Source organism: Hypanus sabinus, chromosome 10 (genome assembly GCF_030144855.1).
Source record: "Hypanus sabinus isolate sHypSab1 chromosome 10, sHypSab1.hap1, whole genome shotgun sequence".
Lineage (NCBI taxonomy): Eukaryota > Metazoa > Chordata > Chondrichthyes > Myliobatiformes > Dasyatidae > Hypanus > Hypanus sabinus.
The window spans coordinates 144,560,151-144,632,239 of NC_082715.1; the positions used below are offsets into that span (position 1 = coordinate 144,560,151).

Genomic DNA, 72,089 nt, shown 5'->3' on the forward strand with positions numbered 1-72,089 from the left:
GATATTGACAGACCAGTGTGGTAGTTTCACAGTGACTGTTACCAATACATTCCAGACTGCCAAGACAGATGCCCTGTGCAGGAAAGCACAGAGTCAACTGTACTTCCTCAGAAGGCTGGCATCATTCAATGTTTGTAGTGAGATGCTGAAGATGTTCTATCGGTCAGTTGTGGAGAGCCCCCTCTTCTTTGTGGTGGTGTGCTGGGGAGGCAGCATTAAGAAGAGGGACACCTCACGTCTTAATAAGCTGGTAAGGAAGGCGGGCTCTGTCGTGGGCACAGAACTGGAGAGTATGACATCGGTGGCAGAGCGGAGGGCGCTGAGTAGGCTACGGTCAATCATGGAAAACCCTGAACATCCTCTGCACAGCACCATCCAGAGACAGAGAAGCAGCTTCAGCGGCAGGTTGCTGTCAATGCAATGCTTCTCAGACAGGATGAAGAGATCCATTACTCCCCAACGCCATTCGGCTCTACAATTCAACCACCAGGGGCAAGACATGTTAAAGTGCCGGGGTTAGGACTGAGCCTAAGTTACCACTCAATGCACTTTAGTGAACTATTTAAGAACTTTTTAAAAGCTATTTATTAAAGCTTTTTGGGAGGGTGATTTTAGATGCATATCATATTTATACTGAGTTAAATACTGTATGTAATTAGTTTTGCTACAATAAGTGTATGGGACTCTGGAAAAATGTTGAATTTCCCCTTGGGGATGAATAAAGTATCTATCTATCTATCTATCTATCTATCTATCTATCTATCTATCTATCTATCTATCTATCTATCTATCTATCTATCTATCTATCTATCTATCTATCTATCTATCTATCTATCTATCTATCTATCTATCTATCTATCTATCTATCTATCTATCTATCTATCTATCTATCTATCTAATTTCATTACTGAAATTTACAATGCCCATTTGTTGTTGTGGAATTCAGATTCACATCTCAACTGACCTGATCTACCAGTTACTGAATGACAATGATGCATCAGGCTTATTTCACAGTAGCATAGTGGCTAGTATAAGACTTTACAGCACCAGTGATCTGGGTTCAAATCCCACTGTAAGGCATTTGCATATTCTCACTGTGACCACGCGCGTTTCCTCTGGAACTCCAGTTTTCTCCCACATTCCGGAGATGTACAGATGTTAGGGAATTGTGGGCATGTTATCTTGGTATTGGAAGCATGGCAACACTTTCAGGCCATGACACTTCCTTGACACATTTCACTGTATGTTTCGATGTACATGTGATAAATGAAACTGATTTTTCTTTAAATCATTAAGTACTCGCAACGTAACATACTGAAAGTACCACTGACCTGACACTTGTTCCAAGACACTTATCAGGCGCTTTTTTCCCTTTTGATCTGGGAGGTGGGTAAGTCACCAGGTCCAGTTCAGTATTTTTTTACACAGGAAAGGCATGGTATCGGACAGGGAATACAGTGAGGTATTTGTCTAAATCTGAGTACCTCTCAGCAGGTAGAAAGCTCAATCACTATCCAACTGTTCATGCAGGCCACTTGAGACTCTTCCACCATCCAACAACAGTGGCATTCACTTGGTCTTTGTTGCATATTCCAGGATACTTAGTATAAAATCACTAGTACTGTGATGTTCCAAGTGTCTGCTAGGTTACTGCAGTGTTACAGTTCCCATAACTCATTTTCAATTCTCACCTGCAGTGCTGTCAGTATGGAGTTTGCACATTCTCCCTGTGAGATAGGTGCAGTGTTACAGTTCCCATAACTCATATTCAATCTCACCTCGGATGCTGCCTGTATGGAGTTTGTATGTTCTCATGGTTTCTGTAACCCCATGACTTCCTCCGGGTGCTCTGATTTCCTTCTACAGCCCAAAAAAGTGCAAGTGGGTGGGTTAACTGCCCGATGTAAGTCACCCCTAGTGCAGGGGAGCTGTAGAATGTGGGTGGAATCCACGGCAACGTTGGGAGAATTGAAGTGGGATTCATGTAGGATTAGTGTAAATGGCCAGTATGACTTGATGGGCAGAAAGGCCTGTTTCCCTGCTCTCTGACTTTGTGAACTCCAGATTTCTACTACCATTTGTGTAGAACTGCCTCAAATTTGAAGACAGACTCAGAAATCTCAACCTTCCCCTCTCCAGCACACAGTACAATGCCACTCCGCTCTTTGAGAAGGGAGGGAGGTAGAAGAAAGGAAATCATCGGCCACTTAGCCTGACCTCAGTGGCTGGGAAGACATTGGAGTTGATTGTTAAGGATGTGGTTTCAGGGTACTTGGAGGCACATGATAAAACAGGCCGTAGCCAGCACAGTTTCCTTCAAGGAGTATCTTTTCTGACAAATCTGTTGGAATTCTTTGAAGAAATAACAAGCAGGATGGACAATGGAGAATTGTTGGAAGTTGTGTACTTGGATTTTCAGAAGGCCTTTGACGAGGTAACACACATGAGGCTGCTTAACAAGTTAAGAGCTCATGCTATTCTAGAAAAGAGAGCATTGGCAGATTGGCAGGATGCAAAGAGTGGGAATAAAGTGAGCCATTTCTGATTGGCTGCTTGGTCGTGGAGGACAAGTCGTTGGGTATATTTAAGGCAGAAGTTGAGTGAGTCTTCCCTCCCGCAGTATGAGATTGCATGAAGTAAGCCTGACAAGCGTTGCAGCCAGGCAGAAACTTTTGTCTCTAAGTCTCACCAGGGCCTTCTCGGTGGAGGTCAGGTGGACACCCAGATAGAGGGGGTGCTGCTGCTCCACTCAAAGGGTCCTAACCCCTCCGGCAGAGAGTCTGCCTGCCACTGGTCCTCTGAGAGGCCAGCAAGCACACTTTTCCCAGTTGATGCTTGCAGAGCACACGGTCCAGAAGTTCTAAAGGCAGTCTCGCACCCTTTGTAAGTCCAACGAGTCAGTGACCATGAGGAAGATGTTATCGGTGTAAACCAAATGGTCGAACTCCATGTCCACTTCATGTAAAAACAAACACGCCAACCTCTTATGGAGGAGGGACAGGAATGGCTCCACACAAACAGAGTACAGCTGCCCCGACATGGGGCACCCCATGACTCAAAGTACAATGACGCTGTCAAGGATCTGTTGACTTTAACAAGGCACTCAGCAGTGCACAACAGTTGGGTGTAGGACACAAAATGTCATCTGAGCTTGAATGGGTGCAGAGTCCCAACAGGTACTCATGGTCCACCCTGTAAAAACACCATCTCCTGGACAAGGGGAAGGAGAAGTCAGAGGAACACATACCAGTCCTCATTGAGGGGTCAGCTGTGGAAAGGGGAGGAGGGGTGGGGGTTAAATTTCAAGTTCCTGGGTGAGGACATCTCTGAAGATCTATCCTAGGCACAACAATTATGAAAAAGGTACACCAGCAGCCACATGTCATGAGGAGTTTGAAGAGATTTGGTTTATCACCGAAGACTCCGGAGAGGAGAGCATTCTGACTGGTTGCATCACCTGGTATCGGATTGGAGAAAATGGACAAGGTTATATGTTCAGTCTGATCCATCATGGGCACTGGCCTCCCCAGCATCAAAGACATCTTCATAACCAATGTCTCAAAAAGGCGGTGGCCATCATTAAAGACTCCATCACTTAGGACAAGCTCTCTTCTCATTCCTTCCATCAGGGAGGAAGTACAGGAGCCTGAGGACACACACTTTACATTTTAGAAATAGTTTGATCCCCTCTGCCATCACATTTCTGAACAGATAACGAACCCACAAACACTACCTCGCAATTTTTGGACCACTTATATAAAATTTATGTAAATATATATATATATATACAGGTATTTCTTATTATACAGTATATTCTACCTGCTGCGTTGTACTGGTGCTACAAAACAACAAGTTTCACAACAGATGTCATTGGTAATGAACCTGATTCTGATTCTGCTGCTGCCTGGAGTTACCGAACAGCAACATGGGAAGTAGCTACAGAGACATAATTGACTTCAGCAGCTCAGCGTGCTTGCAGTCACGGGGGCCTCTTCCTAATCTAGCATTCTCAGCCATCAACTCCGAGACAGAATAAAATGTTACCAGGGTTTTGGGAGACGGTGAGAAAGAGTTCTTGGATAACCTAGCCTCATAAAATTGGAATTCCATTTAAGTTTCCCTTTTGAAATCTCTTGTGTCCAGACTGCATTTTTCACCGAATAGTAAAATATCCCAAGGCAATTCACAAGAGAGCTATCAAACAAAATCTGGCCTTGAGCCAACTTTGAAGGAATAGGACAAGTTCCTTGACCATGGATACGTCTGAAGGAGCATCACAAAGGAAGAAATAGGTTTGGGGAGGGAATTTCAAAGCATGTGGCTCAGGAAGCCAACAATGATGGAACATTTAAAATTAGGCATGACCAAGAGGCCAGAACTGAAGATGCATTGAGCTTCCAGGGGTTACAAGGGCAGGGGAGACGGTAGAAATATGGAGAAAGTAAACAATGGAGAGTTTGAAAGTTAAACCTTTAAAACTGAGGTTAAAGTTCAAGGTCAGCATACATACACAGGGCATGAGTGAGGCATCGGATACCCAGGAGCTAATGGTCTTGTTTCCATAGGACCTATCCCACGCATATGAGAGGATTAGGGGGCCTCAGGTTAACAGCTTACTTAAATGCGTCTTCCCCTGTGCTGTATCATATTAGTTATGATGAGCACTACTGGACGTTCTATTCTGATCTGTGGCAATGCTTCTAGCCCCAGTATATTTAAAATTTTATTTTATTTAGGGATATGGCACAACGCCAGGCCGTTCCAGCCCATGGTGTCATGGCCCCGACTGACCCATGACAGGCATTCATGTTTCGGTGCTCCATCAGCTTCCACTGTCCGTTTAAGACTTAGACTGCCAATTATTGCCTACCGTATTCCTTCACGGTACATCTGTGCTTAAAGTCCTCGTACTGAGCACTCAGTGCTCAATCATAGGAGTTCCATTTGTATTTGTGTGTGATTTTACCTTTGAATTTCATTTGTGTCATATTGTTTACTTCGAGCCTGAGTCTGAGGCCTTGCTCTGCACTTGTGTTCAGCACTGTGCAGGGCTCTGTCATTACATGCGGTGTCCAGTTATACCTACTGACCCGTACATCTCTGGTATGTAGCAGCAAACTGGAGCACCCGGAGAAAGCCATGCAATCACAGAAAAAATGTACAAACCCTCTCAGACAGCGGCAGGAATTGATGCCAGGTCACCGGCACTGTAACAGTGTTGCGCTGATCACTGCCACCATGCAACCCAAAATACGGTCTCCAACATGGTTTTGGATCTTTCTCGCACACACCCAAACATGTAACCGGATGATCTGCGTGCAAACCTTCCTTGGCTGGGTCGGTTATTAACACAATTGGTGCATTTCACTCTATGTTTCAATTGACACGTGATAAATAAATCTGAATCTAATTAGCAAACAGGAGGAAATCTGCAGACGCTGGAAATTCAAACAACAACACACACAAAATGCTGGTGGAACACAGCAGGCCAGGCAGCATCTATAGGGAGAAGCGCTGTCGATGTTTCGGGCCGAACAGTCCTGACGAAGGGTCTCGGTCCAAAACGTCGACAACGCTTCTCCTTATAGATGCTGCCTGGCCTGCTGCGTTCCACCATCATTTTGTGTGTGTTGTCTGAATCTAATTACGCTGCCCGAGATAGTGAAAGAAAAAATAATTAAAGCATCTTCGACATCCCTTTGCTGGTATCCCATGACAACTGGAGCACCGACTGCAATCTGTTCACTGTAGTAACGTGAGGAAGGCAAGATCCCACAAACAGCTGTGTGACAATGACCTGCACCATCATTCCCAGTAGAGCTATGGTAAAAACAAGAAGGCACAGGCTGAAGTATCAGAAGGTAGAGACTACAAAGCAAAAGGAACATCAGGGACAGCTCCTTCACACAGCGGATGGTGTGTATTTGGAATGAGCAGACAGAAGCAGTGATCGAGGTTCAAGATTCAGGATTGTGTATTGCCATTCTTCAGTGCACAAGTGTAAAGGAGATCAAAATGATTATCACTCCGGATCTGATGCAGCATAAAAAAATTGCACAGAGAACGTAAAGAAAAGAACAAATATAAATATGAAAGCAATCTTATAAAACACAATGTACATGTAAGTGCCCAAGTGTTGCCATATATGTGGTGTTACGAATGATGAACAACTCTGATGGGCAGAAGGGTACAGATTCGCCAATGCTCCCCCCTTTGGAGAATCGTAAATCGCTACTATTCCGATGCTGTTATCAAGGGAGATGAGAGAGACACAGGAAAGCTGCCAAGACAGTTGTTATTGATAACAGCTCATACAAATTTATGAGAGAGAGGCACAGCTAAGGTTAAATGTCTCCAGCTAACAAAAGAGAAGGTTTGTGTACTTGGTACTGTTCTATTCATTGAAACCCTTCAGGGGGCAACCAGAGTGGGCTGGTTTGATGGGCTGCATCATCTCAACCTGATTGACACCTGAGACCCCGTGAGTGGGGATAAAAGTGAGCTCTAGGGAACACCCCTTAGACGCACCAGGAGAGATGCTATGAGACCGGTGGGGGCTTGTGTGTGTGTCCACCCTTGCCTGGGTGACGAGTCCATCATGGAAGAACGGTCTAGCTAAAGGACAGAGGGGTCATACATGAATGGCCACAACAACAATGCATCGACAGATCAAGATCGTAAAGGAAAATTGGCAAGTCAATAGCTGTTACTGTTCTCTCTCTCTCTCTCTCTCTCTCTGCAACAATTGAAACACAGCGACCAACAACTACCGCAGCCTGCATGAACTGAACTGAACTTTATATTTCCATCTAACAATTTATTATCCCCTAGACAATGATAGAGCTTATTTCTTATTGATTATTATTATACCCGCACTTTTAGGTTTAGTATTGATGACGTATATTATCTGTATATTTGCCTTGATATTATTTTTGTGTATTTTTACTAATAAATACTGTTGAAAGTAGTATCACCAGACTCCAACGGACACTTCTATCTTTGCTGGTAAGACACCCAGTTACGGGGTTCGTAACAGTGACCATTGAGACAGGCACTTCGTGATGTTTAAAAACCCACCCATGATACGAGCAGTACATGGGTGGAAGAGAAATAATGCTATTTTCTTAATCAACCTACCTGCCCTCCCTTGGTCTGGGGAGGAAACCTGGACAGAGGAAGTGATCACTTGCATCCCCACGAGCCAGGGACCCACAGAGACCGTGGTTAACAAGTTTGCTGATGATACTGAGCTGGGTGGCGGTGTGACATGTGATGAGGATGTTAGGAGAATTCAGGGTGACTTGGATAGGCTGGGTGAGTGGGCAGATACTTGGCAGGTGGCATTTAATGTGAATAAGTGTGAGGTTATCCACTTTGGGAGTAAGAACAGGAAGGCAGATTATTATCTGAACAGTGTAGAGTTAGGTAAGGGAGAAATACAAAGAGATCTCGGAGTCCTTGTTCATCAGTCACTGAAGGTGAATGAGCAAGAGCAGCAGGCAGTGAAGAAGGCTAATGGAATGTTGGCCTTTATTACAAAGGGAATTGAGTACAAGAGCAAGGAAATCCTCTTGCATTTGTACAGGGCCCTGGTGAGACCACACCTGGAGTATTGTGTACAGTTTTGGTCTCCAGGGTTAAGGAAGGACATCCTGGCTGTAGGGGAAGTGCAGCGTAGATTCACGAGGTTAATTCCTGGGATGTCTGGACTGTCTTACGCAGAGAGGTTAGAGAGACTGGGCTTGTACACGCTGGAATTAAGGAGATTGGGAGGGGATCTGTTTGAAACATATAAGATTATTAAGGGATTGGACAAGATAGAGGCAGGAAATATGCTCCAGATGCTGGGAGAGTCCAGTACCAGAGGGCATGGTTTGAGAATAAGGGGTAGGTCATTTAGGACAGAGTTAAGGAAAAACTTCTTCTCCCAGAGAGTTGTGGGGGTCTGGAATGCACTGCCTCGTAAGGTAGTGGAGGCCAATTCTCTGGATGCTTTTAAGAAGGAGCTAGATAGGTATCTTATGGATAGGGGAATCAAGGGATATGGGGACAAGGCAGGAACCAGGTATTGATAGTAGATGATCAGCCATGATCTCAGAATGGCGGTGCAGGCTCAAAGGGCCGAATGGTCTACTTCTGCACCTATTGTCTATTGTCTATCCGAAAGACAGCACCTTGGATACAACAGCGGTCCAACCACTTGGGTGTTGATCTGCGTCCTCCCACCCACAGAGGGAGCAAGGAAGCGATGGAGGAACCCCAGTCCATTACAAGGTTAAAGTAGTGTGTTACTCTCTGGCTGGGCAATCGGTTCTCGTTTTGATCGTTTAATTTGTACAGACAGCTGAAAGGTCACTAGACTCCACTTGTCAGTGGACGAGGTTGACATGATTCTGTGGAGATGGCTGCAAGGCAGTGATACCCATTCATGCTTAAATATGAATTAATTCAAAGTGAGGCGTGAAAGCCCCAAGGAAGCTGAGAGACGGGAGTTTGATAGTGAACCAGCCAGTATCCCTCTACATACCCAGTGGCTACTTCCCCGGTGGAGTTAGACAACCCTCATTAAAGCAGATCCTGAGACCTGGAACTCTTCTACATCTGCACCCACTCTCTCTGCCCACCATCCCACCTTCCAAGTCACAGACGACGGCCCGTCACCTTGTGGGATGGGATTGGAATGCACAGGGACAGATACGACTTCAGGAAAGATGAGCTTTCATTGTAGACTCATACAGCACTGGAACAGGCCCACGCTGACCAGCATACCTGTCCAAGCTAATCCTAATTTCCTGCATTTTGCCCATATCACTCTAGATCTTTCCAGTCCACATTCCTGTCCAAGTGCCTGTTAAATGTTGTCATTGTACCTGCCTCAACCCCTTCCTCTGGCAGTTCATTCACTATACAAAAAAATGTTGCCCTTCAGGATTCTATTAAATCTGTTCCCTCTCACTCTAAACTTATGCCCTCTAGTTCTTGATTCCCCAACCCTGGGATAAAGACTGTGTGTCTTCACCCTATCTGCGCCCCTTACGATTTTATACATCTCCCTATACCTATTCCTCGCTGCTCTAATCAAAAGAAAGTCCCACCTTGTTCAACTTCTGTCCGTAACTCAGTCCCCTGAGTCTCCGCAACATCCTCACAAATCTCCTCTGCACAGATAGAAGGAAAATAAACATTTACATTTATGTTGCTATTTTCCATAATTGCGGGATTCCCAGTTACAACCCCTGATGTGCAGACACGGGAGGTAACAGGAAACTGCCTGGGGGCATTGTGTTTTAGAGACAGAAGACCATCTGCAGATGCTGGAAGTCCAGAGCAAACGCACAGAAAATGCCGGAGGAACTCAGCAAGTCAGGCAGCATCTATGGAGGAGAATAAACAGTCAATATTTCAGATCAACACTATTCGTCAGGACTGGAAAGGAAAGGGGTAGAATCCAGGGTAAGCAGGTTGTGGGAGGGAGTAAGAGTTACTGGACCTTACCAATAGCACAAAATCATGACCATCCAAAGTGCAACCTCCCATTTTCCAGACCAAGTGGAACAATGCTGCAAAAAAACAGAAGAAACCTTCCTCTGGAGGAGGGGTTTCACAGAGCCCCTGCTTCATGGCGTAATGGAGGTTGGAAATCCCTGCTCCAGAGACGCCAGAGGCCGCAGATGCTGGAATCTGGAGCAGCAAACTGTCTGCTGGAGGAACTCAGCATCAGGAGAGGGAAATGACCATCAACACTTTGGGTGGAGACCCTTCATCTGGACTGAAAGGTAGAGGGGAGGTAACTGGTTTAAAGGTGGGAGGGGAAGACTGGCAAGTGATGGATAGATCCAAGTGAGGAGGGATGGTAGAAGACAGTAGAAATAGTGACGGGGGTGAGCACCAATCACCTCACAGACTCTGTCACTATTTCTACTCTCCTTCCTCCATCTGCCTAACATCCCTCCTCACCTGGACCCACTGTAGCTTGCCAGCTCTTGCTCCACAGCTCTCTATAATGGCTGTTCACCATCACCCCCCCCCACCCCTCTACCTTTCAGGATAGATAAAGGGTCTCGATCTGAAACTTTGTCCATTTTCCCCACACTGCCCGACCCACTGAGCTCCTCCAACGACTTGTTTGTTGCTCTTTATTTCCCTCATCAGCCGAAAATCTCCAGTCAGATTTAAGGGACTGTGACACAGCACCTGCTATCAGCAGTGACACGCGACAAATTATACCATCGGAAGCAAATTGGCAACAGTTCCAATGTCTGAGAGGGAAAGGAAGATTTAGCCCTCCGGCGATTCAGACTTTCTAAACATGAAGCACCATCTTACAGATGAAAATTAATTTTCTTCCAAGTTTAGTATTATAGCAGCATTGACAGAATCTCTTTCGGAAACCCTGATGTACAAACTAACTCCTTAGCATTAAAATCTCACTGTGATTAGGCACTTCCCATTATTACACAACAACTAATGCAGTGTGATTATATAAGATCGTAAAATGGTTGAAGAAGCTTTACAAGAGTATCAAAAAACAAAATTAGATGCTAAGGAAATACTAAAGCAGCAGATCAGAATCTTGGTCACAGATTTTGGTTTTAATGGTGTCCTAAAGGAAGAGAGGGAGGGAGGGAGTGAGTGAGTGAGAGAGAGAGAGAGAGAGAGAGAGAGAGAGAGAGAGAGAGAGAGAGAGAGAGAGAGAGAGAGAGAGAGAGAGAGAGAGAGAGAGAGAGAGAGAGAGAGAGAGAGAATTAGGTGGAGCGGTTTAGGAAGAGATTTCAGGAGCTTGGTGGCTGAAGACACGGCTGCCAGTAGTGGCATGATTAATTCATGAATAATCTAAAACCTAAAGTGATGGTATAAGGTTGAGGGAAAATGCAGTTTTAAGGTGTGGAAAGATTAAAGAGGTTTTAAAGAGATTAGCTTTATTTGTCATGTACATCAAAACATAGAGTGAAATGGGTCAAGCAACACACACAAAATGCTGGTGGAACGCAGCAGGCCAGGCAGCATCTATAGGGAGAAGCACTGTCGACGTTTCGGGCCGAGACCCTTCGTCAGGACTAACTGAAAGAAGAGATAGTAAGAGATATGAAAGTGGGAGAGGAGGGGGAGATCCGAAATGATAGGAGAAGACTGGAGGGGGAGGGATGAAGCTAAGAGCTGGAAAGGTGATTGGCAAAAGGGATACAGAGATGGAGAAGGGAAAGGATCATGGGATGGGAGGCCTCGGGAGAAAGAAAGGGGGAGGGCAAGGAGTGATTGTGAGAGGGACAGAAAGAGAAAAAAAAGAGAGCGGGGGGGGGGGAAGAAATAATAAATAAATAAATAAATAAATAAATAAATAGATAGATAAATAAATAAATAAATAAATGGATAAATAAATAGATAGATAGATAAATAAATAGATAGATAAATAAATAGATAAATAAATAGATAAATAAATAGATAGATAGATAAATAAATAGATAGATAGATAGATAGATAGATAGATAGATAGATAGATAGATAAATATGTCAGGGATGGGGTAACAAGGGGAGGGCATTAACGGAAGTTAGAGAAATCAATGTTCATGCCATCAGGTTAGAGGTTACCCAGCCGGTATATAAGGTGTTGTTCCTCCAACCTGAGGGTGGCTTCATCTTGACAGTAGAGGAGACCATGGATAGACATACCAGAATGGGAATGGGACATGGAATTAAAATATGTGGCCACTGGGAGATCCTGCTTTCTCTGGCAGACAGAGCATAGGTGTTCAGCGAAACGGTCTCCCAGTCTGCGTCGGGTCTCACCAATATATAAAAGGCCACACCGGGAGCACCGGACGCAGTGTACCACACCAGCCGACTCACAGGTGAAGTGTCGCCTCACCTGGAAGGACTGTCTGGGGCCCTGAATGGTGGTGAGGGAGGGACTGTAAGGGCAGGTGTAGCACTTGTTCCGCTTACAAGGATAAGTGCCAGGAGGGAGATCGGTGGGAAGGGGTGGGGGTTGGGGAAGGAATGGACAAGGGAGTCGCTTAGGGAGCGATCCCTGTGGAAAGCAGAAGAGAGAGGGAGGGAAAGATGTGCTTGGTAGTGGGATCCCTTTGGAGGTGGCGGAAGTTACAGAGAATTATATGTTGGACCTGGAGGCTGGTCGAGTGGTAGGTGAGGACAAGGGGAACCCTATTCCGAGTGGGGTAGCGGGAGGATGGGGTGAGAGCAGATATGCATGTTTCCTTGTGTTTGTGTCAAATGAGTCATTTGTGTTAATTTTTTCTTAACAAAATGTACTTTATTCAAAAGTAAAATTATTTACAATGAACCATTCAATGACATTCAATCCTTTACAGCCATTTCCTCTACATTCTATACATTCCCACACTTTCAGCCACTTTTGTGGTACTCTGTTGATTCATCTTTACACACCATTGTTTTTTTTAAATTTATTTATTAATTTTCTAGAAAATTACAAAGAATAAATCTAATGATAAAATAGTACAAAAGAGAAAAAATAATATTAACCCTCCCCCCTCCCCTTAACCCTTGTCTAAAGAAAGAAAAAAAAAGAAAGAATGAAGAGAAAGATTGCCTGGATATCGGAGGATCCCCACATGCTCCATGGAGTTCAAAATAATTTTAATTTTTATTTTTAATTTTCCCCAATTACTTTATAATTTTATTTTCAAAGGACCTATGTATTTAATCCTATCTTTTGTAGGTATGGGACCCAAATTTTCAAAAATATATCATATTCATTTCTTAGATTGTATGTAATTTTTTCAAGTGGAATACAACTATATATTTCATTATTCCAACGATCCATAGTTAAATATAGATCAGATTTCAAAGTAACTGCGATAACTTTTTTGGCTACTGCCAATGCAATTTTTATAAATTTTTTCTGATACTTATTCAATTTAATTTTCGGTATTGTCCCTTCAATATCTCCTAATAAAAATAATATTGGGCTATGTGGGAGTTGTACTCCAGTAATTTGTTCCAATAAAAGTCTTAGATTTATCCAAAATGATTGAATAACAGCCCGTAGATCAGAGAGTCCTCTGTTACGCAGCTGCTGGGGATGAACCTCGACACTGCCCCTTCCATCCTCCTCCACACCTTCTCCGTGATCTCACAGTGAGTGAAGAGGTGGGTCACTGACTCCTCCTCACTGCAGTCCTCCCCAGGGCAGAGGGGTGTGGAGACGACGTTCCGGGTGTACAGGAAGGATTGGACTGGGAGTGCCCCTCTCACCGCTAGTCAGGCAAGGTCTTGGTGCCTGTTGGTGAGGTCTGGCGATGAGGCATTTTGCCAGATGAACTGGACGGTCTGCTCAGGGAACCACCCCACCGGGTCGATCATGTCCTTCTCCTGCAGTGCCTGCAGGACGTTCCGTGTTGACCACCGCCTGATGACCCTGTGGAGTTGACCTGGAATAACTTTTCTATGATGGACAGGTATGGCGGCAATGACCAGCTAACTGGGGCATCGTTCGGGAAAGGGGCCTGACCCATCCTTTGTAGCCAGGGTGACAGGTAGAAACTGGGTACATAGTGGTACTTGATGCCCACATACCTGGGTTCCAAACAGAACCTGATGCAGCCATCACACATGAAGCCGGCCATCTGGGTAAGGGCAACATTGGGGACGTTCTTGCCCCCATTGTCCAGAGACTTGTGCATGGTGGCCCATCTGACCCGCTCCATCTTGGATCCCCAGACGAATCTGAAGACGGCTCGGCTGGTTTCCAAGCTGCAGGAGTGGGGGACTGTCCAAACCTGCACCAAGTACAGTAGCCCTGACTGCACCTCACACCTGATGACCAGGTTCTTGCCCGTTATTGAAAGGGAGTGCCAATGTTAAATTAAATCAGTGGAGATTGTGCTGGGCAGCCCACAAGGGTTGCAACACCTCTGGCTCCGACATAGCACAACTCACTAACCCTAACCTGTACACCTTTGGACTGTGGGAGGGAACTGAGGCACCATGTGGCCACAGGAGACTCCTTACAGACATCGGTAGCAATTGAAACCGGATCTTACAGTTGCACTGTAAAGCATTGTGTTAGCCATTATGTTAATATGCCATCCAGTATGGAAAGGAGTGAAGTTGTGATCACCATTTTGTTACTATGCCACCCGATATGGAAATGAGTGGAAGTTATGTTAACTGGTACTTTATCTTGTTACCTGATATGGAAATGATTGAAAGTTGGGCTGCGGTGTTTAAGATCAAGCCATTGTTTAACTGGTGCCGCTCCGCATGGACAGGGCACCGGGATGAACAAGATTTTGTGCTAGTTAGCAGGAACTTGATTCAGAAGCAAATTTATTCATTATCGAAGTTTGCATATGTCACTTTAACTACCTTGACATTTATTTTCTTGCAATCATTTAGAGGAAAAAGGAAATACAATAGAATGTTATGAAAATATATACGTAAACAGGTAAAGCCTGACACACAACTGACTTGCAAATAAAAATAATGCTGATTACATGAATTGTAGAGTCACTGAACGCGAGTCTGTAGGTTGTAGGATCCATTCAGTGTTGTAGGAACTGAAATTACCCACGCCATTTCAGGAACATGGTTGAGGGGTAATAACTGTTCCTGAACCTAGTGGTGTGGGGCCTGAAGCTTCTGTACCTCCTGTCTGGTGGTAGTAGTGAGATTCGGGCATGGGCTGATGGTGTGGGTCTTTGATAATGGATATCGTTTTCTTGTGGCAGCGCTCCCTGTCGACGTGCTCAGTGGCCGTGAAGGATTTTCCTGTGATGGACTGGGCTGTATCCACCACTATTTGTAGTTTTTTCCCATTCCTGGGCATTGGTACATCCATACCGGTTCATGATGCAAGAAGTTAGGATACCCCCTGGTGTACGTCTACAGAAGTTTCTCAAAGACTGGTGACATGGCAAATCAGTGCTCACTTCTGAGGAAGAAAGTGTGCTGTTGTGCCTTCTTCATCATGACACTTACGCGCTGGTGCCAGGACAGATCTTCAGATGTGTTAACCAAGGGATTGACCCACAACACTGTCATAGATGCTGCTCCACCCACCGAGTTCTTCCAGCAGGTTGCTTGTTGTGGGAACTTCACAAAGATAGCATCTGAGGTCAGGATTGAACCGAGGTCTCTGACGCTGTAAGGCAGTGGTTCTACCACCTGTGCCACTAAGCTGCCTGCGTTCTCTCAACTAAACACCAGTTCAGGAGGCAATAGAAACTCAACCATATGAGTTTGGTCTGAAATCAGAAGTACATCGGTCCAGGTAAGGATGGTAAATTTCCTTTCTGATTGGAGATTCTACACCGGTGCTCCTCTACATCAGTGAGACCCAACAGAGATTGGGGGAATCACTATATCGAGCACCTTTAATCCATCCACAACAAGCAGCATTTCCTGGTGGCCAACCATTTTAATTCCAATCCATATTCCCATCCCGACATGTCAGTCCATGGCCTCCTATACTGAGGCAACTCAGGCTGGAGGACCAACACATCATATTTGGTTTGAGTAGGGTCCAACTTGATGGCATGAACATCGATTTCTTTAACTTGAGGTGGTAATTTCTCCCCGCTCCTCCCCCCACCTGTCTCCTTCTATTCTCCATTCTAGCTCCCCTCTTCTCCTCTCCTCATCTGTCTATCACCTCCCTCTGGTTTCATTCCTCCTTCCCTTTCTATAATGGTCCACTCTTCACTCCTATCTGATTCCTTCTTCTTCGGTCCTTCACCTTTTCCACCTATCACCTCAAAACTTCTCACTTCATCCCCCGCCCCCACAAACCTATCTCCCCCCTCACCTGGTCTCACCTGCTAGCCTACAGTACTTCACCTATCCCCAATTTCTTATTCTGGCTACCTCCCCCTTCCTTTCCAGCCCTGACAAAGGGTCCTGGCCTGAAATGTCAACGATCTATTCCTTTCCGTAGATGTTACCTGACCTGCTGAATTCCTTCAGTATTTTGTGCGTGTTGCTCTGGATTTCCAGCATCAGCAGAATCTCTTGTATTTTATGACATCCTATAGTTTTACACACACGTCACTGACACAAGCTTTTTATTTTCAATTCATTTGATCACTTGGATTTAATTTCCTTCATTACCATGGTGGGATTCAAAACTCACATCGCTGTATAATTGATTGCGACTCTCAATCGTAGTCCAGCCAATTAACATCCATGTTACTGCATTTTAACAGCTAAGAAAGACTCTTAAATGCTTTGCTCGAGTAAAATCCGATTTGGTAACCCAAGCAATACTGGACCACTGCTGTGTATTGTGATAGGAATGGTGATCCATTTCAATCAAATGGTTCATACCGACCAGATTATGGGTGTCCACCTCCACTCTAGACTCTCAGTCATGGTTTAAAACTGGATTTAAACAGTGGTTTAAAACTGGAAGGCTAGTAGCAAAATTTCTGAAAGCATCAGCAAGGTTTTATTGGAACACATCTCTGGATTTTTAGTATGAACTTTCTGGATATATGCAGTACTTAACAGTGGAGGTATCAGCCTTTGAATTTGGAATTTACAAGGATTAAAGCTGAACAGAATCAGGGAAGAAGTCTGCTTCTCTGTTCAATCGATGATTTTATATCCCACTATATCCTTACATTTCACTTTTATTGAAACAACCTCAAAGTGGTGTCTTTACTTATAAAGTAGCTGCAGTGAGCAGAGATTAGCAGCCGGCACTTTGGGAATTATGAAGTTGACCTTAACTGGTGATAGATCAGTGGGAGAGACAAGACTACTGCAGCGGCCTTGTCTAAGTTTAGGAAGGCTGGGAAATTACAGTGTCTTTGTCTATTTTTAGCCACCAACTACTTTCTCCTTTAGAAGGGAATGACTCACCAATTCCATCTGTGTTAGAATGGATAAATTCAGTGCTGATCGAGAAGACAGAGTTGGAAGGGAGTGGATATCTCGGCTACTAGGATTGGAGAAGGAGGCGATGGTCAAAGAAGGTGGACAAGGAGAAGGATTATGGATGAATCAGACTCAACGTGAATTAGGATCCAGACTGTATTTTAATGCTCTAAACCCCAATGTAATCCACATTTGAGTTGTTCCCTGGGGCAAAGCCACAAATAAATTGGACTGTTCAGCCGGTGGTCTAACGCTGCAATTTCCCACCCACACTACACTCACAAAGAGTTGTCTATTAGTGCTGGGATTAATTCCTGTGGGGAATCGGGTGCCAACGGCCTTTGTAAGCATGTTGAAAACACCAATGTAGGGTCAGACTCCCTTCAGACACACAGGAAGAGTCAGACTCCTATCAGACACCCTCATGCGGAGTCAGACTCCTATCAGACACACTCATGCGGAGTCAGACTCCTATCAGAGAGACTCATGCAGAGTCAGACTCTTATCAGACACCCTCATGCGGAGTCAGACTCCTATCAGACACACTCATGCAGAGTCAGACTCCTATCAGACACCCTCATGCGGAGTCAGACTCCTATCAGACACCCTCATGCGGAGTCAGACTCCTATCAGACACACTCATGCAGAGTCAGACTCCTATCAGACACACTCATGCAGAGTCAGACTCCAATCAGAGACACTCATGCGGAGTCAGACTCCTATCAGACACTCTCACGTGGAGTCAGACTCCTATCAGAGACACTCATGCAGAGTCAGACTCCTATCAGACACACCCATGCGGAGTCAGACTCCTATCAGAGACACTCATGCAGAGTCAGACTCCTCTCAGACACCCTCATGATGAGTCAGACTCCTATCAGACACACTCATGCGGAGTCAGACTCCTATCAGAGAGACTCATGCAGAGTCAGACTCCTATCAGATACACTCATGCAGAGTCAGACTCCTATCAGAGACACTCATGCGGAGTCAGACTCCTATCAGACACCCTCATGCAGAGTCAGACTCCTATCAGACACACTCATGCAGAGTCAGACTCCAATCAGAGACACTCATGCGGAGTCAGACTCCTATCAGACACTCTCACGTGGAGTCAGACTCCTATCAGAGACACTCATGCAGAGTCAGACTCCTATCAGACACACCCATGCGGAGTCAGACTCCTATCAGAGACACTCATGCAGAGTCAGACTCCTCTCAGACACCCTCATGATGAGTCAGACTCCTATCAGACACACTCATGCGGAGTCAGACTCCTATCAGAGAGACTCATGCAGAGTCAGACTCCTATCAGATACACTCATGCGGAGTCAGACTCCTATCAGACACTCTCACGTGGAGTCAGACTCCTATCAGAGACACTCATGCAGAGTCAGACTCCTATCAGACACACCCATGCGGAGTCAGACTCCTATCAGAGACACTCATGCAGAGTCAGACTCCTCTCAGACACCCTCATGATGAGTCAGACTCCTATCAGACACACTCATGCGGAGTCAGACTCCTATCAGAGAGACTCATGCAGAGTCAGACTCCTATCAGATACACTCATGCAGAGTCAGACTCCTATCAGAGACACTCATGCGGAGTCAGACTCCTATCAGACACCCTCATGCAGAGTCAGACTCCTATCAGATACACTCATGCAGAGTCAGACTCCTATCAGAGACACTCATGCGGAGTCAGACTCCTATCAGAGAGACTCATGCGGAGTCAGACTCCTATCAGACACACTCATGCGGAGTCAGACTCCTATCAGAGACACTCATGCGGAGTCAGACTCCTATCAGAGACACTCATGCAGAGTCAGACTCCTATCAGAGACCCTCATGCAGAGTCAGACTCCTATCAGACACACTCATGCAGAGTCAGACTCCTATCAGAGACCCTCATGCAGAGTCAGACATCAATCAGGGATTGTCATGCAGATTCAGACTTCTATCTGAGGTACTCATGCAGAGTCAGACTCCTAAGAGGGACTCGTGTAATCAGCTACCAAAATGTTCTCTGGCACTCCGTGGAGCAACTTCACAGCCCAGTCCATCACACAAAACAACCTCACCTTCATTGTAGAGAATTGTAAATCATTTCATTCTCGCGCTTTGTGACATGTACCTGTCCATAATGGGCTGTATATTGAGGGAAAGAGATTGAATAATAGGCTGGTCCGTGACCCGCTCCAGTTTTAAATAATGGGCTTGTCTGAGATTGAAAGGAGAGGGGAGTAAACGACTTTAGTATTTGAGGTTTTTGTGTTTCTAGAAATTCTGTGATTATTCTGTTTATTTCAAGACAATATTTAAGTTTCTACCTTTATTTAAGAGCCCAGAACTGAGTTAAATTTAGGTGGATTTATTAATTTATTAAGATGCTGGAGGAACTCAGCAGGTCAGATAGCATCTATGGAGAAGAGTAATTCACCTGCCCCACCTTCTTACTCTGACTTCTCCCCTTCCTTTCCAGTCCTGAAGAAGGGTCTTGGCTCTTTACTCTTCTCCAGTGATGTCGCCTGATTAGCTGAGTTGCTGCAGCTCTGTGGGCCTGTTGCAGTGAAATACATCTTTACGTTAACAGCCAACACAATCTGAGGATGAGCTGGGGGCAGCCCACAAGAGTCTCCACACTTTCTGGCGCCAACATAGCATTCCCACAATGCTCAGTGGAATAGTGGAATAGTATACAGCAAGAAACAACAACAAAACAATCCTCTTTCCCATACACCCCCCACCCACCCACACAGACATACAGGGCTTCAACCCCAGGACAGGCCTCCACTGGACCTCCAACCTCTAGGTGGCAGCCCTAGCCTTGCAGACATTGGGCCTCCGACCTCCGGACTCATTGTTCCAGGAGCCTGGACCCCCGGGCTTTGAACTAGTTAAACAAAACTATCATTATTACCAAACATTTCTAATAGCAGCATGTTTTAATGTTAATGGAGGTTAAAATATGCTGTAGCTGGCTACCTATGTGGTATATTAATCACTGGTCATTGTTTTTTTAACAATTACACTGCAGGCGATATCTAATTGCGATTGCTTCAGCAGAATAACAGTGTCCCTTGTGTTCATAAAGTGCCAGGATCGTGCATGGGAAGGATGAAAGGACACATTTAAACAATTCAACATTTTTGTGTTCAGAGTCACCCAGTCCTTCAGGATCAAGGAGACTAATGTCTGACAAATCTCGCTCATTGCATTTGTTCTTCAGATATAACTCACAGTCAGACAGTTTTCCCTTGTTACTAAACATTGTTCATTGAAAACAGCCTCATTAAAGATAGATAAACACAGGAACATGATGGACACTGTTAATGTCCGAATTATTAAATGAGCAGTTTATATGTTGGCACTGTGGTACCAGTGGTACTTCGGAAGCTACAAAATAAGTCAACAACTTCATTTGATTTAATATGTATCAAGAACAGGCCATGCAACAAATAATGGATTTAAAATGTGCCATTTCTCAAAGACCTGATGGTTTTCTCTCACCATAGTCCTAGGTGCTGAAATTGTAGATGAACATCCTAGACCCTGAGGATTAGTGACTGTGGAGGCACAACAGTTAGCACAATGGCTTCATTGATCCAGTGATCACTGAGCAGGATTCGATTCCTTTCACTGTCTGTAAGGAGCTTGTACATTCCTCCAGTATCTGCATTGGTCTCCTCCGGGAGCTCCCACATTCCCAAGGTTAGGGTTAGTGAGTTGTGGGCATGGGAATGTGGCTGCCCCCAGCACAATCCTTAGACGTTAACTCAAAGCAATGCTTTTCACTGTATGTTAAGATATATTGATTACATGTGACAAATAAAACTCATCTCCACCTTCAGAGTGACAGTATTAGGCTGTTTTTAGACATGGTCAAACCCCACCTCAGTAACTTTGTTAACTAGCTATCTGCAATAAAAAATCCGCTATCAACATTGGACATTAGTTTATTATTGTCTCACGGACTGAGATCCAGTGAAAGGCTTTTGGTTGCTTCCCATCCACTCAAGTCACTGTGTACCTACATACATGGAGGTCGTACAAAAGGAAAACATTAACAGAACCCAGATGATAGTATTACATTTACAGAGAAATGAGCAGCTTGACAGATAAAGTGTGAGGGCCACAAAGAGAGAGCTTGAGAGATCAAGAGATCATCTTTATCGGGTAAAAGGCCCATTCAGGATTCCCAACTGCAGGATGGAACCTGTCCTTCATCCTGGTGCTGTGTGTCTTCAAGCTTTTCCGTCTCCTGCCCGATGGAAGGGAGCAGAAGAGAGGTTGTCCAGGATGGGACAGGTTTTCGATTATGTTGACTGATTCAGCAAAGCAGCAGGAAGTGCAGAGAGTCACTAGAGGAGAGACTGGTTCGATGGTGAAACTGCTGTCGAACTCTGTCACTGTGTTCTTTATGTAAGGAAACAGGCCATAGTGTGGACCCACGACTGGACAAGTCATTAAACTCAGGTTAGGGAGAGTGATAAATGCCGGCCCAACCAGTGACACCCACAGTCTGTGAATGTACACACGGAAGGGACTTCTATCTCTGGTGAGGGAATTTGCAAATTGCACTCAGTTACTTAAGAAGAGGGAGGAGTAATTAATGATCCCAGCCCAGCACTCTATGAAAACTAGCCTCTGCTCTATGGACTATCTATGCTCCAGGCTGCCTCAGTAAAGCAGCCAGCTTAATCAAAGATCCCACCCACCAGGACATCCCCTTTTCTCCCCCAACCCCCCTCTTCCCATCAGGCAGACGATGGAAAAGCCTGAAAGCACGTAACACCAGACTCAAGGACAGCTTCCAACCCGCTGTTATAAGACTATGAAGTAATTTCCCAGTATGATGAGATCTCACAATCTATCTCATTATGATCTTACACTTCACTTTCTCTGTAGTCATTACACTTTATTCTGATTTGTTATTGTCTTATCGTGTTCTACCTCAATGCACTGTGTAATGATCCGACCAACATTGAACCCAAGCTTTTCACTGTATCTTGGTACGTGTGACAGTAATAAGCTGATTCTAGTAAGTCAGTTTAGTATCGATTGTCATGAATTTACTGAGACTGTTTACTAAACTGAGCATCAGGATAGATACTGATCTCTCAGTTGCAGTTTGCCTGCTTTTGCACATCGGTTATCTGTCAGTCTCAGTCTCTGTTTATTGTAAATTCTATTGTATTTTTTGTAAATATCTGCAAGAAAATGTATCTCAAAGTAGTATATGGTAATATTTTCATATTTTCATAATAAATTTACTTTGAACTTAATGGTCTTTGCACCCTACTCATCCACCTTAGAACATAAGACATAGGAGCAGAATTAGGCCAGTCAGCCATCACTATTCCATCGTGGCTGATCCCAGATCCCACTCGACCCCATACACCTGCCTTCTTGCCATATTCTTTGATGCCCTGAGCAATCAGGAAATGATCAACTTCTGCTTTAAGTATGCACATGGACTTGGCTTCCACTGCAGTTGTGGCAGAGCATTCCACAGACTTCTGGCTAAAAATAATCCTCCTTACCTCTGTTCTGGATACCCCTTCCAGAGGAAACATCCTTTCACATCTACCCCATCTAGTCTTTTCAACATTTGGTAAGTTTCAATGAGATCCCCATGCACTCTTCTAAATTCTGGTGAATACAGGCCCAAAGGTACCAAATGCTTCTCCTATTTTAACCCCTTCATTCCTGTACTCATCCTCGTGAACCTCCTCTGGACTCTCTCTAATGACAACACATCCTTTCTGAGATATTGGGCCAAAAACTATTGACAATACTCCAATGATGGCCTGACTAGTTTCTTATAAAGGCTCAGCATTATCTCCTTGCTTTTATATTCTATTCCCCTTGAAACAAATGCTAACATTGCATTTGCCTTCTTTACCACAGACTCAACCTGTAAATTAACCTTTTGGGAGTCTTGCATCAGGACTCCTAAGTCCCTCTGCACCTCTGATGTTGGAAACTTCTCCCCATTTATATAATAGTCCACACTGTTGTTCCTTTTACCAAAATACATTATCATACATTTTCTAACACTGTATTCCATCTGTCACTTGTTTTGCCCATTCTTCCAACTTGTCTAAGTCCTGTTACCCCTCCACCTATCTTCATATCATCCGCAAACTTTGGCATCAATTCCATTATCTAACTCTTGACAAACAATGTGAAAAGCAGGGGTCACAATACTGACCCCTGAGGAACACCACTAGTCACTGGCATCCAACCAGAAAAAAGTCCCCCTTTATTTCCACTTGCTACCTCCTGCCTGTCAGCCATTCCTCTATCCATGCCAGCCATAGGATTTTACCTCGTTAAGCATGCGGAGGAAATCCAGGCGGTTAACGGGAGAAACGCACAAACTTCCTCACAAGCAACAGCAGAACTGAACCCAGGTAAAGGCATTACACTAACTGCTACACTACTGTGTCGCCCCCCCCCCCCCCCCAGCTGTTGACTGAAGGCAGCAATGAGGCACAAATCTAGTTGAAGCAGCCTCATGTATGGCACCTTCTGAAAATCCAAGCAAATGATATCTACTGCTTCTCCTTTGTCCACCCTGCTTGTCACTTCCTCAAAGAATTCCAACAGATTTTTCAGGCAAGATTTCCCTTTACTATGTTGACTTTGACTTACTTTATCATTAGTCTCCAAGTACGTCAAAACTTTAATAATGGACTTCAACACTTCCCCAACCACTGAGGTTACGCTAACTGGCCTATAATTTCCTTTCTTTTGCCTTCCTCCCTTCTTAAAGACTGGAGTGGCATTTGCAATCTTCCATTCCTCTGGGACCATGCCAGAATCAAGTGATTCTTGAAAGATCATGACCAACACATCCGTTATCTCTTCAGCAAACTCTCTCAGGACTCTGGGATGTAGTCCATCTGGTCAAGGTGACTTTTCCACCTTAAGACCTTTGAATTTGCCTAGCACGTTTTCCTTTGTAATAGCAGAGCTTCACTGCACTTTCTCTGTAACTGTAACACTATATTCTGCATTCTGCTTTTTTCCCATCTTTTATACTACTTGGAATTATCTGTCTGGAAGACGTGCAAATAAAATCCTGTGATGGTACCTCAGAATCAGAATCAGATTTAAAATCATTGGCATACTGTATGTCGTGAAACATATTGTATTGCAGAAGCAGAACATTGCAATACAAAATAAAAATAACTATGATTTACAATAAGAAGATGTATAAAAAGTTAAATTAAATAATTAGTGCAAAAAAAAGAATAAACAATAGTGAGGTAGTGTACATGGACTCATTGTCCATTCAGAAATCGGTGGGGAAGAAGTTGTTCCTAAAAATTGTTTAGTGTGTGTCTTCAAGCTCCTATACCTGCTCCTTGAGGTGGCAGTGAGAAGTGGACACATCCTGGGTGATGGGAGCCCTCAAAAAAAAGATGCTGCTTTTTAGAGATGTCATCCTTTGAAGATGTCCTCAATATTGGGGGGTGGCGGTGTCTGTGATGGGACACATATGACAATAATCTCGATATTGGGGAGTCCGGTGTCTGTGATGGGGCACCTGTGACAATAATCTCGATATTGGGGAGTCCGGTGTCTGTGATGGGACACGTGTGACAATAATCTCGATATTGGGGAGTCCGGTGTCTGCGATGGGACACGTGTGACAATAATCTCGATATTGGGGAGTCCGGTGTCTGTGATGGGACACGTGTGACAATAATCTCAATATTGGGGAGTTCAGTGTCTGCGATGGGACACGTGTGACAATAATCTCGATATTGGGGAGTCTGGTGTCTGTGATGGGACATGTGTGACAATAATCTCAATATTGGGGAGTTCAGTGTCTGCGATGGGACACGTGTGACAATAATCTCGATATTGGGGAATTCGGTGTCTGTGATGGGACACGTGTGACAATAATCTCGATATTGGGGAGTTCAGTGTCTGCGATGGGACACGTGTGACAATAATCTCGATATTGGGGAATTCGGTGTCTGTGATGGGACACGTGTGACAATAATCTCGATATTGGGGAGTCCGGTGTCTGTGATGGGACACGTGTGACAATAATCTCGATATTGGGGAGTCCGGTGTCTGTGATGGGACACGTGTGACAATAATCTCAATATTGGGGAGTTCAGTGTCTGCGATGGGACACGTGTGACAATAATCTCGATATTGGGGAATTCGGTGTCTGACTTGGGACACGTGTGACAATAATCTCGATATTGGGGAGTCCGGTGTCTGTGATGGGACACATGTGACAATAATAATAAATTAAACCAAACCAAAGTAAATCTGGGATTTAAGGACGAGGCCTATAGTTTTTACTCATTCTGAATCACCTACGAGAGGAAGTCCAGAGCCATTTTATGAAGTGTTATTTACTTTTACGTTGATATTGTTTAGAGGTACCATGTGGTACCAGACCCTCCTGGCCCAGTGAGGCCGCACTGCCCAGTTACACACAGGTGACCAGTTAATCACTGACCTGAACGTCTTCAGACTGTGAGAGGAAACTGGAGTTCACAGAGGAATCCCCGGTGGTTACGGGAAAAACGTACAAACTTCCTCACAAGCAACAACAGAACTAAATCCAGGTAAAGACATTACACTAACTGCTACGCTACTGTGTCGCCCCCTTGCTGTTGATACTTACTGAAGGCAGCAATGAGGCTAATTGAATCTTCAAACTTCACAGCATGGCACCAGAAATGAATGGTTAAACTTAGTGATCTTCAATAGTCTGTTATTATGATCCTTCAGGCTTAAGGTGCTGTGACAGGGTTTAACATAAACATCAATTTGCATCCCAGTGACAGTGCAGTGAAGAATGTGTATTAGGATTGATAAAGTTTTCCGATTTCATTCACAATCTGTCAATATATCTGGGTCCCTTATCGAAGAAAGGATTGCTGCCATTGGAGAGGTCAACGATAACGATCCCAGAATAAAAGGGTTAATGTATGAGGAGTGTTTGATGGCTCTGGAGCTGTAGTCGCTGAAGTTTAGAAGAATGAGAGGGGTCTCATTGAAACCTAACGAATATTGAAACATCTGAGGTTGAGAGGATGCTTCCAAAAATAGGGGAATCTACGACCGGAGAACACAATTTCAGAATAGAAGGACGTCCATTTAGAATGGAGATAAAGAAGAATTTATTTAGCCAGACGGTGGTGAATCTATGGAATTCATCACCACAGATGGTTCTGGAGGTTAAGTCATTGAGTACATTTAATGCAGAAGTTGATAGAAAAGGGATCCAGTGCTTTCCTGCTGTAGATGATGAAAAAACTCTTCTCAGGCTTCCAGCTGGGTACAGATATCAATGTTTCAATGACAAACTCTGGCATCTTCATCAGGGATGATGCCTGGGCATGTCTAGCTTGGAGGTACTTATATCCCTGTAGTCCATCCCTACTAATTGGATAGTCCTCATCCAAACAGATTTCTGCTCTCCTACCTTATTTACAATTGAGTTCCAGCTCTCATGAATTCAATCAATTTCATTAAACCAATAACCAACATCCAGCTGAACCCGGAGGACATAACAGTCAGGTGTAGGTCATTTAGGACAGAGTTAAGGAAAAACTTCTCCTCCCAGAGAGTTGTGGGGGTCTGGAATGCACTGCCTCAGAAGGTAGTGGAGGCCATTTCTCTGGATGTTTTCAAGAAGGAGCTAGATAGGTATCTTATGGATAGGGGAATCAAGGGATATGGGGACAAGGCAGGAACCGGGTATTGATAGTAGATGATCAGCCATGATCTCAAAATGGCGGTGCAGGCTCGAAGGGCCGAATGGTCTACTTCTGCACCTATTGTCTATTGTCTATTGACATGATGTCCCTGTTCTCGAGAGTTCCCATTGAGGACAGCTTGGTCCTCCTGTAGTCAAGGTTTGATAAGGGTATCGTTGACCTTTTTGAATCCGCCCTTTCATCAATATATTTCCTCTATTAGAGGATCTACTGCGAACAACTGGATGGAGTGGCAGTGGGTTCACCCTTGTCACTGGCTATTGCTATTTTCTACATGGAGGACTTTGAAGAGAGGGCTCTGAGTTCATCGCCCTTGTGCCCCAAATGCTTCTTCAGATACATCGATGACACCTTCATAATGTGGCCTCATGGACCCCAGGCACTCCAACAGTTCCACGACCATCTGAACAATATACATCCAAACATTCAATTTATGATGGAGATAGAGGAGAATGGTTGCTTCCTGTTCCTGGGCATTCTAGTACGATGGAAACCAGATGGTAGTTTCGGGCATGATGTCTATTGGAAACCCACTCACACTTCAATTATAACAGCCATCACCATGCCTCTCAATGTAGAGCGGTTCTTTCTACTTTGATTAACTGTTTGAAAACTATTTTGGACCCAGAGAGTCTCCCTGAGGAATTAAGACAACTACACACAACATTCCTACAGAATGGCTACAAGGTGAAGGAAATCAATTGGGCCCTTAAAAAGGCCAGTGGAAAAACCAGAAAACCTAATGATGAGGAAGAACTCGTCGCTTCCTCCTGTCTTCCCTATATTTTCACTGTTTTTGGAAGGATCGCCAGGATCCTGAAGAGATACCAGATAAACACCATCCACTAACCCAGAAGGAAGCACAAATGACAGTGTATGTGGGTCAAAGATGACCTGGGACTCAGATCAGCTGGGATTTACAGGATTCTCTGTGAATGCAGACCAATGTATATCAAGCACGGTGGAAACCCGCATCAAGGAGCATAGGAGGTGTATCAGTTATGGTTACCCGGAGAAATCGGTGGTAGCATAACATTGCATTCACAATGGCCATTGGATTGACTTTGACAGTACAAAACTACTGTGCTGCACCAATGGTTTTTGGGACTGCCTGGTAAAGAAGCCATTGAAATAGAACTAAAGAAAAAGAATTTTAAAAAAGTCGAAGATCTCACTCTAAGTAAGAACTGGAATTCGATTGTAAACAAAGTGGGAGAGCAGAGACATGATTGAATGAGGACTAACCAATCAACAGGGACAGACGATAGGGGTAGAAGTACCACTGGACGAGACATGCTCTGGCATCATTCCTGACGAAGATGGCAGAGTTTGTCATCGAAATGTTGGTTATAATCGATATCTGTACCTGAAGAGTTTATTCATCAGAAGTTGATAAGCTCTTGATTAGTCAAAGTTTATGGGGAGAAGGCAGGAGATTGGGGTTGAGAGGGAAAATAAATCATCTATGATTGAATGCTGTAGAAACTTGTTGGGCTAAATATCCTCATTCTGGTCCTATGTCTTGTGGTCTAAGGACAGTCCTCTGAATTGAAATAAAATGCAACAAAATTCTGGAAATACTCAGCACACCAGGTAGCATCTGTGGAGGGAGAAGCCATCAATGTTTTGGGTTTGTAACCCTTTATCAGAACTAGTGAGGATGCTGGAAGGTTTGAATGTGCCTATGATCCTCGCTGGATCTGAAAAGTGAAGGGTGGAATTTGAATAGAAATCCATGTGGGATACTTTGGAGCTGGGGATTGTCTCTACTTTCGACTGACTTTCAGTTTCGGCCTGAAAATTTGACTGTATTTCTTCCTATAGATGCTGCCTGGCCTTCTGCGTTCCACCAGCATTTTGTGTGTGTTGCTTGAATTTCCAGCATCTGCAGATTTCCTCGTGTTTGTGTTGAAACCACCCCCTACCTTTTTGTATTTAAGTATAGTGTTTTCTGTAAATTCTATTTTATGTATTTTTCCCTGTAAGTGCCTGCAAGAAAGTTAATCTCAAGGTAGTATAACACATACAAAATGCCAGAGAAACTCAGCCAATCCGGCAATATCTATGGAAAGGAATAAAGGGCTGTCATTTTGGGCTGAGACCCTTCATCCGGATGAAGACATTTGAACCTTGACTTTTTATTCCTTTTCATAGAGACTGTTTGACTTGCTCTGGTCCTCCACCATTTTGTGTGTGTTACTCTGGGTTTCTAACATCTGTGTTCAAGCTAGTGTATTATAACATATATGTACTTTAATAAAAAAATTTACTTTGAACTTTGAATTTTGGGAAGTACCATAATAAGAACTTTTTTAACTCTAGTTTCTTTCCCTTTCTTTTCTAGTCCTGGTGAAGGGTTCAGGTGCAGAACATCGACTGTTCATTCCTCCCAATAGATACTGCATGACCTGCCGAATTCCTCCAGCATTTTGTGTTTGTTACTGCACATTTCCAGTATCTGCACAATCTCTTGTGTTTATGATGAGCGCCTGATGTTGTTTAACCAACTAGGCTGCCTGCTGAGAGTGGGGAAGCGTGTCGAGCTGGCATGGACACAATGGGTTGAAGAGATCCCTTCTGTGCCGTAAATTTCTCATCTCATCATGAGAAGTATTATTAGTTCTGAGAAGGTCGTGGGTACCATATTTTAACTATCCATTTGTCACTGGAACATTTACTGATTTGTCAAGGGCACTCGACGCACAACAATAACCTACAACCCAATAAAATCCAGGTGTAATTGTGGATGTCAGGGTTTGGTACGAGCCCTCCCTCCAGGCAAGGTTAAAGCACTGCTGCCTGCTACCTCTGACTCAGTGAGCAATGTCATTACTCTGACTAAGCAGCGTGAACATTGCCTGTGAAGCTGTGACCCAAGTACAGAGACTCCACTGTGAAGCAGAGACAATCCCATTTAGAATTTCAGTCTCTCCCCAATGTGTAAAGCTCTGGGATGTAAAATTAACTTTCTGACACTTTCCTTCCCTTTCACATCTCTCTGTCTCCACCTCTGGAGACAAAATGTCAACTGACATCTGTTATAAACCTATCAGTTCCCATGGTTATCTTGACTACAGTATACCCCTTTCCACCCCTATCTCCTGTAAAACCGCTATTCAACTTTGTCAGTTCCTTCCCCTCCACCACATCTTTTCCCAGGAGAAGGCTTTCATTTCCAGGATATCAGAGATGTCTTCTTTCTACAGCAAACAATGTCCTTTCCTTTCTTCAATGTCCCTTCCTCATTCAATGCTGTCCTCATGCACATCTCTTCCATTTCCTGAACATCTGCGCTCACTTCATATTCCTGCTCCACAGCAATGATAGAGTTCCTCTTGTCCAGGGGCCTCCACATCCAACACATCATCCTCTTCATCACTCAACTCCTCCGCATCTTCCACTCCTCTCCAACCCTTCTGCCATCTCCAAAGGGATCCTACCACTAAACATATCCCGCCTTTCGCTTTCACAGTGATCACTCCTTCCATGATCCCCTTGTCCATTCATTCCTAATCTCCCCCCTGACATTTATCCCTGGGTGCGGCCTTTGTGCTAACCTGCCCATTCATCTCTATTATGGGCCCCAAACAGTCCTTCCAGGCGAGGTAACACTTCACCTGTGAGTCTGCTGGACTTGCCTCGTCTCTCCAGAGCTTCTCTACGTTGGTGAGAGCCATTGTAAATTGGGGGACTGCTTTGTCGAGCAGCTCTGCTCCTTCCGCCAATAGTGGAACCTCCCGGTGGCCATTTTAATTCCCATTCCTGTTTCCGTTCAGACGGGTCAGTCCATGGCTGCCTATTGTGCCAAGAGGAGACCAAGCTTAGGGTGGAGGAGCAACACTTATATTTCATCTAGCGAGCCTCCAAACTGAGGGCATGAATATCGATTTCTCCTTCTGGTAAAAAATAATTTCCCTCCTTCCTCCCCTCTTCTTCTATTCAGAGATATATTTAATGAGCACACTTGGGAACAGAAAACAATGAGCTCAAGGTGACTTTCAGCTCTTCTGCACTTACGGTACGATGTAATTTAGAACATAACATCAGAGACTTCTGTAAAATCCCTCCGTGAAGATGTATGATTCATACAGCTGATGAGTAATGACATATTGATCAGTCCTGTTCTGACATTGCTTCTGTCCAATATTCCAGGGGAATCCCCACAACGCTAGACAACTATCTCCCTGTGCAGAGAGAGGGGGTTGTTCTCAGGATGCTGTCCATACGGAAGCCCTTTCTGCCGTCACCACAAGCAAAGCCTGAAGAGAGTGAATGGTGCAGACAGGCTCCGCCACACGACCACGGTCAACATCCAGAAACAACCAGTCGCAAAACTTCAGCTTTGGTTTTTCACATTTAGTCGGTGCTGGGACAGATCCCACCTACAATCACCGCAAGTGTGAGCAGGGGAGAAGGACTAGAATACGTGAGTAATTTCATGAAGATCAGAAGAACCAAACCTTTCATAACTCATGCTGTTACCTCTATGTTATGGAAACATATCCAATTTCAATAAAAAAGACATCTGTGGATTTTATTCTTTCACATTTCTGAGTTGTTAAGAAGTCTATAAATATGCGAACTCAAATCTCATTATTCCTGCCATCCCTAATCTCCCATTTGATAGTTTGAGTGAGATACGTCATTTTTACATCCCAGAGCTTTACACATTGGGGAGAGACTGAAATTCTAAATGGGATTGTCTCTGCTTCACAGTGGAGTCTCTGTACTTGGGTCACAGCTTCACAGGCAATGTTCACGCTGCTTAGTCAGAGTAATGACATTGCTCACTGAGTCAGAGGTAGCAGGCAGCAGTGCTTTAACCTTGCCTGGAGAGAGGGCTCGTACCAAGCTCAGTCATGGTAAGAGTAAATGAGGTGGACAGAAGTACATAAGGTAAAGGGAGGTGGAATTGCCCCCTCAATCCTGCCCTCTCATTCAATATAATCATGGCTGATATGCCCCAGGTCCCATCTGCTCTTCTCCCCATCACCCTCACCTCCCTGAATGTTCAAAATGTACCAATCTCCATTTTAAATACCCAGTACTGGTATTGGTTTATTATAGTCACATGTATATAGGCACAGTGAAAAGCTCCTCTTGTGTACTCTCCATGCAGATTAAATCATCGCACAGTGTATTGAGGTGGAACAATATAAAATAATAACAATGCAGAATGAAGTGCAACAAACTGTCCAAATAAAAAATTAATAATGAGAGCATGAGGGAAAAGCAACAACAAAATGCAGAATAAAGTGTAACAGCTACAGAGAAAGCGCAAAGCAGGTCAACAATAAGGTCCAACTGATCAGACCTAGCCTTGTGCCTGTTCAAACGACATTTCAGTGTCGTTATTGTGTCTGCCTCAGCCACTCATTCAGACAGTTAACTCCATTTGAGTGAAGAAATCATTCCCCTCTCACCTTGAACATATCCCCTCTAGCCTTTGGTTCCCTTTCCCTGGGGAATGGTCCACTTACTGTGCTCGTGGGTTTGGAACATTTTGTGCTGATATCCCTCCAGTGTTTTGTGGTAACTGCTACAAGCAGTCCAGGCCATAGAATCATACAGCCCTCCAGCTCAACTCATCCATGCTAACTAGACTGCCCCCCAAGCTCATCCATTTGCCCGTGCTTGACCATATCCCTCTACACCTCTGCTAACCAAGTTCTCAAGCAAGTGTCTTTTAAATGTTGCAATTATAAAGGTAGTTTCCTAAGGAGTGTTGGAGGGCAGAGTTCAGAAACATTTATCATCTGAGACCCTGTCCCTCAGTCATCCATAATCTAAACTAAAACACTGAAGATAAGTTTTGACATAGAGAGTGGTGGGTGCATGGAATGCATTGCCAGGGGTTACGCAAAGGTAAATTAATTAGGGCCATTATTTCTTCAGCGGTTTGAACAGGACACGACTGTGCAAGCACGTGCAGGTCAGCCAGTGAGAACAGTGAGAAGAGTTTAAAAAGAAGACAGATTTAAACAGCGGACGTCGGAGTAGTGGGTGATGGAGTGGAGGGAGACAGAGTAGGAAGGCTTTGGCTGAACGGGTCTTTGGTGATAAAGGGTCGTGGCGAGGTAGGTTATCTGTGTAGAATACAGAAAGGAAGTATGTGTGTGAGACCAGTGTTCTGTGCTCGGTGTCGGATGTGGGGAATCCTGAGTCTCCCAGCTTCCCGGACGGCCACATCTGTACCCGATGTGTCAAGCTGCAGTTGCTTACGGTTCGGGTTAGGGAACTGGAGATGCAGCTTGATGATCTTTGTCTGGCCAGGAAGAGTGAGGAGCTGATAGAGAGGAGCTATAGGCAGGTAGTCACTCCAGGGCCTTGGGAGACAGATAAGTGGGTGACAGTCAGGAGAGGCAAGGGCAAGAAGTAGACACTAGAGAGTACCCCAGTGGCTGTACCCCTTAACAATAAGTACTCCTGCTTGAGTACTGTTGCGGGGGACAGCCTACCTGGGGAAGCAACCTCCGGCACACAGACTGGCCCTGTGGCTCAGAAGGGTAGGGAAAGGAAGAGGAAGGCAGCAGTGATAGGTGACTCTAAAGTTAGCAGGTCAGACAGGTGATTCTGTGGATACAGGAAAGAAACACAGATGGTATTTTGCCTCCCAGGTGCCAGGGTCTGGGATGTTTCTGATGGTGTCCATGATATCCTGAAGTGGGAAGGAGAACAGCCAGAGGTCATGGTACATATTGGTACCAACGACATACATAGGAAAAGAGAGGAGGTCTTGAAAGCAGACTACAGGGAGTTAGGAAAGAAGCTCAGAAGCAAGACCACAAAGTTAGTAATCCTGGGATTCCTGCCTGTGCCACGTGACAGTGAGTATAGGAATAGAGTGAGGTGGAGGATAAATGCGTGGCTGAGGGATTGGAGCAGGGGGCAGGGATTCATATTTCTGGAGCATTGGGATGATCCTGTGGTGTGACCTGTACAAAAAGGATGGGATGCACTTGAATCCCGGAGGGGAGGTTTGCTAAGGTTTTTGGGGAGACTTTAAACTAGAATGGCTAGTGGGAGCGAACTGAGCTGAAGTGACAGAGGAAAGTGAGATTGGCTCAAAAATAGAAAGCTTGGAGACAGTGCGAGAGGGAGGATAGGAAGGTGATAGGGAAGGGACGAACTCAGACTGATAGTTTAACATGGGTCTATTTTAATGCAAGGAGTATTATGAGCAAATCAGATGAGCTTAGAACATGGATCAACACTTGGAGCTATGATGTTTTGTCCATTACAGGGACTTGTATGGTGCAGTTGCAGGAATGGCTTCTTCAAGTGCCAGGCTTTAGATGTTTCAGAAAGGACAGGGAGGGAGGCAAAAGAGGTGGGTGTGTGGCACTGTTGATCAGGGATAGTGTCACGGCTGCAGAAAAGGAGGAAGCCATGGAGCTGTTGTCTACTGAGTCTCTGTGGGTGGAAGTTAGGAATAGGAAGGGGTCAATAACTCTACTGGGTACTTTTTATAGGCCGACCAATAGTAACAGGGACATCGAGGAGCAGATAGGAAGACAGATTCTGCAAAGGTGTAATAAAAACAGGGTTGTTGTGATGTGAGATTTTAATTTCCCAAATATTGATTGGCATCTTCCTAGATTGATGGGTTTGGATGGGATGAAGTTTGTTAGGTGTGCTCAGAATGGTTTCCTGACACAATATGTAGATAAGCCTACAAGAGGAGAGGCTGTACTTGATCTGGTTTTTGGGAAATGAACCTGGTCAGGTGTCAGGTCTCTCAGTGGGAGAGCATTTTGGAGATAGTGATCACAATTCTATCTCTTCTACCATAACATTGGAGAGGGATAGGTACAGACAAGTTAGGGAAACGGTTAATTGGAGTAAGGGGAAATATGACGCTATCAGGCAGGAACATGGACGCATAAATTGGAAACAGATGTTCTCAGGGAGACGTACGGAAGAAATGTGGCAAATGATCAGGGGTATTTGTGGGGGTTCTGCATAGGTATGTTCCAATGAGAGAGGGAAAGGATGGTTGGGTATGGGAATCATGGTGCAGAAAGGCTGTTGTAAATCTAGTTAAGAAGAAAAAAAGATCTTATGAAAGGTTCAAAAAACTAGGTAATGATAGAGATCTAGAAGATTATAAAGCTAGCAGTAAAGAGCTTAAGAATGAAATTAGGAGAGCCTGAAGGGGCCATGAGAAGGCCTTGGTGGACAGGATTAAGGAAAACCCCAAGGTATTCTACAAGTATGTGAAGAGCAAGAAGATAATATATGAGAGAATAGGACCAATTAAGTGTGACAATGGAAAACTGTGTATGGAACCGGAGGAGATACTGAATGTACTGAATGAATGCCTTGCTTCAGTATTTACTGCAGAAAATGATCTTGGTGATTGTAGTGATGATTGCCATGGACTGAAAAGCTTGAACATGTAGATATTAAGAAAGAGGATGCGCTGAAGCTTTTAGAGAGCATCAAGTTGGGTAAGTCACAAGGACTGGATGAGATGTACCCCAGGCTACTGTGGGAAGTGAGAGAGGAGATTGCTGAGCCTCTGGCAATGATCTTTGCATCATCAATGAGGATGGGAGTGGTTCCAGAGAATTGGAGGATTGCAGATGTTGTTCCCTTATTCAAGAAAGGGAGTAGAGATAGCCCAGGAAATTAGAGACCAGTGAGTCTTACTTCAGTGGTTGGTAAGTTGATGGAGAAGATCCTGAGAGGCAGGAATTATGAACATTTGGAGAGGCATAATATGATTAGGAATAGTCAGCATGGATTTGTCAAAGCCAGGTTGTGCCTTATGAGCCTGATTTAATTTTCTGAGGATGTGACTAAACATATTGAAGAAGGTAGAGTTGTAGATCTAGGGCATATGGATTTCAGCAAGGGATTTGATAAGGTACCCCATGCAAGGCTTATTGAGAAAGTAGGAAAGTGTTCAGTTTGGTAGGTCAAATATGATGGCAGAATATAGTATTAATGGTAAGTATTAATGGCAGTGTGGAGGATCAGAGGGATCCAAGTCCATCGGACACTCAAAGCTGCTGCGCAGGATGACTCTGTGTTTAAGAAGGCATACTGTGCATTGGCCTTCATCAATCGTGAGATTTTGAGTTTAAGAGCTGAGAGGTAATATTGCAGCTATATAGGACCCTAGTCAGACCCCACTTGGAGTACTGTGCTCAGTTCTGGTCGCCACACTACAGGAATGACATGGAAACCACAGAAAGCGTTCAGAAGAGATTTACAAGGATGTTGCCTGGATTGGGGAGCATGCCTTATGAGAATAGGTTGAGTGAACTCGGCCTTTTCTCCTTGGAGCGACAGAGGATGAGAGCTGACCTGATAGAGGTGTACAAGATAATGAGAGGCATTGATCGTGTGGATAGTCAGAGGCTTTTTCCCAGGGCTGAAATGACTAGCACAAGAGGGCATAGATTTAAGGTGCTGGAGAGTAGGTACAGAGGAGATGTCAGGGGTAAGTTTTTTTACGCAGAGAGTGGTGAGTGCGTGGAATGGGCTGCCGGCAATGGTGGTGGAGGCAGATACGATAGGGTCTTTTAAGAGACTCCTGGATAGGTACGTGGAGCTCAGAGGACTATGGGTAAGCCGAGGCAGTTCTAAGGTAAGGACATGTTTGTCACAGCATTGTGGACCGAGGGGCCTGTATTGTGCTGTATCTTTTGTGTGTTTCTATGTTTCTATTGTAACACTCACGTGACCGGCGGGTGTATGTCTGGGGGAAAATTCGTTCACCTGCCAAACCGCGCCTCCCATATACATGGATGCTGTGAAATACTTGCTAATACAAACTCGCACACACAATATCAAGAGCACACCAGGTACGTTTACAGAATACACTTTATATATCTTACTGGAACTAAGTGATTAATAACGATACATTATATATGAAGGAAAAGAAAATAAAGACACGGTGCCAAAACTTATCAGAGTTCAGTCAATTTAGTGCACATCGTTGGAGCTCAACCATCAAATCCTCCGACCCCTCTTCACTCTCGTCCGACCTCCATGACCCCCGCACCTGGGACCACCTTCAGTCATCGACCAGCAGTGCTGCACCCATCCACCTTCCTCGCCGTCTTCTTCCCGACTCCCCAAACAGACCACGCAATCCCAGCTCCCAGACCCACAAGAGAAATGACATCCAACCCAATTGGTTTACAAATAAATACAATCCCCGTTATCCGCAACTTTAACCCAAACAAACTTCGAGAAGCTTCGAGAGTGCTCTGCCAGAAAAGCACTCTCTCACCAGTTAGCATAACAAAGAAGCAGTTTTACTTTTAACAAACAAAGAAGCCATTTTGATTAACATACACAGTACACTATTATTGATATGTGAGTGTTGCCAGGAACATGGAGCAAGGGGTGTGTACCTGTGGAAGGATGCACTCAGGAGCACTCACTCAGTCAAGTAATCTCCATCCAACCATCACAGATGGAGCTTTCAACACCAACAGGAATTGGTTATAGCAATGTGAAGATTACTGGGAACATGGAGCTAGGGGTTTGTGTATCTGTGGAGGGATACACTCAGGGAGCATTCTCTCAGTCAAATAAACTGAATCCAATCATCACAGATAGACCTTCAAAGACTGACATGAATTGATTACGTGAGGTTTTCCGGGAACACGGAGCTAAACAGCAAACAATCAGCTGGAAGACCTCAGTGGGCTGAGCAGAATCTGCAGAGGGAGGCTCGGGGAATGAATTGTCCGAAGTTCCGGTCAAATCCCAGCATCAAAACCTGTCAACAATTCCTTCCTTCCCACTGAGATCCTGATGCAAGCTTTCAACCCAAAATGTCAACACCTCCTCTCCTCCTCCCACGGATTCTGCTTGACCCATCGAGTTCCCCGAGCAGACCGTCTGACCCTCCAGATTCCAGAACCTGCAGTGTCTTGTGCCTCAAATATAGAGGCAAAACTGGAATGTGAGTGGAGAGGGAGATGAACTCTGCTTCCATAGACCTGATGGGCTGAATGGACTCTCTGAATTTTACTACATTTCAGAAGCTGTTAGAGGATGAGGGGAGTGAAAAGAGTTCAAACCAGCTCAGTTTCGTCCAGCCAAATCACATGCTATGTTGGCACCAGAACATCTGGTGACACAAGCTCATCGTTAGATTGTGTTGGATACGAAAGCAAATCACACATTTCACTAACACAAGGGATTCTGCAGATGCAGGAAATCCAGAGACTTTGGGCAAAAACCCTGATGTGACCATTATAGTCCTGGCTGTTGGTGCGACTGTAACGAAACCCAATTTCCCTCGGGATCAACAAAGTATGTCTGTCTGTCTGTCTGATGGAGAGTCTCGGCCGGAAACGTTGACTGTTTACCCCTTTCCATAGATGCTGCCTGGCCTGCTGAGTTCCTCCATCATTCTGTGTGTTTTGACGCATTCCACTGTACACGTTGATGTACGTGTGATAAATAACTCCGAATCTGAGCCGGAGAAGGTCAGTGAACATCCAGGAACATTAACGAATGGACCGAGCCTTCACAGAGCCCTGCAGTGACTCCCTTTGCCAGCATGTCACCTCCTGTTTCCAAACACTCCTCAATGAGGGTGAGCTTCCAGCTATGGCTTGTTCATGGGCTGAGGACTGTCCTTATAGGCAGGCTTGATCAGAATTAAACCAGACAAGGAGCAGGCACAGACTAAAGGGGAACGAGCTGTCTGGGAAGCTGAAAATTTGTCGCCCATCTAACAGAGCTTGCAGAATGGGTGGGATCTTGTTTAACCTTGTAAGGACACACACACAAAGTTATTGATGTCCTGCAGGTGTTTGCAGTTAACAGAGAACACAGAATATTTCTGCACAGTACAGGCCATTCAGCCCACAATATTGTGACAGCCCTTTAACCTACTCTGAAATCCATCTGACCCTCCCCTCCTGTACCGTATCAGATTGATTGTGAGAAGGTGGTGAATACACATCGATCAGGCAGAGAATTGCTTCAGCCTCATACGTACTGGAGGCATGCTCTTTCGGTGCAGGCCCGGCTCGTAACTGCCACACTGTAATTGGCACAGTGTGCACTGATACTAACAAGAATCAGTAAACACCAGTAACCATACCACTTCGTTATATTGTAATTCTTGCTCTGTGCATACGTAGCACCTCCCACAGAGCCCAACGTGTTTCTCTCACCCTTTCCGTCTACCTGAATCTCTTAACTGTCCCTAATGTGTCTGCCTCCACCATCGCCCCTGGCAACACAGTCAAGGATCAATTTTATTCCCCATATACACTTACATGTATTTGGAATCTGCTGCTGGTCAGCATGTGACATGCAGCAAAACAACATTCAACAATTATACAGAATAAAGAATTATATGAATAATAAAGGTAGAAGTTAAAGTATGTCAATGAAATAAATACACAAATACCAGCATGTACTTACAATGTAAACAGCATTATAAAAATTGGTTAAAGTATTTAAAGTGCAAAGCAGTGATTATGGTAACAGATAGAGGGGGGTGGGCTGTCTAACTAGAAAGGTTGTTCAGATTAACTGCCTGGGGGAAGAGGTTTTGTAGATGGCGTGGAGTGATCCACTCATTCACCACCCTCAGTGTATGAAAATCTAACTGTGACATCCTCCCTATACTTCCCTCCAAACACCTTAGACTGATGCACCATTGTATTAGCCATTTCCACCATGGGGGAAAAAGTCTCTGGCTGTTCACTTTTTGTTTCTTATCATTTTGTTCACCTCTCGCAAGTCACTTTTTATCCTCCTTTCTTCTAAAGAGAAAAGCCCTAGCTTGCTCAGCCTATACATTTATGACAAGCTCTCTAATCCAGGCAGTATCCCAGTAAATCTTCTCTGCACTCTAAAATTTCCTTACCCTTCCTATAATGTAAAACTGAACACGATATCCTAAGTGTGATCTACACAGAGTATTCTAGAGGTGCACCGTCACCTCATGGTAAACACAGATCAGTGGTAAGTTGCAGATTGATTTAGTTAAACTAATTAGATACCACAATATTTACATCACAGAGACAGGGTATTTTCTCCCTCTGTCTGTGCTGGTGTTTAGTTTCTATACAGATCATCTCCCAATCATCTTCTTCTCTCTCCATCAACAGATGGGCACCTCAGCAGCTCAGCCGGTAGAGAGACTGCCTGGTGGCTCAATCACGACTTCCGTTGCTGTCCGTGTGCAGTTGGAACGTTCTCCCTGTGAAGATGTGGATTTCACTGGGTGCTCTGCTTTTCTCCCATATCCAAAAGATGAGCCATTTGGTAGGTTGATGAACTGACAACTGTCACTTGTCTGTAGGTGAGTGGTGGATCTGAGGAGATGGAATGGGATTTGTGTAAATAGATGCTTAATGGTCAGTGCAAACAGAGATCAGGAAAACCATTTTACATCACTAAAATCCTGGCAAGATATTAACACACATCCGCTCACACTAGGACATCAATATCCTATATAGGGGTAGCAGAGTAGCATGAAGGTTAGAACAATGCCTTACAGAAGCAGCGACTGAGGATCAGTTCCTGCCACTGTCTGTAAGCAGTTTCTATGATCACCCGTGACCATGTAGGTATCCTTCGGATGGTTGCAGTCATATTATTCCTCATAATCTGCGTGATATAATCTCCCTGTAATCACATTGTTCCTCACAGTCTGTGAGAGTAATGTCTCTGTAGTCACTGTACTCCTCACTCTGTGTGATGTAAGGTCCCTGTGGTCACTGTATTCCTCACTCTGTGTGATGTAATGTCCCTGTAGACACTGTATTCCTCACTTTGTGTGATGTACTGTCCCTGTGGTCACTGTATTCCTCACTCTGTGTGATGTAATGTCCCTGCAGTCACTGTATTCCTCTCTCTGTGTATCTAACGTCTCTGTAGTCACAAGATCACAATACAAAGGAGCAGAAGTAGGCCATTCGGCCTATCATGTCTGCTCTGTCATTCCACCATGAGATAAACTATTCTCCCATTTAGTTCCAATTTCCGGCTTTTTCTCCATATCCCTTGATACCCTGACTAATTAGATACCTATCAATCTCCTCCTTAAACATCCTCACTGATTGGGCCTCCACAGCTGTATGTGGCAACGAATTCCATAAATCCACGACCCTCTGGCTTAAAAAAATTCTCCTTATCTCTGTTTTAAATGGGTACCCTCTAATTCTAAGACTGTGGCCTTTTGCCCCGGACTCACCAACCAAGGGAGACAGCCTTTCCACATCTACTCTGTCCAACCATTTCAACATTCGAAATGTTTCTACGAGATCCTTTCTCATTCTTCTATACTCTAATGAATACAGTCCAAGAGCTGACAAATGCTCCTCATATGTTAGTCCCTGCATTCCAGGAATCATCCTAGTGAATCTTCTCTGAACTCTCTCCAACGTCAGCACATCCTTTCTAAGATATGGGGTCCAAAACTGCACACAGTGTTCCAAATCGGGTGTCACCAGTGCCCCAGAGAGCCTCATCAACACCTCCTTACTCTAATACACTATTCCCCTTGAAATGAATGCCAACATAGCATTCACTTTCCTTACTGACGATCCAACCTGGTGGTTAACCTTTAGGGTATCCTGCACTAGGACCCCCAAGTTCCTTTGCACTTCTGATTTTTGAATTTTCTCCCCATCTAAATAATAATCTGCCCAATTGTTTCTTCTTCCAAAATGTACAACCATATGTTTCTCAACATTGTATCTCATCTGCCATTTCTTTGCCCACTCTCCTAAACTGACAAAGTCTCTCTGCAACCTTTCCATTTCCTCAACACTTCCTGCTCCTCCACCTGCCTTGGTGTCATCTGCAAACTTAGCCACAAAACCATTTAATCCATAATCTAAATTATCAGTGTAAAAAGAAGAGTCCCCAACACCAGCCCCTGCGGAACACCACTAGTAACTGGCAACCAACCAGAATAGGATCCCTGTATTTCCACTCTTTGCTTTCTGTCTATCAGCCAATGCTCCACCCTTTCCAACGCCGTTCCTGTAATTCCATGGGCCCTCTTCTTATTAAGCAGCCCCTTATGTGGCACCTTATCAAAGGCCTTTTGGAAATCCAAATACACAACATCCACAGCCTCTCCCTTGTCAACCTTATTTGAGATTACCTCAAAAAATTCCAAAGGTTGGTGAGGCAGGATCTTCCCTTCATGAAACCATGCTGGCTTGGGCCTATTTTGTCATGCACCTCGAGGTAATTCATAATCTCATCCTTGAGGTTCGACTCCAACTACCGATGTCAGACTAATAGGTCTGTAATTTTCTTTTTGCTGCCCCCCCTTTTCATAAATAACGGAACTACATTTGCGACCTTCCAGTCCTCCGGAACCGTGCCAGAGTCTACTGATTCCTGGAAGATTATTTCCAATGCCTCCACAATCTCCAAAGTCACCTCCTTCGGAACCCATGGATGCACTTCATCTGGTCCAGGAGTCTTATCTATCCTTAGTCCATTTAGCTTCTCAAGCACTTTCTCTCTAGTAATCTTGACTGTACCTAATACTATTCCCTGAGACCTCTGGCTATCAGGTATGTTTCTAATGTCTTCCACTGTGAAGAATAATGCAAAATACTCATTTAGTTCCTCTGCCATCCCTGTTACCCATTATAATTTCTCCAGCATCCTTTTTAAAACGTCATATATCTACCTGTAGTGTTCTTGTGCAGGTGTAGAAACTCTGAACTAAACACAGAGGTAAACCGTAGTCAATGAAGGCAAGAATCACAGTAAGATTAACTGTTTACTGTTTACTCTTCCACATTAACATATAGTGAAAACTGTTGATAAAACAATACAAAATATAATACAGTATTTGTTTCCTTCTTGGCATCACATTTACATCATAAATACTTGTAAAAGTAAAACTACAACAAACTATATTACATTAAAGTACAACATACAGTCAGAACTTACCTATGCCATCAACAACTTTAAATACACTTCAACACAAACTATCCAGCAACGCTTTCAATAGCACAAGAAAATAAACTTTATCAACCATCATTACTTTTAACAGAATTAGCGTTAACATTTTTACTTCAACATTTCGATTATCATATGAACTTACGGCATTGCTTCTATGATGTTTCTTAGTGCGTAGAATGAAACTTTTCTCACACTAATCCAACACACACAAGCCCCTGTCTTCCCATTTCTCCAAACTGGTATTTACCTACAACATGTGGCGAAACTGGATGTGACGTCGTCGCATGCCGCGATACAACACAGACAGTGAATTTACTTTCAACAACCTTAACTTTAACAGGAAAATAATTACAAATGAATTACTAAAGCGAAAATGTAATAAAGCTAAACAAATGTCTTAAGGGGAACACACTACCCCGTCACTCTTTTACTTCATACATTTAAAAAACCTCTTAGTATCCTTTTTTATGTTAATTGCCAATTTCCTTTCATAATTAATCTTTTCTTTCCTAATTACTTTCTTACTTTCCTTCTGTAAATTTTTAAAATTCGTCCAGTCTTCAGTTTTGCCACTAATTTTGGCTTCCTTGTATGCTGCCTCTTTTGCTTTTATTTTAGCATTAACTTCTCTCATTAGCCACATCTGTGTCATTTCTCCTTTTATGATTTTCTTTTTTCTTGGAATATATTTTTCCTGTACTCTCCTTATTTCTTGCAGGAATTTCATCCAATTCTACGCTACTGCCCTTCCATTTAGCTTACTTTTCCAATCAACTTGTGCCAGTTCCTCTCTCATACCACTGTAATTTCCTTTGTTCCACTGAAATATTGATACACCTTATACCAACTTCTCCTTTTCAAATCTGAACTCAATCATATTATGGTCACTCCTTCCAAAGGGGCTCCATTACCTCTAGCTCCCTAATCACCTCAGGCTCATTACACAGCACCCAATCCAAAGCAGCTGATCCCCAGTGGGCTGATGGACAAGCTGCTCCAGGAAGCCATCCCGTAGGAATTCTACAAACTCCCTCTCCTGAGATCCAGTACCTTCCTGACTTTCCCAATCCACTTTCATATTAAAATCTCCCTTAATTATCCTGACATTTTCCTTCCGACATGCCTTTTCTATTTCCAGCTGTAACTTGTAGTCCACATCCCGACTGCTGTTTGGAGGCCTGTATATAACTGCTATTAGTGTCTTTTTACCCTTGCCATTTCTTAACTCGACCCATAAGGATTCTACTTCTTCTGATCCTATGTCGCTTCTTTCTAGTGATTTGATATCATTGCTTACCATCAGGGCCACGCCACCCCCTTTACCTACCTTCCTATCTTTCCAATACACGGTGTATCCTTGAACATTCAGCTCCCAATCACATCCATCATTTAGCCATGACTCAGTGATGGCCACTATGTCATACCTTTTAACCTGTAGCTGTACATCAAGGTCATCCACTTTATTTCTAATGCTGTGTGCATTTAAGTATTGTACATTTAGATCAGTACCCGTTACTGATTTTGCTATATTTCTATCGCACAACAAATTATTCTGTCTATTCACCTGCCTGTCCTTCTTACTTTCTCTGCTGCACAGTATCTTTGACTTATTACTATTTTCCTCTTCCTTGACCCTAAGGGTTTCCTTCCCCTTGCCAACTCAGTTTAAACCCTCACTAACAGCTATATTAAACAATCCGGCCAGGATATTAATATCCTTTGAGTTCAGGTGTAACCCATTGTTTCTGTATAAGTCATGCCTCCCCCAAAATAGATCCCAATCATCTAAGAATTTGAAGCCCTGCCCCCTGCACCAGTTACTTAGCCACACATTCATCTGCTTAATTCTGCTATTCTTACCTTCATTAGCACATGGCTCAAGCAGTAATCCTGAGATTATTACTCTGGGGGTCTGGCATTTCAATTTTCTTCCTAGCTCCCAGTAATCATCCTTTAGGACCTCCTCTCTTTTTCTGTCTATGTCATTGGTACCAACATGTACCAAGACTTCTGGTTGCTCGCCCTCTCTTCTCAGGATACTGTGGACCCGATCTGAGATATCTCGCAACCTGGCACCAGGGAGGCAACACACCATCCGGGTATCCTTGTCCGGCTCGCAGAATCTCTTGTCTGTTCCCCTCACGATGGAATCCCCTATAACTCCAGCATTTCTCCTTTATTTCTTTATCACGGCTCTGGGCAGAGTGCCAGAGTCCCGTTCATTGTGGTCTTCCTCTGTCAGGTCAACCCCTCGAACAGTATCAAAAACTTTATATCGGTTCCTGAGGGGGACTGTCACAGAGATGATGTCCACTATCTCTCTATAGGTACTATCGATCACCTCCTCACTTTCTCTAATTAGCTGAAGGTCATCAAGTTGTTGCTCCAGATCCCTCACTTGATTCCTAAGGAGCTTCATCTCATTGCATCTGGAGCAGGTGTAATCCTGGGGTAGGCTGGGAGTCTCCCAAGGACCCCACATCTGGCACTCCAGGCACAACACTAATCCAAAATGCATACCTCTAATCCAGCTGTCAGCTCTAAATAAACAAACGTGTAACCTACCACTTTACTCAACGGTGGCAGGAAGCCTCTTCCTGTTTCCGCCTAAGCCCGTTGAGCCAAAGCCCTATCACTCTGCACCCTCTCACTCTGCTGCCCGCTCCGATGCTGCCTGCTCGATATGGTGGTGTTCTTTTTAAATCTTCCGCGCTCTGAGGTCATGCGCCTGTGCAGTCGTTCCTCTTTTATCCCAAGTAGTTTGGAAAAAAAAAACTTTTTCCCGAAAACCAGCGACTTACTCCACTGCCTGCTTGCTGTGATTCAGAGGAACCATGCAAGCTTGCTTCCCTTTTTAAATCTTCCACGCTCTGAGGTCACGCACCTGCGTAGTCGTGCCTCTTTGATACATCTCTGTATGATGTAATGTCCCTGTAGTCACTGTATTCCTGACCCTGTGTGATGTAATGTCCCTGTGGTCACTGTATTCCTCACTCTGTGTGATGTAATGTCCCTGTGGTCACTGTATTCCTCACTCTGTGTGATGTAATGTCCCTGTAGTCACTGTATTCCTGACCCTGTGTGATGTAATGTCCCTGCGGTCACTGTATTCCTCACTCTGTGTGATGTAATGTCTCTGCGGTCACTGTATTCCTCACTCTGTGATGTAATGTCCCTGCGGTTACTGTATTCCTCACTCTGTGATGTAATGTCCCTGCGGTTACTGTATTCCTCACTCTGTGATGTAATGTCCCTGTGGTCACTGTATTCCTCACTCTGTGTGATGTAATGTCCCTGTAGTCACTGTATTCCTGACCCTGTGTGATGTAATGTCCCTGTGGTCACTGTATTCCTCACTCTGTGTGATGTAATGTCCCTGCGGTCTCTGTATTCCTCACTCTGTGATGTAATGTCCCTGCGGTTACTGTATTCCTCACTCTGTGATGTAATGTCCCTGCGGTTACTGTATTCCTCACTCTGTGATGTAATGTCCCTGTGGTCACTGTATTCCTCACTCTGTGATGTAATGTCCCTGCGGTTACTGTATTCCTCACTTTGTGTGATGTAATGTCCCTGCAGTCACTGTATTCCTCACTCTGTGATGTAATGTCCCTGTGGTCACTGTATTCCTCACTCTGTGATGTAATGTCCCTGCGGTTACTGTATTCCTCACTTTGTGTGATGTAATGTCCCTGTGGTCACTGTATTCCTCACTCTGTGATGTAATGTCCCTGTGGTCACTGTATTCCTCACTCTGTGTGATGTAATGTCCCTGCAGTCACTGTATTCCTCACTCTGTGTGATGTAATGTCTCTGTAGTCTCTGTATTCCTCACTCTGTGATGTAATGTCCCTGTGGTCACTGTATTCCTCACTCTGTGTGATGCAATGTCCCTGCAGTCACTCTGTGTGATGTAATGTCCCTGCAGTCACTGTATTCCTCACTCTGTGTGATGTAACGTCCCTGCAGTCACTGCATTCCTGACCCTGTGTGATGTAATTTCTCTGAACTTTACAGTAGTGGTTAGCACAATGCTCTACAACACCAGCTGTAAGATCAGGGTTCAATTCCCACCGCTGTCTTTGAGGAGTTTGTATGTTCTCCCTGTGACCAAGTGGGTTTCCTCCAGGTGCTCCAGTTTCCTCCCATATTCCAAGGTCGTATGGGTTTGAATTAGTAAGTGGTGGCCGTCCTGTGTTGGCGCAGGAAGCATGTCAACACTTGCAGGCTGTCCCCAGCACATCCTCACACAGTGCTGGTCACTGGCACAAGGACACATTTCACTGTATGTTTCAATGTACCTGTGACAAATGAGAACTAAACTAATCTTTAAGGATTGTAACGAGTCTGGAGCAATGGGTGATAACGAGACTCTTTGATGGAATTTAGAATAGGAGCTAATATTAATTTATTTCACTCGATTAAGCTAATATTTAAGTGCAGAGTTAATATCTGAAATTAAAATGTGTACCTTATAGATCTCTATTTATAACCTGAAGTGTATATTATACTAAATTAAAAGTTAAATGCTCTAAAAGATCCAAAATATAAATACATATTGAACATTTAATTTCAACACATCCCATATGGTTCATATTTTAATGCAGGTCTGATGAATTAATAGGCTCCTTGAGGTTAGGACTGTGCCAATCACACAACTCCAGGCAGGATCACACATTCATGCACACACATCGAGTCGACCCACCCTGCCGCTCAGTAATGCTGAAGAGTAAGTTAATAAGGCTGCATTCAGCTCAGTCTTTTTATTCTAAGCTGTCTGACAAATATTGAAGGAGGGACATACTCATTTGGACGCCAGAACCAGCTGAGCACACCTTACTGATTTAAAAGTGTGGTACACAGTGGTTGGTGCAATGTTTTACAGTGCCAGCTGTAAGATCGGGGTTCGATTCCTGCCACCGTCAGTAAGGAGTTTGCACGTTCGCCCTGTCACCATGTCGGTTTCCACTTCCCTCCCACATGCCAAAGATGTGGAGCCAGGGTTGAGGTCAGTGAGTTTTGGCGCCGGAAGTGTGGTGACACCCGGGGACTGACTCTCAGCACAAACCTCAATGATCTGATTTGATGCACTTCACTGCAGGTATCTGCGGCAAATAAAGCTAATCTCTTACCTCTTAAAGGCAGCACATCAAAGAGAAAAGAATAATGATTGCGTATCTCTACGTCTATCACAACCTCTCCAAGATATGTTGCATCCACTGGACTGGGATGTCCAGATACATCGTCACCGGTAACCTGGATCCTTATATGTGTCCTTCGCTACAACTACCACGTCGTTAGCTCAACCCCACAGGAGGTGCTGGGCTTGTACCAACTGTGAAGTCACTTCCATCTCAGTTAGAAAGCAGGAACCTCAGTTAAGTCAGGGATAGTTGGCCAAAGTCAGAGCTTCGTAGTTTCATTATTATTGGCTTGTTTGTTGTCTGTCACATCCAACAATGATAGGAGACCTGTGTGGGAGAGTTTTCAATGTGAAAAGCCACTGCTCTGGGACAGCTCCACTCTCTTGACCTTGGAAGCTTTGGCCCAGTGCTACGTGTACCCATCGCAAACTGAACCCTCTATGGTCGCATTGGATGACTCTTACTTCTTCTGTGCCTTGTCATGCCCCTCGCTCTCCACAACGTGTGGCAGAACTGCCTTCCTGGCCATTGAATCTCACAGTCGATCTCATCCACCCAGTCTGCCAGAGCAGACTTCACATGCTAGGACAGACGTGTCCCTGTCTCACTGGGGTAGGAAGGCCCCAAGCTGCCCTCACCTGGGCTAGCCCACCTGTCGAAGTGGAGTACGGGGTCTGGCCGCAATTACATGAAAACAGCTACTTAGAGCCACGGGCGAGAGACGAGTGTCCGGTGGGGACCAAAGGTGAGCTAGCTGCCCCAGACTGGACGCAAAAAGCCCCTTCACCAGAGGTGTTACCCCTCCCTGGGCACCCACACACCCCATTGTCTTAATATCTTCACATAGCAAGTTTTGCTTGCTTGCCATCCATTTTGATCATTTCTTTCCAGCAGTGCATTGGGGTTGTACAAAGGAAAGCCACAATGCAGAATTAAGCACTGTGGTCACAGAGCAAGCGCAGAGCAGGGAGACAATATGGTGCAAGTCATAATGAGGTACATTGTGAGGTCAAGAACATGAGACTCTGCAAATCGTGAGTAACTCCCACATTGAAGCCCCGATAAAGGGTCTCAGCCTGAAACATTCTCCTCCGTAGATTCCGCCTGACCTTGATGAGTTCCTCCAGCAGTTTTTGTGCGTGGCTCTGGATTTCCAGCATCTGCAGAATCTCTTAATCTCTTGTGTTTGCAACACACACATAAAACACTGCAGGAACCTGATGAAGGGTCTCGGCCTGAAACGTCAACTGTTTATTCCCCTTCATAGATGCTCCCTGACTTGCTGAGTTCCTCCAGCATTTTCTGTGTGTTGTGATGTCTGGTGTTCATCTTATTGTGCTAAGAGACCTATTATAGGTCTTATAATAGCAGGATAGAAGCTGTTCCTGAGCCCGGTGGTACGTGCTTTTGGGCTTTTGTGTATTCTGCCCGATGGGAGGGAGAGAGGTAACGTCTGGGGCGGACGGGGTCTTTGATTACATTTTTACTGAGAAGTGAAGCATGCAGGTACAGCAGGCGGTGAAAAAGGCAAATGGTATGTTGGCATTCATAGCAAAAGGATTTGAGTACAGGAGCAGGGAGGTTCTACTGCAGTTGTACAAGGCCTTGGTGAGACCACATCTAGAATATTGTGTGCAGTTTTGGTCCCCTAATCTGAGGAAAGACATTCTTGCCATAGAGGGAGTACAGAGAAGGTTGACCAGATTAATTCCTGGGATGGCAGGACTTTCATATGAAGAAAGACTGGATCGACTGGGCTTATACTCACTGGAATTTAGAAGATTGCGGGGGATTTTATTGAAACATATAAAATTCTAAAGGGATTGGACAGGCTAGATGCAGTAAGATTGTTTCCAATGTTGGGGAAGTCCAGAACGAGGGGTCACAGTTTAAGGATAAAGGTGAAGCCTTTTAGGACAGAAATGAGGAAAAACTTCTTCACACGGAGAGTGGTGAATCTGTGGAATTCTATGCCACAGGAAACAGTTGGGGCCAGTTCATTGGCTATATTTAAGAGGGAGTTAGATATGGCCCTTGTGGCTAAAGAGATCGGGGGTATGGAGAGAAAGCAGGTACAGGGTTTTGAGTTGGATGATCGGCCATGATCATACTGAATGGCGGTGCAGGCTTGAAGGGTCGAATGGCCTACCCCTGCACCTATTTTCTATGTTTCTACGAAGAGAGTGTATGGTGGGGAGGCTGGTTTCTGTGTCTGCTGTTGGCCTCTCGTGCCGGCCTGGTACGTGGTGGTGGGTAGCGTGAATGGCTTTTAACCGAGAGGAAGTCTGTGTCTGTACAGATCCCGAAGTAGGAACAGGCCACTGAGCCCCTCGTTCCACCCTCAGTAAAGCAAAGTCTCTGTGTGGAACTAGGTGAGAGTAAGCGTTTGGCACGGACTAGAAGGGCCTGTTTCCGTGCTGTAATTGTTATATGGTTATATGGTCCAGGCTGCAGGAGCTGGAGGAAGTGGTGGAACCAGGCACGAGAGCAACATTGAAGAGAGATTTCAATAAGCACATCAGGAGGCAGGGGATGGAGGGAAGGAGCCCAACATGCAGGCAGATGTGCTGTTTACATTGGCATCCTGTCAGTATAGATATCATCCTATGCTCTCAGCAAAATTTTCCAATAATCCCACATACCGTTTCTAGCCTGGGAGAGGCTGCAGAAGGGGTTTAGCAGGATTGTGGCTGGATGAGAGGCTCTGTGCTATAAGGAGGGGTCAGACAAACCTTGCTTGATTTCTCTGAAGCAGCGGAGATCTGGTAGAGGATTCAGTTTATTAGAGCTGATGGAAGCTGAACGTTGAGAGGCATAAAGAGGGTAGGCACCTGATATCTTCTGCACAAGATGCTGGAGGAACTTATTAGATTAGGCAGCATCTCCGGGGGTGAATAAACAGTCAACATTTCCGGCTGAGACAGTTCTTGATCTGCTGAGTTCCTCCAGCATTTTGTGTGTGCTGCTCTGGATTTCCAGCATCTGCAGAACCTCGTGTTTATGAGCCAGTATCTTTCTCCCGGGCTCAAAATGTTGAATATTAATGCACTTAAGGTGAGAGGTGGAAGGTCAAAGGAGATGTGTGGGGTAGGTTCTGTTTTTGAAAAGAGATCACAAAGTGGGGTGTGGCAGGAATGTGCTTCTGGGGCAGTGATGGTGGTAAATCCAACAGAGCTGTTTAAGAGGCTCTTAGATGGGCCCATGAATGTTCAGAGAATGGAGGGATATGGACTTTTGTAGGCAGAAGGGATTACTCAAGGTTATAAGCACAAGGTTCTGCAGATGCTGGAAATCTTGAGCAACAAAGACAAAATGCTGAAGGAACTCAGCATCGATGGAGGGAAATGAAAGTCGACATTTCATGAGTCCTGATGAAAGGACTCGGCCTGAAACATTGACTGTTTATTCCTCTCCATCATCGCTGCCTGACTCTCCTCCAGCACTTTGTGTGTGCGTGGCTCTCGGTTAATTAGGCTAGCACAACATTGTGGGCCGAAGGGCCTGTCCATAAGCTATGGTCCATCTAAAAATCAATCAGTTTCTGTCATGAATAACTGAGCTCCATGACAGTATGAAATAGAAAACTGGAAAGGCCGACCACTGTGGGTGAAAAGGGTCCCCGCCACCCCTACTTCCCAATTTCAGTCCTGAATGAACTCCAACCCCATTTCCAGCACCCAAGCAGGGAAGCATTAACTCCACATCTACACAACCAGGCCCATGAGAGTACAGTCACAGTGTGGCTCAGCACAGGAAAGGCCACAGGCCCCTGCAGCATGAAGCAGTGTGGGTGCATGTGTGTGAATATAACTTTAAACCCAGGATACGTCTGCCAATCAATCAGGGTCATTTCAAAGTTTCTTTTTATGACCGACAGCATGATCAACCAATCACAAATGCTGACCGCAGAAGGTCATGCCTGTTTAGTTTTATCAAACATACTATTTTTGAGTTTTATTCTTACAATATCCGTCTGTAGCAAAATGGAACACGTTCCAGAGGCAGACAGATTTCTGTCGTGACCACATAGCCAGACTTAGTAACGCTTAGTTTTACACATTGCAGTTTTTTAGTGCTAAACTACAAGGGTGTGCATTTTAAGCAATTTCAGCATAAAAATATTAGCCATATTAATTTTATCAATTTGAGATTGAGAGATGAGGCAAAATTAGGCTAGTGGGGCCAGACATTGAGAGGACACCATTTAAATTCTATACGAATATTTGTCCCAGTATATACACAAGTCACTGAATCACATCTGCCTTATTTCACATGCAAGGAAAGAAACTTGAGAACACACAATGATACAATCTCAGGCACACACACACACAGCTCTTTTACAATAAGGGTGCACACTAATGAATTTTAGTTAGTAATGAAGGAAATATTTTTTTAGCAGTCTGCACTGTGAGGTGACGTCAAGGTTTCAATGATCTAATCCTGCCAAGCAAGTACTGGTGTGTTTTTAGGCTGTCTATGTGTGCCGAACTTCAAGGTAGTCCTATTTACAGGAACAGCTCCCTCTGCTTCCAAGACCCTCAGCCCAGGCACTCTGATAACAATGTTCATCAACAGCTCATTCTTACACACTGGTTGTTTGTCAGTCTTTGTGTGTAGGTTTTCATTTAGTCTATCGCATTTCTCTGTTCTACAGTGAATGACTGAGAAAATCAATCTCAGGTTAGTATATAACGACATGTTCTATGATATAAATTTACTTTGAACCTTGAAAGGAAATGTATATTCAAAGGAACGGTAGCATGTGGTACTGCTACCAGAGGCACGGTAGCATAGTGGTTAGCACAGTGCTTTAAAGTACAAACAAGCAGCGTTCAGTTCCTGCTGCTCCCTGTACAGGATTTGCACGTCCTCCCTGCGACCACCTGGGTTTCCCCCGGGAATTCGAGCTTCCTTCTGAAGATGTACTGGCTGATAGGTCAATTGGTAATTGTAATCTGTCATTTAAAATCCTGTAATGCGGCGAGGATTAAATAGGGGGATTGCTGGGTGGTGTGTCTTAAAGGGCGAGTAGTGCATATTCCGTGCTGTGTGTCGATAAATGTAAAAAAAAATAACATTACTGGCACTCCCCTTCCATCCAATGGAATTCAGTAAACGTGAGGAGTAGAGGGCAATGGTTGATGCTCCAGCACATGATCAGCAGCCACCTTTTATCTTCAGTACACCAACATTCGAGAAGACTAGAAGATAAAAGCAGGGATGTTATGTTGAGTCGTTATAAGGCATTATCAGACCACAGTTGTAGCGTTGTAAGAAGGAATGTGCTGTCATTGGAGAGGGACCAGAGGCAGTTCACAAGAGCGATCCCAGCAAAGCAAGGGTTGGGGCATTTGATGGATCTGGGACTGCACTCACTGGAATTTGGAAAATAAGGAGGATCTCATTGTAACCTACCAAACACTGAAATGCCTAGATAGAGTTGACATATAGAGATAGTTTCCAACAGAGTCTAAGACCAGGGGTCACTGTCTCAGAATTGAAATCCCTCGGTGAGAGAGATGAGGAGGATTTCCTTTAGCCAGAAGGTGGTGAATCTGTGGAATTCATTGCCATAGACAGCTGTGGAGGCCAAGACATTGGGTGTATTTAAAGCAGAGGTTGATAGGGACTTCATTAGTGAGGGTGTCAAAGGGCATGGGGAGGGGAAGGGAGAAGAATGGGTTTGAGAGGAAAAATAAACCAGACATAATCAAATGCTGGAGCCGAGTGAATGGAGTAAATGTCCTAGTTCTGCTCCCGAACCTTGTGGCCAACTATGCTCATGTCTAAAATGAGGGGCCTGGATAGAGTCAATGCACACAGGCTGAGGAATTAACAACTAAAGAGCAACGGTTTCAGTCTAGTTGAAATGATTTAATAGGAGCCCGAGGGTCATTTTTTTCACCGAAGTTGGCCAGTAAGTGGAATGAGCTGCCAGAGGAAGGTTGAGGCAAGTACATTGACGACACTTAAAATTGTACTTGGACAGATACATGGATAGGTAAAGCTTAGAGGGATATGGGCCAAACTTGGGAAAATGGGACTGGATGACATGGGGATCTGGGCCAGCATGGACCAGTGGGCCACAAGGCCTATTTCTGACTTAATACTCACGTTCACTTCCTCAGGATTGACACAGCTGACGTGACACCATTCTTAATTCACTGTTCTTTAGTAAAAAGTGAGAATCGATAAATAAACATCACTCAAAACAAGACATTTTTCATATTTAGCATACTTGACGAGGAGAGGCAGGAGATTTCTTTCCCTCCCCTTGACCTGCTGCCCCATTCTCAGTAGCTTGACTGTATACACAATGCTTCTTTGGTCAGTCTTTTCACAATGGAAGGAACATAAAAGGAAAAGGGACGTATCCCAAGAATCAGATTTCACCCAGAGGTCTGTAGAGTCCTGGCAAGTTTTGAAAGGCTGGCCAATTTCTCGGTGTCCCCAAGCATGTTGGAGTGGAATTAATTCAGCTCAGTAACGTAACAAGTTGAACTGATCGCCCCATCTCCCACGGGTCGGGCTGATGCTTCTAATTATTTCCTTCTGACTCTGGTTCACCGACTAGAGACCACGTTGAAACAAACTGATTTAATAATGGAGCTGCCTGTTCCCCTAGGAGAGCCCTGTACAACATACTGAAAAGACAATGCACTCTGAACTCTGGAGAATAAAGCAGAGTTGAAAATGGCAGCCCACACCAGACCTACTTGTGATAGTGAGAGTCTTAAATCCCTTTTCTCTAACATCCCTTCTTTTCCCACAGTGACTCTGTGAAATTCAGTCAGATAAATAACATTTGCTAATTCATGCAGTAGTCCACCACTTGTTCAAATTCAAATTCACTGTCATTCACCTTACACATGTACACCACCAAATGAAACAACGTTCCTCCGGACCAAGGTGCACAACACAGTACATATAACTCACACACAGTACATAAAGTAATATTACCACTGTTACGAATGTGCCACAGCTCTGAGGGGCTGAAGGGTGTGGGGTAGCCCCCTCCTTTTTGAGAATCGCAAGATCACTATTGAGTCAGTTCAGGAGACCCAGGAAATGAGAGAAAGACATGTAGAATCCACAAAGAGTTGGAATGTGTCCTGGTCTCCAAAAGGCGGAGCCATTGATACCGGCTATTGTCTCTTGGAGACGGAATTGTGTATTGAATCCTGTACGATGCATCGAAGCCCCCAGGCAATGAACCGAGGGGGAAGTTGGTGGAGGGATTTCATCATCCCAACCTGATTGACATCTGAGACCCTGTGAGTCAGGATAAAAGAGGGTCTGTGGGAACAGCCCCTCAGACGCACCAGAAGAAACGCTAGCGATCCCGTATTAGCAAAAGCCGGTGGGAAGGCCACATGCGTCCGTTTTCATTTGCCCCGGAATCGGTGGTCCATTACCACGGAAGAACGGTTTTTAGCTAACAACGGGGAAATCAACTCCCAACGACTCTTGAAGGATTGACATCATTAAAGGAATGGGCAAGTTTTAACCCGTCTTTCTCTCCAACCAAAAAGCTGCAGCTTGAACAAACTAAAGTGACTTTTATATTTCCATCGGACAATACATTATCCCCTAGACAACGATAGAGCTATTTCTTGGTGATTATTATTATACCCGTGCTTTTAGATTTAGTATTGATGACGTATATCATCTGTATGTTTGCATTGATATTATTTTTGTGTATTTTTATCAATAAATACCATTAAAAATACTACCATCAGACTTCAACGGACCTCTCTATCTTTGCTGGTAAGTGACCCAGTTACGGGGTACGTAACACCACAAATAAATTAACAAATAATAAAATATATTCCAGCAGACTGACATTTACCATGAGGTACATTTATGACTCCAGCTGAAAAGCAAACAGTAAACGACTGGTGTTTCGTAAGTGCTGAGGCCTTGTTGATAGGTACCTAGAGAATGTCATTTAGAGTCACAAACAGAAAGAGGCCCTTCTGCCCATCAAGGGGGCAGCATGGTCACATAGTGATTAACGTATCTTCTTATGTATTACACTCGACTGCTGACACAAAACAACAAATTTCATACCATGTGTGAGTGTTAATAAAGCTGATTCTGATCCTGCAGATGCTGGAAATCTTGAAAAAACTGCTGGAGGATCTCAAAGTTCAAAGTAAATTATTATCAAGGTATATACTGTATATGACACTATATTCTATACCACCCTGAGGTTTACTTTCTTGTGGGCATTCCCAGTACAAAGAGATACAATGGGATCAATGAAAACTACACATAATCTCAGCAGGAGAAGCAGATTCCACAGTTCTAATGAAAGATCTGGGCCTGAAACCTCAACCAGTCAGATTCTGCCTGACACCCTGACTTCCTCTCACATTGATTGAGTGTTGATTTTTAAATGTATTTGTACTTACCTCTGGTCACCCATCACCCCCTGTAGAATTACCCCCAGAAGCAATCCATTTGCAGATCAGAACACTAAAGTTACCATGGAAACACCCTGAGCTTTTATGCTAGTGGCTGCTTCTGCAAGTTTGCCTTCTATGTTCACAAGGTGGTCAGAAACATTTCAGATCAGAAAATCACCCACCAGAACGCATTCAGGTAAAGACAGAGGCCAAGGACAAAGCTCCCTGGTGTTGAACACTCCGTTGCCTGGAGTGATAGGCCAGTTATTTCACTTCCAACCAATATTGTCAAACCAAACATCAAATACGTCCCTTCCTTGCTCAGTACAATGAACACCGGCACGTCCATCAGTCAGATACTACCAGACCTTCCTTCCCAACAGATTACTTCTTGTACAATAAAGTACTTTAATTAACTCCGGTGGCAGGTTGAGTGATTTGTCCAGTTGAGATTAAACAACACAAATCACCCAGTGATCTCCGCAATGAAGCCTGCAGTGGTGCTGATGTTGCACAGAATTCCTTTGCTGACACAAGATTTAACGTCATTCTCTGTACACGAGTGTAAAGGAGAATAAACTAATTGCTACTCCAGATCTGATGCAGCAAAACAAAACCAATAAAGAACACAATAATAAAAAACACAATAAATATAAATCATAAATTAGCTCACATACATAGATTGGATTGTATGACCATAAAGTGACATTAAATGCGGGAGTTTCTGTGCATAAGAGGACTCTGACAGGAAATGATAAAGTAGTGGCGGTTGGGGGTGTGGTGGGGTAGGTTAGTGGGTGGAGGTGTTGATCAGCTTTACTGTTTGGGGCAAGTAACTGTTTTTGAGTCTGGTGGTCCTGGAGTGGGTGCAAATAGCCTCCTCCCTGGTGGGAGTGGGACAGCCCTTGAGGAGGGTGGGTGGGATTCTTCGTGATGTTACTGGCTCTTTCCTGGCAATCCCTTGGAAAACTCAGTCTGACTGTATAGTGCCAGGGCTGCATTACAATGCCAAAGGCTTTGTTCTGCTCCGCATCACAACAGCAGTGCAAATCCTTATACAATGGCCGATAGATTCAACAGAGCATAACCAAGGGCAGGAACAGGCCCTCTAGACCCTCAATCTTGTCCTTCCTCAGTCTTGCCCCCTCTCAAGATCATGGAAAATCAAATTACCTTTTTAAATTGACCATTCTCCATAACCAGGGGTAGTAAACCTTTCTCAGAGTATTTGCCCAAATTGGTGCCACACCTCTAAAAATTTTCCTCTCATGCCATGGTAATTATATGCAGAGATTATCACTGATTAATTAATTAGTAACTATAATTATGGACAGTTTCAAGTCCTGTTGCTTATTCATTGTTTTTTTAATAAAGGTGGAACAGACAGATTGCAATGAAAAATTTCTCATTACTGAATATCCTGTGTTCCCTCATGAATGACAGAAGGCAAACAAGCAGAGTGAAGCCAGTGACAACTGTTTATAACCAATGGCAATGAGAACACCAGCTCCAGGAGCATTTTAAAATGTATCATCTAACGCCACGTGTTCTCGCAACTGTCCAGCTGTCGCCAAGCCGGCTTTTCTGGGGTTTCTGGAGCCTGGTACCACGCTGTAAGTCAAAATAAAAGTCAAAAATAAAAATACATGGAGGTCAGGAGGAGTGATGTTCTTTGGCAAATCCTTCCCCAGTATGATTTGGCTCTGAATGAACATTGAAGATTTGCTAATTGTCCCTCCTCATCCTTTCACTAAGGGGATCAACTTGATAAATTATCAGATCAGAATCAGGTTTATTATCACAGACATACAGTATGTTGTGAAATGTGTTGTTTTGCCATAGCAGTACAGTGCAATACATAAAATACATTTAAATTACAATATTATATATTGTGGTGAGCATTTGGTCCATAATGATAGACAAGGAACTCAACAACTGTTTTATTGAGAAAGACACAAAACAGACCAGGTACCGACCCAGAAAGTCACTGTATATATAGAAACATAGAAAACCTACAGCACAGTACAGACTCTTTGGCTCACAAAGCTGAGTCGAACATATCCTTACCTTAGAAATTGCCTTGGGTTACCCATAGCCTTCTATTATTCTGAGCTCCACGTACCTGTCCAGGAGTCTCTTAAAAGACCCTATTGTATTTGTCTCCACCACCGTTGCCGGCAGCCCATTCCACGTACTTACCACTCACTGCATAAAATAACTTATCCCTGACTGTACCTGCTTCCAAGCACATTAAAACTATGCCTTCTCATGCTAGCCACTTCAGCCCTGGGAAAAAGCCCCTGACTATCCACACAATCAATGCCTCGCATCATCTTATACACCTCTATCAGGTCACCTCTCATCCTCTCTCACTCCAAGGAAAAAAGGCTGAGTTTACTCAACCTATTCTCATAAGGCATGCTCCCCAATCCGGGCAATATCCTTGTAAATCTTCTCTGCACCCTTTCTATAGCTTCCACATAATTCCTGCAGTGAGGTGACCAGAACTGAGCACAGTACTCCACGTGGGGTCTGACCAGGGTCCTATATAGCTGTAACATTACCTCTCAGATCCTAAACTCAATCCTACCATTGATGAAGACCAATGCACCGTCTTCTGTCTTAACCATAGAGTCAACCTGTGCAGCAGCTTTGAGTGTCCCATGGACCCCAAGATCCCTCTGATCCTCCACACTGCCAAGAGTCTTACAATTAATACTATATTCTGCCATCATAATTGACCTACCAAAATGAACCACTTCACAGTTATCTGGTTTGAATTTCATCTGCCACTTCTCAGCCCGGTTTTGCATCCTATCACTGTCTCACTGTAACATGTGACAGCCCTCCACACTAAAAAACACATTTCCAACCTTTTGTGTCATCAGCAAATTTACTAACCCATCCATCCACTTCCTCATCCAGGTCATTTATAAAAATCATGAAGAGTGGGGGTCCCAGAATGGATCCCTTTTTGCCTTCTGTGGGCAAGCCAGTTCTGGATCCACAAAGCATTATCCTCCTTACCTCCTTACTTTCTCAATAAGCCTTGCATGGGGTACCTTGTCAAATGCCTTGCTGAAATCCATATACATTACATCTGCTGCTCTGCTTCTTCAATGTGTTTAGTCACATCCTCAAAAAAATTCAATCAGGCTCAAAAGGCATTTCCTGCCTTTCACAAAGCCATGCTAACTATTCCTAATCATACTATGCCTCTCCAAATGTTCATAAATACTGCCTTTCAGGACCTTCTCCATTAACTTAGCAACCACTGACGTAAGACTCACTGGTCTATAATTTCTTGGGCTATCCCTACTCCCTTTCTTGAATAATGGAACAACATCCACAACCCTCCAATCCTCTGGAAACTCTCCTGTTCTCATTGACGATGCAAAGATCATCACCAGAGGCTCAGCAATCTCCTCCCTCACCTCCCACAGTCCATAAGACTTATCCAACTTGATGCTTTCCAAAAGCTCCAGCACATCCTCTTTCTTAATATCTAGATGCTCAAGCTTTTCAGTCCGCTGTAATTCATCCCTATAATTGCCAAGATCCTTTACTGTAGTGAATACTGAAGCAAGGTATTCATTATGTACCATTATGTATCCTCCGATTCCATACACAGTTTTCCACTTTCACACTTGATTGTTCCTATTCTCTCATGTCATCCTCTTGCTCTTCACATTCTTGTAGAATGCCTTGGGGTTTTCCTTCCTTAATCCCCTGACCACCAAGGCCTTCTCATGGCCCCTTCCGGCTCTCCTAATTTTTTTCTTAAGCTCCTTCCTTCTAGCCTTATAATCTTTAGATCTCTATCATTACCTGTTTTTTTTTTAACCTTTCGTAAGCTCTTCTTTCTTCTGGACTAGATTTACAACATCACGGTTCCTGTACCCTACTATCCTTTCCCTATGGTAAAGGAGGAAGAATTGTGATGCCTATCTTCAAAATGCTCACCCAGTGAGAGATCTGACACCTGACCAGGTTCATTTCCTAACACCAGATCAAGTACAGCCTCTCCTCTTGTCAGGAAACCATTCTGAACACACCTAACAAACTCCACCCCATCTAAACCCCTCGCTCTAGGGACATGCCAATCGATATTTGGGAAATTAAAATCTCATACCACAACAACCCTGTCATTATTATACCTTTCCAGAATCTGTCTCCCTATCTGCTGCTTGATGACCCTGTTACTATTAGGTGGTTTATAAAAACACACCCAATAGAGTTATTGACTCCTTTCTGTTCCTATCTTCCACCCACAGAGACTCTGTAGACAATCCCTCCATTTCTTCCTCCTTTTCTGCAGCCATGACACTATCTCTGATCAACAGTCCAATGCCCCCGACTCTTTTGCCTCCCTCCCTGTCCTTACTGAAATATCTAAAGCCTGGCACTCGAAGTAACCATTCTTGCCCCTGAGCCATCCAAGTCTCTGTAATGGCCACTACATCATAGCTCCAAGTACTGATCCACGCTCTAAGCTCATCTGATATGTTCATAATATTCCTTGCATTAAAATAGACACATCTAAAGCTATTGGTCTTAGTGTGTCCCTTCTCTATCACCTGCCTATCCTCCGTCTCGCATTGTCTCCAAGCTTTCTCTATTTGTGAGCCAACTGCCTTTTCCTCCGTCTCTTCAATTTGGTTCCCACCTCTCGGCAATCCTAATATAAACTCATTCCAGTAGCCTTAGCAAACCTCCCCGCCAGGATATTAGTTCCCCTGGGATTCAAGTGCAACCCATCCTTTTTGTACAGGTCACTCCTGCCCCAAAAGAAGTCCCAATGATCCAGAAAACTGAATCCCTGTCCCCTGCTCCAATCCCTCAGCCACTAATTTATCCTCCACCTCACTCTATTCCTATACTCACTGACATGTGGCACTCTATCATTCTATTCCTATACATATATCTTATTGTAATATATGTAAGTAAGTAGAGAAAAAGAAGAACAAAACTGGTGAGGGATTGTTCATGGGTTTATGGACCATTCAGAAATTTGATGGTGGAGGGGAAGAAGCTCTTCCAAAAATATTGAGTGTGTGTCTTCAGGCTTCTGTACCCCCTCTCTGATGGTAGTAATAAGGAGAGGGCATATTCTAAGTACTAGTGGTCCCTAAAGATGGATGCCTCCTTTTTGATGCATCACCTTTTGAAGATGTCCTTCCTGGTTGGGAGGCTAGTACCCACGACGGATCTGGCTGAGTTTCCAACCTTGTGCAGCTTTTTCCGATCCTATGCACTGGTGTCTCCATGCCAGATGGTGATGTAATCAGTCAGATAGTGACATAGCAAAGATCACAAAGCTTACCCTGAAATCATCTCTCTCTGAGAGAGGTTTTGAAAGCTCTATGAAAATGTTCACTGCACTTGAAGGGTTAAGCTTCAAGGTCTTTCTGTGATCTGATTTATTTTTAATAATGAGGTCTAACTCTGACCTGATTTATTTTTAATAATGAAATTAAAGAATGGGCTTGCCAGGAGTGTGTATAAAAATTGCATCTCCTGCTCGTTGAATGTAAACACACTTCTTCATCACTTGCCAATATTTTTAGCCAGCTTGCATTCCTTACACAACCATTGGCTCTCCACACCAGGCTTGTCACAGAATGCAAAATATTTGGCGATGGCCAGAGAACTTTGATTAGAAATGTTATCTTGATTAATTGATGAACGCCGGGTCAGATTAATAAATTCACTCAGCTTTCACGTCTCATTGCGACAGCTCAAGCTCTGGGTCGATGCGCAGTGCAGAATTGAGCTATTTATAGATCGCCCCACACATATTGGAGCAAAACGTAGTTTGATTAAGTGAGTGCAAGTAATTTGAGGGCAGACTGTGGCCTTCGGTATTGCAATTGAGCTTATGTTAAATCATGCACACAGATCATTGACAGGGAACTGTCTGTGACTGCCATCCACGTTGCAAAACAGAAGCACCACAATAATTGGTGCAAGAAGTTCCATACATGGTGTGGAACCCCAACATTTTTACACAGAACACCAAATTTAAATGCGTTCTTGGCTCTCATCTCAATAAGCCTTTTTTCTTTCTACCCCAAAGCCCTCTTAAAGTTGCTAAGCTGAACGATGCCCCCAAACTCTCCATATCTCTCTGCTCCAACAAGCCTCTATATCCTACTGGTGTAGAAACACCAATGCCCAGGAATGGAAAAGTCTACTAAAAATGATGAGTACAGCCCAGTCCATCTCAGACAAAACCCTCCCCATCACTAAGCATTTCTACAAGGGTTACTGGATCAAGAAAGCAACATCCATCATCAAGGACCCCCAACATCCAGGCCTTGCTCTCTTCTCATTACTACCATTGGGCAGGAGGTACAGGAGCCTTAGGTCCCACATCTCCAGGTTCAGCAGCATTTATTACACTACAGCCATCAGGCCCTTGAAACAGTGAAGATAACTTCACTCACCTCAATGCTGAACTGACTTCACAACCTATAGACTCAGTTTCAAGTACACTACACCTCATGTTCTCATTATTATTTATTTATTTACCTAATTAATTTAAAAGATTTGTTTTCTTTCGCATGTTGGTTGCTTGTCTTTCTTACTTATGGTTTTTCATAAATTCTATTGTATTTCTTTATCTTCCTGTAATGTCTGCAAGAAAATGAATTTCAAGATATATACGTACTTTTATAATGCATTTATACTTTGATCGCCAGACATCCCAGTGGAGGTGGCATGATTAGCAGGTCCAGTGATGGGCCATGAGGGCTATGGTTCTACCTGGAGGTTTATGGACAGTGTAGGAGGGAGGGGTTACATTGATCAAGAGTGGGCTGGCACAACATTGTGGGCTGAAGAGCCCGCACTGAGTTTTACTGGTCTATGCTCCTACCCCATATGAGTGTCCTCAAGCTGCATCCCTCCGAGATCTCCCGGCAAAGAATTCCACACGTCCCATCATTTCCCTTGGGAGAACTTTGTACACGAAGACTGCTCTGTAAGCAGAAACATTGCCAATCCTCTGAACCATTGAAATGCTCTCACTATTTCACCCATCGGCCAAGCTGCCAAAGGAGTTGAAATCCATTGTCATTCTTTACTTTTGAGGGTTTGATGGCCAATTCTACATTTCCACAAGGTGCAACTAGGGAATGTGATGGAATACTCTCCAGTCGACCGCATACCTGAACACATAAAGTGCTGAAGGAACTCAGCAGATCTGGCAGCATCTATGGAGGGGAATAGATAGTTGATGTTTTGGGCCAAGGCCCTTCATCAGACTGGAAGGAAGGGGGAAGAAGCCAGAATAAAAAGATGAGGGCACGGAAGGTGTACAACTTACAAGGTGATAGGTGAAGCCAGATGAAGGGAAGGTAGGTTGGTGGGGGAGGGAGATTGAATTGAGAAGCTGGGATGGGTGGAACGGGTAAAGGGTGGAAGAAGAAAGAATTGATTGGAACTGGATGAGAGTAGATCCAACTCGTGATACCATCCAGGACAAAGCAGTCTATTTTTGGAACCCTATCCATCACACAAACTCATTTCCTCTCCCCTCGCCTGCAGCATGCACCATCTGGAAGACACACTGGAGTTACTTACCCAGATGACCACTATTGCCTCCTGCAGGTGTCCCTCAGTGCTTCAGGGCTTCCTCATGCGGAAATGTCAAACGAGAAAAATCTGTAAATGCAGAATTCAAAGCAATGCACATAAAATGCTGGAGGAGCTCAGCAGGCCAGGCAGTGTCTTTGGAAAAAAGTAAACTCTCTCGGCCCAAAACGTCGACTGTTTACTCTTTTCCATCTATGCCATCTGACCTGCTGAGAATCTCTATTTGAAATGTATTGCCTTTATCTTATTGCTAAGTGAAAACACTAGACAAAGCTCCCCGACTGTGGGAGCATCTTCACCTGAAGTTCAAGCTGGGGGCTCACTGTCACCTTCTCGACAGCAATGAGAGATGGGCAGTAAACGCTGGCCTGGCCATGTATAAATCATGAGATGATAACATGCCCCCATCGATAATGACATCACTCTAACTACTGCTCAGTCACCCAAAGTGACAGAAGCACAACATTCTGGGGAAGTCAGAGAATGGAGGTTAGGGATTACTCTGCTTTGCAATTCAGAGCTCAAGCCTTGACAATCCAAGCCTGAATTCAAACTCCGCAACAGCAGCTTGCATTTACATTCAGATAATGTCATCAATCTGGCGTTAGAACGTTTAAGTTGTCGGATTCCTGTAAAAACCCAACAGGTTCACTAAGGTCCTTCAGAGCGAGAATCGGCTGTCATCCAGTCTGGTCTATGAGTGACTCCTGACCCATAGCCTAGTGGCTGACAGTGCATGTTATGGTAACTGCTCTGTCCATGTAGGAAACTGCAGAGAGTTGTGGACTCAGCCCTGTACATTATGGAAACCTATCCGGAGCGGACACTGCCTCAGGCAATACTAAGTATACTAAGTCTGTCCCAAGCTCAACATATAGGCTCTACAGGCCGGTTTCAGTTGCTTGAAGTGACTGAGGGTACGAGACTCCCCATTCCCCTGGATAGGAGTCTAATGCAAGGTTAACCCCCATCATTTTGCCGGTACCCATTTTCAGCTGGGTGGACTGGAGCAATGTGTGGTTAAGTGCCTTGGTCAAGGACACAACATGTTGCCTGGGTTGGGGCTTGAACTCACAATCTTCAGATCGCTAGTCCAACACCTTAACCACTTGGCCATGTGCTACACACTGCCTCAGTGCAAGGAGCAAATATAATCGAACCACCCACCCTAGGCATTCTCTCTTCTTCCCCCTCCCCATCAGACAGAAGATAGAAAAATCTGAAAGCCCGTACCACCAGACTCAAGGACAGTTTTTATCTCACTGTTAAGACGTGTACGTTTCCCTAGTGTGATGAGATTAACTCTTGGCATCACAATCCACCTCATAGTGACCTTGCACCTTACTGTCTACTGCACTGCACTTTCTCTGCAATGTTGCATTCTGTTTCCGTACAACTCTTCAATGGACTGTTGTAATAAATTAAACTGTATGGATGGAATGCCACAAACGCTTTTCATTGTATCTCAGTACACATGATAATAATAAACCTATTTACCTTTATCTGTTCCTTCAAAAGTTCCAATCAGCCACTCAGCTCAGGGACAAGGATGGACACAAATGCTGGCCTCAGTGGTGACGCCCTGTTCCTGTGAATGAATAAAAAAGGCCAAAAGTGGAGTAGAGCACATCTGGTGGAGCCACTGCCTTTCAATCCAGATACCTGGTTCCATCCTGACTCCCAATGCTGTCTACGTGGAGTTTGCATGCTCTCTCTGTCACTGTGAGGGTTTACTATGTGTGATCCAGCTTCCTCTCACTTTGATCCAGATACCTGGGTTTCAATCTGACTCCCAGTGCTGTCTATGTGGAGTTTGCATGCTCTCTCTGTCACTGTGAGGGTTTACCATGTGTGATCCAGCTTCTTCTCACTTTGATCCAGATACCTGGGTTCCATCCTGACTCCCAATGCTGTCTACGTGGAGTTTGCACACTCTCTCTGTCACTGTGAGGGTTTACCATGAGTAATCCAGCTTCCTTTCACTTTGAAATTGTGCAGATTGGCAGGTTTTGGAACGTGGAAATCAGAACACTTGGAGGAATAAGAACATGTGAACTCCACACAAACAGCAACAGAGATTAGCACTGACCACAGGTCACTCGAGTTGTGAACTTAGTGGCTCTATTAAGTGAAACTCTCTGAATGCTGTAAACTCTGGGCATCAGTCAGGATAATCAACCATCCTAGTGAAGAATTCTCAACTACACCAAACCAGCAAGTCACAAGCCATGAACTTTAACTAACTTTGAGCATTTAACAAAGCAGCAATACAGCGTGGAGCTCCCTCTCACAGTTGACATTAAAAGCAAACGAGCTATTACTGTCAAAGAAAACAAGTTTACAATACACTTAACGACCTTTACAGTCAACCTATGGTGTTCCGGAGAGCATGAGTGAGCACAAATATCAAATTAAATTTCTATGCCAAAGGTTGACTTTCTCCATTACAACAGGCCACACACATGTACTAGCTTCAAACCAAAGCAATATGCAGAGTGAAAGAGTAATAATTATTTAATCATTTGTTCAGTCAGTCATGAAATTCTATTAAATTTAACTTTCTCTTACAACGACACGCACTTCCATGTTAAGACACAGATTTGCTGAGATATACTGTGGTGTTACAGAGATGAGAAAACCCTAACTTTCCAAACCTCCAACCAAGTCGTATCTACCCTGCATTTTTTAGAACCTCAAAGACCTTCCGACTCTGCCATGGACAGACAGAGCCTGGCTGAGAAAGGATGAGGGTTGGGCATGGGGCCAGCTGCCCTATCATGCCAAAACCTGAAGTTACAGAAGCTCCAAAGACCACATTCCTGGAAAAGGAAGGATCTTTGAAGATGGACTAAACCTGGGGATAACTTGAAAAACTGTCCCAGGACAGAGGACTCTGGTGAGCTCCGGTTGGTGGCCAATCCCTCAGTAGTGGTGATGGGCTTAAGTAAGTAAAGTCCTTACCAGGTCTCTCTTCAGCTTTCACAGGTATCTGATCTCTTCTGACAGGAGGGGGATCTCAGTCTGGTATTATTAGAGAATAAAAAAAAAGGAGCAGTGGGAGACATACAGCCTGTTCTGTCATTCAGTATGATCATGGCCAATCAGATCTTCAACTCAATTCCAGTTTTCTTCCTCTGACTTCATCACAGGCAAATAATCTGCCTACCTTGGCTATGAATATATCCAATGACAGAGCTCAACTCAGTATTATTTATTTAATTATTTTTATTTGAAAAGTTTGTCTTCTTTTGCACATTATTTTGTCAATCTTTATAGTTTTTCAATGATTCCATTGTCTTTTGTTGTTCTACTGTGAATGCCTGCAAGAAAATGAATCCCAAGGTAGTATATGATGATGTGCTTTGATAATAAATTTACCTTACTTTGAAACTTCTAGGAAGAAGAAATTCTGCTTCCTCAAAGATCTGAGCCCCCCATTCTAAAACTGTGCCTCCAGAAATATTGCCCGCAAGGTGTAATAAAAGTTAACTCAGAAGAAACGCATCACTCTCTCTGACCCCTGATGGACTTGGGATCAGGCATGAATGAGCACAACTCCCTGATAATTCTGTCCAGGTTCCAGATTTTCCTGACAGGCAAATACACAGGTGTTCTTTCATCTCTGCCTTTACTTACAAGAATGCCCTCCCCAGTCAAAGGAGAGAGCAGATCAGGACGGTGGCTCGACCTCACTTCCTCTAAGATAACAAAGGAAGGACATCAACTGCTGGTCCCCACCCATGGGCCTACATCTCATGTGGAAATTTAAGGCAGCCTGGAAATTGAAGCACACCATTTTTTTGTATTCCCTTCACAAATCCCTTGTTGAGGGCACCAGGGTAGTGTAGCGGTTGGGACAACACTCCTATAGCTTGGGGCATTCCTTTGATAAGAGTTCAATACTAGTGCTCTCTGTAAGGAGTTTGTATGCTCTCCCCATGAGTGTGAGGTTTCCTCCAGGTGCTCCAGTTTCCTCCCACTGTCCAAGGCATGCAGGTGTATAGGCAATTGGTCATCATGAATTGTCCTGCAACTAGGCTGGTGTTAATTTGGGAGGTTGCTGGGTATTGCGGCCTGTCGGGCTGGAACAGCCTGTTCCACACTGTACCTCTAAGTAAATAAACAATCAATAAATAAAACTTGCTACTGTACTCCCAGTGTCGTATTGTTAAAATACGAGACTTGCAGAATTCACGCTGTTGGAGAGCTTTGAGGTTATCCAGATGCATTGTCAATTCTGCTGTAGGTAGTCAGCAGATTTGTTAAGTCACAACTTATTGGTAAATCAGTTTGAACTATTCCTCGGTTATTTTTCAGGCTGTCACATGATCATTGTTTATTCCACTGAGCTGATGCAATACCCTTCAGTATGGGTATAAGCTGTGTCATTTAATGGTTTACTTCACTTGGAGCTGAACTGCCCTCAAAATTGGATGCATTAGCACCCGTCCCAGTGACCTGGAAATAATCACCAGTGCCATCCAATCTAAGTAAAATTGCTTCAACATGACTTGTGCATAACAAACTAGGCACTGATAAATACAGGTTGGAGGTAAAATTTGAGCCAGAATGAGGGAAGATCTGAGGTAGACAAAGTCATTAGGGGTACAGATAAGGTGAATGCCTGCAGGCTTTATCCCCTCAGGTTGTGTGAGGCTAGAACTAGAGGTCAGAGGTTTAGAGTGAAAGGTGAAGTATTTCAGGGGAATCTGAGGGGAAACTTTTTCACTCAGTAGGAGGGGCAAGCGTGAAACGAGTTGCCAGCGGACATGATGGATGTGAGTTCAATTGTCACATTTAAGAGGAGTTTGGATGGGTACATAGATGAAAGGGTTATGGAAGCCTCTGGTCCAGGTTCATTAGATGAGACTAGGCAGTAGACTACGTTTGCGCGGACTAGGCAGTAGACTACGTTTGCGCGGACTAGGCAGTAGACTATGCTTGTGTGGACTAGGCAGAAGACTACATTTGCGTGGACTAGATGGGTCAAAGGGTCTGTTTCTGAGCTATAATGCTCTCTGACTCTATAACAACTTGAAAGTTGCCAACACAAAGTGAGATTTTCTTTGTAAATGGAACCTGCCTTTCAACATTGATTTAGACTTAGAATTTGCACAGTGGTTTAATGTTACAATGGTTCCCAGCCCAAAGTTACTCAGCCAAACCTCTCATAGGCTAACTTCAACAAAACCATTATTGGATTTACCTTGCACAAACCACTTAAGAATTTAAATTTATTTTGGTAGAGCTTCTCTGTATAAATCAAAGGTTTCTAACCTGCTCCATGGACTCCTTGCTTAATGGCATTTGTTTATGGCGTAAAAAAGGCTGGGAACTCTATTTTAACATGCTCAATGACTCGATTATTTTGATGTGACTACAAAGAAACCTCTATTTACCTAACACATTTTATGACACTGAAGTCAGCCAAGCCTCTTCACAAAGGGAAGCCATGTTGAATGAGAGTGAATGAGGTAAGCAAGATAAGCAAATACCAGTCACATGATGAGGTCTGGTGGAGGTTACTGAAGATCAGGAGAAGAAAGGAAGGCAGAATGGCTGATGGATAAGCCTCCAGAGATACAATGAGAGCTTTCCTCAGAGGGTGGTGAGAACACGATTTGGGTGGGGATGGAGTCCAGAAGAACTTGCAGCTTTTTTCATAGAACACTACAGCACAGAAAACAGGCCATTCAGACCTCTCAGTCGGTGCTGAAACTTTATTCTGCTAGTCCCATTGACCCAGTCCATAACCCTCCAGACCTCTCCCATCCATGTATCTATCCAATTTATTCTTAAAACTTAAGAGTCAGCCCGCAGTTGGCACATCAGATGGCAGCTTGGTCCACACTCCCACCACTCTCTGAGTGGAGAAGTTCCCCGCAATATTCCCCCTAAACCTTTCCCCTTTCACTCTAAAGCCATGTCCTCTCATATTTATCTCTTCTAATCTAAGTGGAAAGAGCCTACTTGCACTTACTCTGTCTAAACCCCTCATAATTGTGTAAACCTCTATCAAATCTTCCCTCGTTCTTCTATGCTCCAAGGAATAAAGTCCTAACCTCTTCAATCTTTCCCTGTAACTCAACTCCTGAAGACCTGGCAACATCCTAGTAAGTCTTCTCTGCACTCTTTCCATATAATTATATAACAACTACAGCACAGAAACAGGCCATCTCGGCCCTTCTAGTCCATGCCGAACGCTTACTCTCACCTAGTCCTACCGACCTGCACTCAGTCCATAACCCTCCATTCCTTTCCTGTCCATATACCCATCCAATTTTACTTTAAATGACAATACCGAACCTGCCTCTACCACTTCTACTGGAAGCTCGTTCCACACAGCTACCACTCTCTGAGTAAAGAAGTTCCCCCTCGTGTTACCCCTAAATTTTTGCCCGCTAACTCTCAACTCATGTCCTCTTGTTTGAATCTCCCCTACTCTCAGTGGAAAAAGCTTATCTACGTTAACTCTATCTATCCCCTTCATGATTTTAAACACCTCTATCAAGTCCCCCCTCAACCTTCTGTGCTCCAAAGCTATAAAGATCTAACTTGTTCAACCTTCCTCTGTAACTTGGGTGCTGAAACCAATGGTAGCATTCTAGTAAATCTTTTCTGTACTCTCTTTATTTTGTTGACATCTTCCCTATAATTAGGTGCCTCAATTAAGCATTATAGTGTCCCAAGAAAATGGTGAATCAGCACTTTTTTCATGATTAGTTTTTGTTCTTTAAGAGTTGTCCTAAATAAACCACTGCCCCAAATAACCAAGGGACATCAGACTCCTTCCACATACAGCGAGAGAGAACAAAATTTCAGGGACTCAGGGTCTTGGACTAATATATTTTTTGTGACTGCATGTGCTATCGTAACTACATGTGTAATGTATTGCGTGTAACTGTGTTTACTGAGTTTTGCTCCTTGGCTCCAGAGAAATGCTGTTTCATTTGGCTGTATACATGTACATGGTTGAATGACAATTAAACTTGAACTTGAGCTTAATGACACAATCGAAAAAAAACAAAATTGCAAATCAGGTCAGTGATACTTGTAGAGAGAGGAAGAGATAATGTTTCTGGTCAATATATCTCCTCAGAGGATAACAGCCTCATCAGAGCCTCATCAATGCTATCTCATCAGAGGAGAACATAGAACACTGCAGCAAGTCCAGGCACTTTGGCCCACAATGTTATACGACCTTTTAACAAAGATCAACCTAACCCTTCACTCCTACATATCCTTCCATTTTTCTATCATCCACTGTCATATCTAAGTGTTTTTTTAAATATCCCTGTATCCACGCTAGTGAATCCTGATCAGTCACATTTCCCCTGTATCCATTTCAATCTGGACCATGACCATGATGATTGGATTTAGGCTTTACAAAGGAGGCTATCTTTTATGCTCAGGTAAATGGGGACAGTTAAGGAATGCATCATGAAATCCAGATAGAGGGCATTCAGCAGCATTGGTAGATTAACCTTTGAGTTGGCACCTATCTTTGTAGCCTGGCTCAGTGAAGCTGAAAATACCTATTTCATGGAACTATCAAAGGCAATTAAGGCAAATAATGCTCCATTGAATCATGTCTGTTTGCGATTATCATTGTACCATGTGAAGTTCATTACACCTTCTACCTCTCTAGCTCTTCACACTTCTTTCAAGCACATTAATAGTCTTAAAGCTTCCTCGACAGGCTGTTTATGAAATATCCATGCTTGGATCCCAGATCTCCATTATGCCAAGTTGCCTACAGAGGTATTTTTGTTGTTTGTATGTCTTCAGTAACTAAATATCCCACATGGTATTAGTTGAAATTGTTAATGCAAAATGCAATGTCAAGCTGAACAGATATTTTAATTACAACTGGGAATCGGGCTGTGCTGAGTATTCTCATCAGGATGTTCAAGTATAGGACAGATTTTAACTTGAAGATGCAAGACTGTTAAATGGTTCCTTACTACAACAAGATGGGCTTGACCTCACAATCTACCTTGAAATGGCGTTGTCCTTCATTATTTACCTGCACTGCACTTTTTCTGGAGCTGTTACACTTTATTCTGCATTGTTATTGTTCTACAGGAAATATATAAAGAAGTTTGAAAAAGTACAGACAAAATTTGCAAGGATGTTGCCAAGACTTGAAAAACTGAGTTAAAGGATTGACTAGGTCAGAAAGAATCAGAATCAGAAGCAGGTTTATTATCACTGGCATGTGTGGTATAATTTGTTAACAGCAGCAGCAGTTCAATGCAATACAAGGTAATATAGAAAGAAGAGAAAAAACGGAAATCAATTACAATCAGCATATATAGCGATATTGAATTGATGAAAGTCATGCAAAAACAGAAATAATTTATCAAAAAAGTGAGATAGTGTTCATTGGTTCAATGTGAATTTAGGAATTGG

The 72,089-nt window shown here is 44.0% G+C and overlaps 1 long non-coding RNA gene across 3 annotated transcripts; it reads left to right on the forward strand.

Moving 5' to 3' along the window:
• The first annotated feature begins 32,627 nt into the window (after window positions 1–32,627).
• Window positions 32,628–57,954, forward strand: LOC132401194 (uncharacterized). Of its 3 annotated transcripts, none has more exons than XR_009514524.1 (4): window positions 32,628–32,688; window positions 37,957–39,862; window positions 55,783–55,844; window positions 57,456–57,954. It is a non-coding gene; the product is annotated as an uncharacterized LOC132401194 (long non-coding RNA). The 3 variants fall into 3 exon arrangements; XR_009514523.1 differs by lacking the exon at window positions 32,628–32,688 and having other exon boundaries at window positions 36,223–38,174; window positions 39,706–39,862; XR_009514522.1 differs by lacking the exon at window positions 32,628–32,688 and having other exon boundaries at window positions 36,221–39,862.
• Window positions 57,955–72,089: the final 14,135 nt, after the last annotated feature.